Here is a 72,089-nt window from a genome sequence, read left to right on the forward strand (position 1 = left end):
CCCCCCAGGTACGAAATTTAAAGGAATATTTCACTTTTATTGTTTCACTTTAAGCATTATTAAAATCACTGCTCCCGAAAAAACTGCCATTTAAAAAAAAAAAAAATTTGCATTGATACATGTCCCCTGGGGCCCCAAACACTTTTTATGACAATAACTGCATATTTACCTTTGTATATCAAAAAACAGAAGTGGGGCTTGGACTTTTTAGGCACAGTCAACACATAATAAAAATAATAATAAATATAATTTAATTTAATATATAGCACATAAAAAACATACATAATCTAAAAACATCCACATTGATAGTACGGTATATATAATATTACACAATACCGCTCCTGTGCAAATGGAAGGGCAATGCACATCGCAAACAAATAAAAGATTTCCCAGTACACTTACCAGCCAGCCTGCAAAACAAAAACAAATTGTCTAACAGTTTGCGTTAAAAACAGGGGGTTTTGTTTGTGCACATTTTCAAATAAGTGTGGACCTCTGTATGTGCTGCAGTAAAGTTTTTGGGGTCTTGTACAAGATCTCAGAAAATTTGTTGGGCTTTTTAGATGGCTATTATAATGCTAATTAACAGTGAGGCATTTGGGGTGTCACATCTTTAATGTGCTAAAAATATAATGGCAAAATTAAATTGTATGTCTAGCCAAATCTTCTTCTTCTGGTTCTTCTGGTCAGAAGAGGAGAAGCTTCACACAGCGGGAGCCTCCCTCCATGCCATCATGGATGCGGAGCGGCCCGAGGAGAAGAAGGGAAGAAGACGCCGGAGGAAGATGCCGGACGAGAACACCGGAGGAAAAACCAGAAGAACCAGAAGAAGATGGAGGAAGAAACCAAAGGAAGATTGAAGGTAGAAGAAAGAAGATAGAAGAAAGAAGAAAGAAGAAGCATTTAAATAAAGGGATTGTCAAAAACTGTCTCTTGTCATTTTTAACATTTTTTACAGTTTTTTTGTGAAATGGTAGGGGTACTTTTGTACCCCGTTACCATTTCACAAAGGAGGGAGGGCCGGGATCTGGGGGTCCCCTTGTTAAAGGGGGCTTCCAGATTCCGATAAGCCCCCCACCCGCAGACCCCCACAACCACCGGGCAAGGATTGTGGGGATGAGGCCCTTGTCCCCATCAACATGGGGACAAGGTGTTTTGGGTGGCTACCCCAAAGCACCCTCCCAATGTTGAGGGCATGTGGCCTGGTACAGTTCAGGAGGGGGGGTGGTCTCTCGTCCCCCCTCTTTTCCTGCGGCCTGCCAGGTTGCGTGCTCAGATAAGGGTCTGGTATGGATTTTTGGGGGGACCCCATGCCATTTTTTTTTTTATTTTGGTGCAGGGTTCCCCTTAAAATCCATACCAGACCTGAAGGGTCCTCTGTCTTCCTCTGCTTCTTCCTCCGGTCCTCTGCTTCTTGCTCCGGTCTTCTCCTCTGGCATCTTCCTCTGGCTTCTTCCCCGCTTCGTCCTCCGGATGATCCGCCTCAATGGGAGTCTCCCGCTGTGTGACGCTTCTGTTCTTGTGACAGCTCACAGCTCACAGCTCACAAGCTCACAAGCTTCTGTTCTTGTGACAGCTCTTGTGAAAGTTTTTGGGGTCTTGTACAGGATCTCAGAAAATTTGTTGGGCTTTTTAGATGGCTATTATAATGCTAATTAACAGTGAGGCATTTGGGGTGTCACATCTTTAATGTGCTAAAAATATAATGGCAAAATTAAATTGTATGTCTATCCAAATCTTATTTTTTTTTTTTTTTTTTACTTTTGGATGGAGTGGGGAAAGATTAGAACCCTTGCCTTGCTTTTTTTGCTATCTGGGGCTCCTTTAGGGCTTGTTTACACTAGCAGTTGAGGGGCTAAAAAAACCCAGTGGTTGAGCCACATTCTTATCGCCCCTCAACCGTTCTCCCCATTAGCTAGGAAGACAGGAGCCGAGGATGTACATATCTCAAGGCTGCAATGCTTTGCAGCCATGGCAGGAGTCAGAACTTATACTCCCTGTCTCATTCCATGGGCACTACTGCCTGGCAAATGCAACCCATTCAAGTGAACAGGGCTGCACAGCACTCCAGCATTTAGGGGGTAAAAACAGGCCTGTCAATTGTTCTTTGAAGAGCGATCCGAGCACCACAACCTGCCTGCACCTCCCTCTTTATGCATGACCCGTATCCGGGGCATGCAATGTATCAACGTACCAAAAGACCCAGTTAGGCACAATTTAGAACACACATTTTTAAGACTATGACATCACGCAATAGCAGCATGTGTGCAATGACCAGCACAAAATTAGTTTAAACAGAACCTTGTGCATCAACGCAAGGAACTTAAAAGGCAACAAAGCATTGAACAGATACCTGGAAATGTAAACTAATAAAACATTCAGTGAAAAGAGTCAACAGCATAACATTCAAGTCCAGGTACAAGTTTATTCCAGAGAGAGATTATTTCGTTTTGGAGGCTATAGCTCCGCCCCTTTTGTTAAAGCTAGAATAAAACACAAAAAATACATAACAAAAGATAAACAAATTCTCTTACGTAATACATGATTATAAAAATTAAGAAACAAGGTTGAATACCAGTAGTGCCATTCATTGCAATAAAAAGATATCACATTGGAAATACACTACATTGTCAAAAGTATTGAGACACCTGCCTTTACACGCACATGAAGTTTAATGGCATCCCAGTCTTATGCCCCGTACACACGGTCGGATTTTCCAATGGAAAATGTGTGATAGGACCTTGTTGTCAGAAATTCCGACCGTGTGTAGCCTCCATCACACATTTTCCATCGGATTTTCCGACACACAAAGTTTGAGAGCAGGCTATAAAATTTTCCGACAACAAAATCCGTTGTCGGAATTTCCGATCGTGTGTACACAAATCCGACGGACAAAGTGCCACGCATGCTCAGAATAAATAAAGAGATGAAAGCTATTGGCTACTGCCCCGTTTATAGTCCCGATGTACGTGTTTTACATCACCGCGTTCAGAATGATCGGATTTTCCGAAAACTTTGTGTGACCGTGTGTATGCAAGACAAGTTTGAGCCAACATCTGTCGGAAAAAATCCTAGGATTTTATTGTCGGAATGTCCGATCAATGTCCGACCGTGTGTACGGGGCATTAGTCCGTAGGGTTCAATATTGAGTTGGCCCACCCTTTGCAGCTATAACCGCTTCAACTCTTCTGGGAAAGCTGTTCACAAGGTTTAGGAGTGTGTCTATGGGAATGTTTGATCATTCTTCCAGAAGCAAATTTGTGAGGTCAGGCACTCATGTTGGACGAGAAGGCCTGGCTCGCATTCTCCACTCAAATGCATCCCAAAGTTGTTCTTTCTGGTTGATGTCAGGACTCTGTGCAGGCCAGTCAAGCTCCTCCACCCCAAACTTGCTTATCCATGTCTTTATGGACCTTGCTTTGTGCACTGGTGCGCAGTCATGTTGGAACAGGAAGGGGCCATCCCCAAACTGTTCCCATAAAGTTGGGAGCATGAAATTGTCCAACATTTCTTGGTATGCTGACGCCTTATGAGTTCTCTTTACTGGAACTAAAGGGCCAAGCCAAGCCCAACCCCTGAAAAACAACCCCACACTATAACCCCCTCCCTCCACAAAATGATTTGGACCAGTGCATAAAGTCATGGATGAGCGAGTTTGGGGTGGAGGAACTTGACTGGCCTGCACAGAGTCCTGACCTCAACCGGAAAGAATACCTTTGGGATGATTTAGAGCGGATACTGCGAGCCAGGCCTTTTTGTCCACGTCAGTGCCTGACCTCACAAATGCTCTTCTGGAAGAATGGTCAAACCTTCCCATAGACACACTTCTAAACATTGTGGACAGCCTTCCCAGAAGAGTTGAAGCTGTTATAGCTGCACACCCACTGGAAAAAAAAGTGCACACACCATACTTGAGAACACAAAAAAGTGCACAGGGTGTACACATGGACCTCCTTTGAAGATCCTGATCCCCCAGGGTGCAAGGCTCCAGTCAGGGACTGAAGCACTCACTGGCCCACTTAGCCAAAACCAGGTGAGCTCCGTTCTCCAGGAGGTCTGCTGAAACAGACCAACCCCAAGTACTAGTTGGGGCTCCCCCAAAAGGGAGACCCCATGGGAATGGGCAAAACAAGCTAGAAGGCCATGTCCACCCTCTGCCAAGACTTTCAGGGCAGGCCCAATGACCTACACCCTACTAATTGTGCTGTGAAAAGTATACCGTGCAACGTGACAAACACATGAAAAAGGGAGAAATGAAAGGGGATAAGTGCAAAAGTGCCATGGTATTGCAGGCTCTTCAGCCTGGAATCAAAAATTCCTCTGGTCCTAGCCAAAAGGCTCAGCCCTAGAGGCAGGTGTGAAAAAAGTATGATGGTGCAGTGACCTAGGTGCCAATAAACTCAAAAAGTGTACCACATACACAGTGAAAATTATGGCACATACACCACAGGCTTCATTCGGAGCACGGCCCTTGGCCAGACTAGTGCAGCCCCATCTCTACCAGGAAGGCATCAGAACTTAGAGCGCTTAGGGGGAGTCTTGCCTACATCTGGGGACAAGCCTTGTGCAAAAGGCCCTCCCACCGCCCCCCCTCCTAATTACATCAGTGAAGTACTAACTGATCCCCCAAACTGGCAAAGATGGTAAAAGGTTCTTTCCCTAACAATTGATAAGAACAGATACTACACTTGATCTTAGCCAAACGCAATATTGAACCCCACGGACCAAGACTGGGAGGCCATTAAAGTTCATGTGCGCGTAAAGGCAGGTGTCCCAATACTTTTGACAATATAGTGTATTATTGATAGTAAAAATGGAAATCATAGTGATAATAATCATACCCAGGATAATGTTCATAACAATCAAATTGATCACAAAATTAACAAAAAAGTTGGTAATGAAGGTAAAGCACAACATTAATAATAGTTATAATAATATTGGCCAATAAAAACCCAATAGGGGTCATAATCCTTCCCAGCTCCATCCAAAGCTAAAACTGAAATTTTGGATGGAGTTTTGGCACCATATGAGTACATTCATCATGATAAGATGGTGATTGTGGACGGCACACAGCGCTGAAACCCTTTACCATGAGGTGACCTCAGAAGAAAAAAATTACAACCAGTATAGCAAGAAGTTTGTTAATGATGAAGTGAGTCCCGGGCCAAGAATTCGGAAATTCTGCCGCATCTGAGGAGATAAAATAAGATCAATATGCCACCTGTTTATTTAGTTGGAAAATACAATTATCTATAAATATAAGATAAATAGATAGATAGATAGATAGATAGATAGATAGATAGATAGATAGATAGATAGATAGATAGATAGATAGATAGATAGATAGATAGATAGATAGATAGATAGATAGATAGACATACCTGTATACAGTACTGTATATATATCTCAAACTAGTAGTAAAATAATAATACATTCATTTCCAATTCCACTCATGTTTATATTCATGTTCAATAACATGATGGTGCTTTTATGGTCATACACTATTATAAAAATACCTTTATATAGCTCTGACATATACTGCAGTGCTGTACAGATAATACTAAGCCAGTCAACATCAGTCTCTGTACCAGAGAGGTTGTGTGTGCTGCAGCTCTCCCTTCTCCAGACACCAGGGGGTCAGGTGAATTCCCTGGCCCCAGTGAGGATGGGAGTTTCTGGGATTGACCCGGGCGATGGTTCCCCTGGGGGATCCAACCTGCGATCCCAAACCACATCTTCACCTGAAGACCTTGGGCTATGGCCCAAAAAAAGGGGAACCTACATCCGGTTTCAGACAGCAGATTGCTGATCATTTAAATAGGATTAAGAAGGAGGAGGAAAAGCTGGTGCGCCTGAAAGCAAATGTAGCACCCTCTACCATAGGTAGGTGCTAGCATAGGATTTTTTGCTAGGGAAACTGTCAGTACAGGTAAATTTAGGCATGACTATGCTGCAGGCTAGGCCTGTCTGTTTTGATCTGAGGGGCAGGAAGTGGTTAGTGTAGCAGTAGGTGTGACCACCTGTATTCGGTTCTGAGGCGCCTCCCCTGCTTCCAGTGAGAATGTTCTGGAAGACGGGCAGGGTCTAGAACTGGAGTGGCAGGCAGCTCATGTAAGGAGCCCTGACCAATCCCCAGTTGGAATTGGCAGGGGGCAGGCCTCCCATATAAGCTGAGGTAACAGGCCACTCGGGGGGGGGTTGTCGGTCGGGAGAAGTAGAGAATGGAGTACTAGACAGCAGCAGGAGGGCACGCCCATCTGGGGGGGGGTGCGCCAATCACGGGAGGAGGCCCGGGAGAGCTGTGAGGGAGATTCACCCTTACACGGTCATGGGTGGAGTCCTCATCATTACGCGGTCATTGATGAGGAGTTCCTGGAGCAGAAGGGCTGGAGAAGCTGTCGGAACGTATAGTCCGGTTAAGTTCTCCATCATGGACTCGGGGCAGAGAAAGGTCGGTGACTATACCACAGTGGAGGGCTGGATGTGGAGACATGCCAGGAAGTCTAGGAAGGAACTTCATTCTTACACGGTCATGGATGAAGTCCTCATCATTACACGGTCATTGATGAGGAGTCCTGGATCAGAGGAGAGACTGTGGGGAATAGTGTCAAATCGATGTGGCCCGAGGGCGCAGGATTTGAAAGCTGGGCTAGCTGGGAACAGTGGTCCACCGTTCCGCAGAGGAGGAGCAATAATCTGCATGGTGATGCAGGGAAGAGACTGTAGATGTTATACATGTACATCATTTCTTCAAGGCTCAATGTTCTAACTTATAAATATGATGGCAAAGTAATTTGATCTATGGGAATCCCATATACCCCTTTCCCCAACCAAGTTATATCCCCCAATAAACAAAAACAAAACAAAGCAAATGACTGTTCATTGCCTCAGAGGTGATATATGAAGGTCTGGCAGCAGGGTGATATGGTGGATGTTAGTAACTAGTGGCAACACAACGCTACACAGAGTACAGGAAAAAGAAAGCCGTGCATGATAAAGCATTTAGCAAGAAGAGACAGAGCCTGAAACCGGAGGTAAAAGTTTTGGAGGACGCCATGAAGCGCCAGCAGAATCTGGTGAAAGCACTGAAAGAGAAGCGGAGCTTTCAAAAAGAAGTTCCAGAATGAGGAAAGGTTCCAGAAAATGAGGGATGACACCACATGTGGAAAGGCATCGGAGGTGGCAGTACGAGTGGAGAGTGAGGAGAGGGTCCTGGATGTTGCCCCTGATATCCCATCCACCTCAGGATCTGCTTCACCAGATGAAATGGCGGCCTCTGCCTCCCACCCTCCAAAGCAAGCTGGAGGAACAACACAGGAGGTAGATCTAGATGGTGGAGAGCTGCTAAATTTTATTCAGGAAATTAAGTCTCCCTTGAGTGAAAGAACCCTTCAGCGGATGAGGACAATGGTGAGGATTCTGCACCAGGACCTGTAAAGGTAAAGCTCGCTGCAAACCCATGTTTGCTAAAAACTGACAGTTTTGGATTCCAGCATGCAGTGCAGCATGGAGAGGAGTGTTTTGGAGGGAAAACTAGCTGTGTCTGCACAGGACTCTGCAGAGAAGATGGCTGCTGTGCCTACAGGACTGGACTCTGCTAATAACATGCCTGGGACTCTGATCTCTGACAGTAAGTCATCTATGACTGTGAACTCTGCTGGGGGGGAGGGGAAGGAATCTGCCATTGTTTCTGCACAATCCCCACTAAGGATGAGCTCCGGTGTGTTCGCACAGCTCACGTGCCGAGCCCGCCAGGAAGTCGGCACTGCGTTGTGCTAATCACAGGCAGTGAGATATTTCCCGATCTCTGCAGCCACGCATTGGAACAATGTCTCACTGCCTGTGATTAGCGCAGCAAAGTGCCGACTTCCTGACGGGCTCTCCACGTGGGCTGTGCAAACACGCCGGAGCTCATCCTTAATCCCCACTGATGGCTGCTGGTGCAGCAAATAATACTGAGAAGGAAAAAGTCTGCACTGTGAAAGGTGTTACTGAAATCTCAGGGAATAGTGACAAGGAGCTGAAGACTTTTGCCTATGAGGAGTTTGTTGGGGGGAGGAGGAGGAGGAGAAAACAGCAGCATCTGGTGTGAGTGGGTCTGCTGGGAGCAGTAGTGCCATGGATGTGAATGATATTGCTGCTTGTAATGCTGGAAAGGGGAATGCATGTGTGTTGGGGATGGAGTGACACCTGCTGTCTCTAATGGTGATTTGCAGAGCGGGGGTTCTGAGGTTCCTGCAACCAATAATCAGGGTACAGCTGTCAGGTCTGAAGTGTCTAATCCTGCTAATAAAACCTATGCTGGGGCTCTGGCTGGGATGAGGGGGTCACATTGGGGGGCAGCACAGGGAGGTCTGCGATCTGCACCCCTTTCCTTCAAGCGACAGAATGTAGTGCTGCTCAAGTGGGAGGGTGGGGGTGAGGAGATATGGGGAACTTCTGACCCCGTTGAAGAAGATTCTGGATGAGAGGGGCATATGGACAGGTGGGTGGTCAGTGCAGATAAGGTTGCATGTGAGTTTGAATGTGGTCCAGCATCTTCTCCTTCTCAGCCTTCATTGGAAAGAATAGGATTGTTGTGTTTTACTCTGGGCAGCACAAACTCTGTAATAAGTGCAGTTCTCGGGGTCATTTCACTTCCTCATGTCTAGAGATAAAGTGCTCTTTGTTTCAGGACCTGGGGCATCTGGCTAGGGATTGCAATAAGATCAAATGCAATATTTGTGATAAGTTTGGGCATGCGTATAGCCAGTGCCCTGAGGCTTTACATAATCAATCCGCTTTGGTGGAAGAGTTTTTTCGTCTGGACATGGAGGAGGCAGATGAGAGGGGGGCTGTGCCAGGGGTCCCCAATGTCTCTGTTTATGTTGTCTCAGTGCAATCAGTGTCTGATGGTCCATCCAATGTTGTGTCATCCCCTTGTGTTATGCCCCCCCCCCGAGTCGGTGTCCGTGAATGATGTGTCTGATCCCCCCCCGTGTCAGTCTCCCCAGAGGTAGTGGGGGCTGTGGAGGGAGATGGACTAGTGTGTATGGTTGCACCGACACCCACTCCCCGGCATCTGAGGACTGGAGGGCCTGAGGCACCGGGGAGTGGAGTGAATGATGGTGGGGGTGCTGGGATAAAGGGTGGGGGGGCTGTTGTGGTGAGTGGAGGGAGTGGGGTGGATGGTGTTGTGGGTGATGGTAGACTGGAAGGGGAGGAGGCTTTGCAGTCAGGATTGTCTCAAGATGATATGGAGTGGCTGAAGGCAAAAAGAAAGTCTGGGAAGAGGAAGAACAAGAAGGATGTGGCGGTACCTGAGCCTGGGAGGGTGGAGGTGTCCAACACGTTTGATGTGCTTTCTGAGGTGCAGGGTGAGGGTTCTTTGGGTGATGAATCTGTGATTTCAATGGCGGAAGAATCACATAGGACATTGAGGTGTGTAGGTTCTCCGAGTAGGGAGGGGGGTAAGCAGGCTAAGAAACGTATACCTCAATCAACCTGATGGTGGTTCCATCTCCTTTTGAAGGTGGCGACCATTAATGTCGCCAGCAGAAAATCAGTAAGTGCTCGTAACATGGCCTTAGTTTTGCTCAGCAGGTTTGATGCTGATATTTTCTTTTTGCAAGAGACCCGGTTGTCTCGTTTGGCCGATATTCATCTGGCGAAGAAGGAGTGGAGGCGTGGTCCCTCTTTCTCTTCTCTTGCGGCCAAGCCTTACACCAGAGTTGCGGTACTTTTTTCTGCCATGGTAACCTGTCGGCGGATTATTGAGGTAGAAATGGGGAGATGCATGGTCCCAGACAAAATGGGACAGAAAATGCCACTTCATGAAGATCAAGCCTTTTCTTTTTACAGCCCAGAAAGTTGTCTTAGGTGGTGATTTCAACACCGTCACTAGGACTAAGGACAGGAAAGGTACCAGAGCCAGGCTGGACTGTGATGGCATTTTTTTATCAAAATAGCTAGAGAGGCGGGTCTGGTTGATGTGCACATTCATTGCTGCCCAGACGACACGGGATTCACTTTTCAGCGAGGTAGTAGTCAAAGTAGAATAGATAGGTTTTTTAAAGGGGAATTCTGCCTTCTCGGCACCAGTGTGTCATGCGGTGGAGTTTTCCCATCACTGTATTCTGTCTGTGACTCTGAATAGCCCCAATACACCACCTAGGGGGAGGGGTACCTGGAAGCTAAAATCGGCACTCCTGGACGATGTGAAGGTGAGTCAATCCTTTGAGGATTTTTTTCAGGCACAGGTATCGATCATGGACTTTTGCAGCAGTAAGTCAGAGTGGTGGGAGCTTGCAAAACGAAGGATCGATGAGTTTTTCAAGGCCATTGGAAGAAATAAACAACTTGATACGTTATTGACTTGACGTTAGTATGTCACCTACCAGCATCTGCGAGGAAGCTTTATAGGCTTGTGTTGCATAATGGAGATCCGAGAATGATCTCTGAGGTTAAACTCTTGCTCAGGGAGTGTCAATATGACAGGCATGCCTCTTTGGTTATGGAAAGGGATTACGGGGAAATATCATTCGCCCGACCCTTACAAGAATTGCAAACAAGGTAGAGCAGTTAAGTCAGTTGTAGGCCTGGTTGACAGTACGGGTTCCTTGACGAAGTCCAAGTCGGGGATCCTGGAAACTGCCAGGTCATAGCAAGTTGCCTGGGCCAGATGGATTGACAGCCAAGTTTTATAAGCACTTTAAGGTTACTCTGGCCCCATATTTGGTGGAGGTTTTTAATGGCTGTCTGAGAGAGGGTTCGTTCTCTCCCTCCATGCAACAATCTGCGCTGATTCTTCTGTCAATGGGTAAAGATTATTTGAGAATTGGCAGCCCATTAGCCTTCTCAATGTTTTTAGGAAAAATATTGGCAAAAATAATTTCATTTTTTTACTGTAGAACTGTGAAAGTAGTATTTACAGTAGCGATTATTTGATGTTTTTTATAAAGGGCTCATTTTAGGTTTTTTTTAACCCCATTATGTTACTGGCCGATTAATGGATTATGAAAATAGTAATCAATTAATTTCATAATCAATTAGTTGTTTCAGCCCTAGTACCTATGGCAGCTTCTTGGCAAGTATGGCCTGGAGGAGGGCTTTTTGAATTGGCTGAAGACCTTGTACAGAGGAGCTGAAAGCTTCATGCTTGTGAATGGTTGGATCGGACGGCCTTTTGAGGTTGGCTTGGGTGTACGTCAGGGGTGTCCTTTGCCTCCTCTGCTATACGCGTTTACAATTGATCCCTTCATCTGGAGGTTAGAGAGCGGACCGTTGTGCGGAGTGCCTTTGGGCATTCCTGGTGAGCCTCCTCTGAGGGTCGTAGCCTATGCTGATGATGTGTCTGTTTTCATCTCTGGGAGGGAGGAGATGGAAGAGGTAGTCTCGGTGATGAGGCAGTATGCTGAGGCATTTGGCTCAAAAATCAATCTGGATAAGAGTGAGGTTATCTGAATGGGAGAGGAGGGCAAAGGCTTTGAGCTACTGGATGCCTTCCCAGAGCGCCGGCAGGAAATTAAAGTTTTAGGCATCAAATTTGGTCCCGGCGATTACAGTCTTCCAATTTGGGAGAGCGGGCTACAAGGTGCCTATGCCAAGGCTGCCAGCTAGTAGAATTAGAGACACTCTTACAGGGAAAGGATTGACCTGAATAAAACTTACCTGATCCCAGTATTTCTGTATGTCAGCTTTGTCACTGGGAACTAGCTCCACTTCCTACTACAAGTCTGTTTCACCTTCTCCATTGGGACAGACCGCATGGGAGTCAGCTAAGCCTGCACCACATGTTTCCAAGGAAAATCCTGGTCCTTCCAAAGCAGAATTGCTGTTTTACTGCGTGCACATCATATTCTTATATGGCCACCAATAGGGATGAGCTTTATGTTCAGGTCGAACATGAGTTCGACTCGAACATTGGCTGTTCGCCCGTTCGCCGAGTAGCGAACAATTTGGGGTGTTTGCGCAAATTCGAAAGCCGCAGAACACCCTTTAAAAGTCTATTGGAGAAATCAAAAGTGCTAATTTTAAAGGTTAATATGCAAGTTATTGTCATAAAAAGTGTTTGGGGACCTGGGTCCTGCCTCAGGGGACATGGATCAATGCAAAAAAAGTTTTAAAAACTGATGTTTTTTCGGGAGCAGTGATTTTTATAATGCTTAAAGTGAAACAATAAAAGTGAAATATTCCTTTAAATTTCGTACCTGGGGGGTGTCTATAGTATGCCTGTAAAATAGCGCATGTTTCCCATCTTTAGAACAGTCCCTGCACAAAATGACATTTCTAAAGGAAAAAAAGTAATTTAAAAGTACTTGCGGCTATATTGAATTGTCTATGGGAGAAATCAAAAGTGCTAATTTTAAAGGCTTATATGTATGGTTTTGTCATAAAACGTGTTTGGGGACCCGGGTCCTTCCCCAGGAGACATGGATCAATGCAAAAAAAGTTTTAAAAAAGGCAGTTTTTTCGGGAGCAGTGATTTTAATAATTCTTAAAGTGAAACATTAAAAGTGAAATATTCTTTAAAATTTCGTACCTGGGGGTTGTCTATAGTATGCCTGTAAAGTGGTGCATGTTTCCCGTGTTTAGAACAGTCCGAGAGCAAAATAACATTTCTAAAGGAAAAGAAGTCATTTAAAAGTACTCGCGGCTATATGAATTGTCAGTCCCGGCAATACACATAAAAGTAATTGAAAAGAACAGCTTTGAGTCTGGTATGAATATTAAGGGGAACCCCGAACCAAAATGTAAAAAAAAACTGTGTGGGGTTCCCCCCAAATTCCATACCAGGCCCTGCAGGTCTGGTATGGATTTTAAGGGGAACCCCACGCCAAAATTTAAAAGAAAAATGACGTGGGGGTCCCAGTTATAAAAGAACTGCCACAAGAACAGAAGCGTCACACAGCAGGAGACTCCCATTGAGGCGGATCGTCCGGAGGACGAAGCGGGGAAAAAGAAGCCGGAGGAAGATGCCGGAGGAGAAGGCTGGAGGAAGATGCCGGAGGAGAAGTCTGAAGAATGAAGCAGAGGAAGATAGAGGAAGAAGCGGGGGAAGAACAAAATGGAGGAAGAAGAAAACCGAAGGAAGACCAGAAGAAGATGGAAGAGGAAGCAGGGAAAGAAGAAGATATTAATAGAGGAATTGTCAAAAACCAGCTATTGTCTTTTTTAACATTTATGACACTTATTTTGTGAAATGGTAGGGGTACATTTGTACCCCATTACCAATTCACATAGCGGGGGGCTGGGATCTGGGGGTCCCCTTGTTAAAGGGGGCTTCCAGATTCCGATAAGACCCCCGCCCGCAGACCCCCACAACCACCGGGCAAGGATTGTGGGGATGAGGCCCTTGTCCCCATCAACATGGGGGGAAAGTGTTTTGGGGGGCTACCCCAAAGCACCCTCCCCATGTTGAGGGCATGTGGCCTGGTACAGTTCAGGAGGGGGGGCGCTCTCTCATCCCCCCCTCTTTTCCCGCGGCCTGCCAGGTTGCATGCTCGGATAAGGGTCTGGTATGGATTTTTGGGGGACCCCAAGCCATTTTAAAAAAAAAAATTGGAGCGGGTTTCCCCTTAAAATCCATACCTTTCATGTCTGGGTTTGGGGGGACCCCCGCGCCATTTTAAAAAGAAATTTGGCACGGGGTTCCCCTTAAAATCCATACCAGACCTGAAGTGATTGGTAATGGACTGTGAGGGAATCCCATGCTGTTTTTTTCAATGACTTTTATGTGTATTGCCGGTACCGACAATTTATATAGCCACGAGTACTTTTAAATTACTATTTTTCCTATAGAAATGTCATTTTGCTCTCTGACTGTTCTAAACACGGGAAACATGCGCTACCTTACGGGCATACTATAGACACCCCCCAGGTACGAAATTTAAAGGAATATATAACTTTTATTGTTTCACTTTAAGCATTATTAAAATCTCTGCTTCCGAAAAAACGGCTGTTTTTTAAAACTTTTTTTTGCACTGATACATGTCCCCTGGCAGGACCCGAGTCCCCAAACACTTTTTATGACAATAACTTGCATATAAGTCTTTAAAATTAGCACTTTTGATTATTCATGTTCGTGTCCCATAGACTTTAATGGTGTTCGCGTGTTCAAACAAATTTTTTGCCTGTTTGCATGTTTTGCTGCAAATCGAACCAAGAGGTGTTCAGCTCATCCCTAGCCACCAACTGTTCATTGTAATAAAGATCCAAAGTTACAGACAGTCTGGTTATTTTAGAATTCAAGGTTTAAACTTTATGTTGAGCTACATACACGCCAGGGACAAACGTGTAGAGAGAACAGAACAGTGAAACAGCGGCTATCCAGCAAGTGGGATTTAGGACAGTGACTACACAGAGGCCTGTTACCCTGTCAGCACAGTCACCTGCATATGGCAATACAGCAGTCTCTTCACAGTCAAGCATTCCTGCAAGCAACATGTCACATAGCCAGACATCTTCACTCAAGACAAGGTCCCAAAATTTTGGCTCCTCTAGATCTTCCTCCACAAGCAATGCACTCGTCATCGCACGTGCAAAAGCTGAAGTCACCAAGGCCCGAGCAGCCTTTGCTGAGCTAGAAATGCAGATTAAAAAGGAGAAAGATAAGCTAAAGACAGAGAGAGTGCAGCAAGAGGTACAGTTAGAGGCCGAGGAAGCCCTCCTAGAAGTAGCCCTAGAGAAACTCACTGTAGAGAAGGAAGCAGCAGCCACCATAGCCGAAGCAGAGGCCTTAGAATTAGCTGTATAGCCGAGAAGTGAATGCAGCAGACGCAGCAATATTCTCGACCCAGAAGCTGAAACTCAAGATTCTCTACAACAAATTTCAGATTACATCAATCAACATTTTAAGCAAAGCAGTGACATAGATGATGTCAAAGAGACAAGCCAAAGACACTACACGGTACCACAGCAAGTCAGCGACAAGTCTCAAGCCTGCAAACAGGAGAAATCCATGCCAAGTGAAGCCTCCTACAACAGACTCCCTATATGTGAGGTAACAGAGCCTGCTGATCATCTTCCAGAACCAAAGTTCAAGCCAGGTGCGACAGAGGCCGGCTTGACACCCTCAAAAGGTATGGCTACACACAGCTAACTCACCATGGCAACACGCAGCAGACTAACCAAGCCACCATAGACTTTGCAAGGTTCTTTGCACGATGTGAGTTAGTCACCAAAGGACTTGAAAATTTCAATGACCGCCCTGAAAGCTACAGAGCCTGGCGGTCTTCCTTTCAAAATGCCATCAGAGACTTAGATTTGTCCTGCAGTGAGGAGATAGCCCTCCCGACCAAGTGGCTTGGAAATTAGTCTGCCAAGCACGCCAGGCAAATCAGGACAATAAATATAAACCTCCCAGACACTGGTCTTAAAATGATCTGGGGTAGACTTGATTAGTGTTATGGTTCAGCAGAAGCAGTAGAAAGCGCGCTATTAAAAAGACTTGATAGCTTCCCCAAAATACCTAACAAAGCCTACTAGAAACTTAGGGAGCTAAGTGACTTGCTAATGGAACTTCAAGTAGCCAAATCCGAGGGGGACTTGCAAGGACTTGCATTGTTTGACACAGCAAGAGGTGTCAACCCAATTGTACAAAAGTTAGCCTATAAGTTGCAAGAGCAGTGGATTACACATGGATCCCGATTTAAAAGACAGCATGATGTACCATTCCCTTCATTTTCTGCTTTTGTGGACTTTGTGTGCCAGCAAGCTAAAACAAGAAATGATCCACGTTTTTGATTTTACATTGTCATGTGCTGCTGCTTCAGGACTTAACCCTCACAAACCTCCAGTAGCAGTACAAAAAACTAACGTGACTCCTCCAGATTCTTTTCACAGGTCTGCCAGCTACTCTAACTCGGAGACAAAGGTCAAAGATCCTGGTAAGCAGTGTCCCTTGCATCAGAAGCCACATCCTCTCCTAAAATGCAGAGCCTTCAGAGAGAAAACCCTGCAGGACCACAAGGCCATCCTCAAGGAGAACCACATCTGCTACAGGTGCTGCTCTTCAACATCTCCCTTTGCCAAGGACTGTAAGGTCAGTTTAAAATGCACAGAATGTGACAGCTCAGATCACAACACAGGCTTACATCCTGGGCCAGCTTCATGGACTTACTTTACTACACACTCTTAGCACTAGTGAGCATGGCGGGGAGGAAGAGCACACCATTACAACTACACCAGAGATCACTTCACAATGTACAGAGGTCTGCAAAGAAATCATAGGTGGCAGGTCCTGCACCAAAATCTGTCTAGTCAGAGTCTACTCAGCAGGACAAAAAGTCATTAGTCAACCTTCTTTGACATCTTTGGGATTAAAGGCCCCAGCATCTCCTACGCCTTAAAAACTTGTGCAGGAATAGTGGAGACGGCAGGGAGGAGAGCATCCGGCAAACAAGTTGAGTCCATTGATGAACAATCATGCTTGTCTTTGCGAACTCTTATCGAATGCAACCAGATCCCTGATCATAGATCTGAAATTCCTACACCAGATGCAGCTGCTCATCACCCACACTTGAAACGCATAGCGCATCTAATACCAGAACTTGATCCTCAGGTTCAGATTATCCTACTCCTTGGGAGAGATATCTCTGATTCCACAAATCAAGAGCTCAAATTAATGGTCCCAACAACTCTCCTTATGCTCAGAGGTTAGACTTTGGATGGGTCATCATAGGAGATGTCTGTCTAGGAAGCGTGCACAAACCTAACTCCGTTAGCAACATGCTCACAAATACCCTAGAGAATGGGCATCCCTCTCTTTTCCAGCCATGCCACAACCATTTCCTTGTTAAGGAATCGGCCTACACCACCCACGTGTCTTGTCCCTTCACAAGCTCCACTAGTGACAACTTTGCCTGTGTCAGTGACCGAGACCATTTAGGGTGCACAGTCTTTCAAAGAACTAAAGATGACAATTGTGTGTCAATGTCTATTGAGCACAAACTCTTCTTAGAAATAATGGAGCAAGGACTAGTCAAAGATAGCACAAACAGCTAGGTCACACCTCTTCCCTTCAGATCACAGAGCGCTTCCCCAACAACCGAGAACAAGTGCTACAATTTTTTGCTTCCCTTAGACATAATTTACAAAGAAAGCCAGAGATGAGAGAACATTTCTTTTCTTTCATTGGGAAGATCTTTGAGAACAGTCACGCCGAGATAGTGCCCACCCTTAAAGACTCTGAAGAGTGTTGGTATCTCCCTATATTCGGAGTGTACCAGCCTAAAAAGCCAGGTCAAATCCGAGTAGTGTTTGACTAGTGCCAAATTCAAGGGTGTCTCCTTGAACGATGTCCTCTTGACAGGCCCAGACCTCCACAACAAACTCCTGTGAGTGCTCTTACGCTTCCGCAAAGATTCTATTGCCTTCATAGCTGACATCCAACAGATGTTCTATTGTTTCTTGGTCTGAGAGGAAGACAGAAACTAACTAAGGTTCCTTTGGTTCAGAGACAATGACCCTTCCAAAGACATCTCACAGTATCACATGAGGGTACACATCTTTGGCAATAGCCCTTCACCTGTAGTCGCTATCTATGGACTCAGACATTCTGCCCAAGTAGGTGAACTTGAGTATGGCTCAGATGCAAAACAATTCGTAGAGAAAGACTTTTATGTAGATAACTGTTTGCAGACTGTTTGCAGACAATCTCAGGCTTCACAAGATTGCTTCCAACAGCAAAGAGGTAATGGAAGCTTTCCCTGCTCAAGACCATTCTAATGATCTAATTGACTTAGCTCTAGGTACAGACTCTTTACCTGTACAGCACAGTCTAGATCTACTTTGGGACTTGAAATCTGATTCCTTTACCTTCCAAACAAACGGAGAAGAAGGGCCCTTCACTCGCAGAGGTGTCTTGTCCACAATCAATAGCCTATATGATCAATTAGGATTTGCGGCATCTGTTACAATTCAAGGTAAAGCCCTACTGAGAGACTTGATTCGTGAAACATCCGACTGGGATGCCCCACTACCCCTTGTTAAGAGGAACTCTTGGGTAGAGTGGAGGAACTCTCTATCAGTCTTATCTGATCTCCATGTTTCACGCCCATATGCTCCCATACCCACTACAAAGACACAGAGCCAAAACCTTTGCAAACCGATGCTATGTAGGATTTGTCGTGGGCAAGGCAAAGCTAGCTCCACACCATGAGCACACTGTACCTAGGCTAGAACGTAGTGCTGCACTACTAGCCGTTAAACAAGCAGAACTAATAAAAAAGTAAAAAAATAAGGTAGTGCTAGACTACATCTACAATGAGACCAGACATTTCTATGTTTACATCAACAGAGTGTTGAGGATTAGGAGATCCACTTGTTCAACACAATGTCGCTACGTACCTATGGACCATAATCCTGCAGACCATGCGACAAGAGCCGTTGCTGCATGTACGTACATGGGTACGTACATGGGTGGCCCTGCCCTCTCTGACGCCACGGGGGAGCTATTGGGAAGTCCCCGTGCATCAGAGGGGGGGTGGGGTCATCCGGGTATGTCACTGTGTAGCCCCGCCCTCAGTTGTAAAAGAACTGTCATCGGCGCTGAAGCGTCATATGGCAGGTGCCTCCCATGGAGGCGGATCTTTTTTATTTTATTTTTTGGTCCGTCGGCAGAGCCATAGATGAAGATAAATGGACTTCGTGGGACCCGTTACCATTTCAAATGGGGGGGTGGGATCTGGGGGTCCCCTTGTTAAAGGGGGCTTCCAGATTCCGATAAGCCCCCGCCCGCAGTCCCCCACAACCACCGGGCAAGGATTGTGGGGATGAAGCCCTTGTCCCCATCAACATGTACACAAGGTGCTTTGGGGGACTACCGCAAAGCACCCTCCCCATGTTGAGGGCATGTGGCCTGGTACGTTTCGGGGGGCGCTCTCTCGTCCCCCCCTCTTTTCCTGCGGCCTGCCAGGTTGCGTGCTCGGATAAGGGTCTGGTATAGATTTTTGGGGGGACCCCACGCCATTTTTTTAAAAAAATTTGGAGCGGATTTCCCCTTAAAATCCATACCTTTCATGTCTGGTATGGATTTTGAGGGGGACCCCATAAGGCATTTTTTAAAAACAAATTGGCACAGGGTTCCCCTTAATATCCATACCAGACCTGAAGGGCCTGGTATGGAATTTGAGGGGACCCCCACGCAATTTTTTTTTTATTTTGGTTTGGGGTTCCCCTTAATATTCATACCAGACCCACAGGGCCTGGTAATGGACTGGGGGGATCCCATGCTGTTTTTTTCAATGACTTTCATCTGTATTGCCGGGACCCGACAATTCATTATAGCCACAAGTAGGTTTAAATTACTTTTTTTCCTTTAGAAATGTCATTTTGTGCAGGGACTGTTCTAAACACGGGAAAAAATGTGCCACTTCACAGGCATACTATAGACATCCCCCAGGTATGAAATTTAAAGGAATATTTAACTTTTATTGTTTCACTTTAAGCATTATTAAAATCATTGCTCCTGAAAAAACGTCAGTTTTTAAAACTTTTTTTTGCAGTAATACATGTCCCCTGGGGCAGGACCCAGGCCCCCAAACACTTTTTATGACAATAACTTGCATATTAACCCTTAAAATTAGCACTTTTGATTTTTCAAGTTCGTGTCCCATAGACTTTAACGGTGTTTGCGTGTTCAAACTAATTTTTTGCCTGTTCGCATGTTCTGCTGCGAACCGAACCAGGGGGTGTTCGGCTCATCCCTAGTGGAGATTAGGATTGTATTTTGCATAATTTAGTAGTTTTTACTGTTAATAAAATTATGTTTCTTTGTATATAGTTCTATTTATGTTATTTTTGGGGGAAAAAACTGTTATGTTATCTGCTGCTATAAGCCTTATTTGTTTTAGTTTATTTAGGTAAATATTCTTTTTCATTTATGTAGCACTACCCCTGTAGGAGTCGCTAGTGTCCCGGGTCCCCACTGCTGCACAGCCACTCTATACACTTCCATGCAGAAAACAGTCCTTGGCTTGTTTTTGTTGTTTGTTATGGGTTCATAACGTGGATGGGGTAAGGAATTATGGGATACCTGACTTGAAAAATGACCAGAACTATTAACAATAGGACAATTCCTCCCTATTTACAAAAAGTCCTCTTCTTCCTTCCACCTGCACAAACTGGGTTTTCACAGCATCTGCTGATCACTCCTGTGGGAACTAGCAGGATGGTACTAGTTCAGCAAAGGGCCATTGCAGGCAGGAACTCTGTGCCTTGACAAAGTAGTGCATTGTGAGCGAATGGCATGACATCCCTCCTTCTTCTTCCCTGTGGCCACTGACCCCAGCTCCACTTGCTTGCAGAAAATGCTAGCCCACCTAGCTGCCATTAGCCATGCCTGGCTAATCTTTCTCCCAGTTCTCCTAACTGACTTTCTGCTTCTGTTCAGCCCGACTGGCAAACACACATGGAGACCTCCCAGGGCAAGGTTGAATGAACACTTGGCACTACATGGTCTTCAAGAGAGACCTTCAACAGATGGAAGTCTCTCCCTTTGCCTGTCCCTGCACTGTGCTGATCTACTGACTGTCACTCCTTGCTCCTTCCCACTGCCTCTCAGGAATAAATTTTTCCACTGCCTCCTACATTTATATAGATCTGACATATACTGCAGTGCTGTACAGAGAGCACTGAGCCAGTCACATCAGTCTCTGCACCAGAGGAGCTTCTCCACCAGGTGGTGCTGTTCTGCAGGGTGCTGTTGGCTCACTCTGCTGTGATCTCAGCTGAGAGAAGCAGCAAGCCTGGGGCCTCTCATGCAGGCTTTTCCCCGGCGAGCATAGATCATATTGGGGAAGATGTAGGTTGAGGCTCTCCAGAGGCACTGAGGCCTACTCCATGTGCTCACGCTGCAATGGATCCTGGGCCTGCTTCTATGCGAGAGGAGTCCTTACCAGTCTTCCGGGATAAAGTGGTGTACAGACTTTGCCGCATTGCTAGGGAGGAACAGAAACTTTCTGTCATGAAAGATCGCAGAAAAAATAAATCCCTGCATAGTAAGTCTGGAAACAGTAACAGGGAAGTATCCAAGCTGAAGTCTCTGGAGGAGGCATTAAAAAAGCAGGAGAAGTTGGTTGCCTCTCTGAAGGAGAGCAGCAGTGTGTTCAGCGAAAAGTGTGAGAATGATGAGAGATTTTAACAGATGAAGGAAAGTGCCTGTGCCAGTACCAGCCAGAGGGTGGGTGCCATAGCAACGGCAACAGTATGGATGGGGGGTAAGGAAGTGGCTTCACATGGTGGCCCCAGTACTACTCCTGTCTCAGGATCTGTTACACCTGAGTCAGTATCTGCCCCCTCCCTCCCCAGCGGCCTGGGTCATCCCAGGAGGAGGCTGAGGAAAATGGTGGATTGCTACAGACCATTACAGAAATGAAATCTCCCTTGAGTGGCACCGACTCATCAGATGAAAATCATGGGAATGCAGGAAGAGATGGCATGTATCCAGACAGAGAAGTTTCTGCTGGCTGTGAGGAGTCCCACATGGACGCTAACAGTGCAGAGCAGGAATGTCACATGAACATTGAAATTGCAGAGCAGGAGAGCCGTATGAACGATGAAACAACTGATGTTTTTTCTAAACAGACTTTACTCAATGATGGGACTGCTGGTAACTGTGGTACTTCTGGGACTATGGTGAGCGGAACTGTTGTGCTGGAGGGGAGGAGGGAGGATCAAGTGGTGGGTAATTTACCAAACCAGATTTCAGAGGTTCCTATGCAGCCAGTTAATATTCCTATGCAACCAGTTAATGTGTCATCTGTCCCAGTTATGGATAGGAGTTATGTTAGGGCTGTGTCTGGACAAAGTCATGCTACTGGTGGTGGAAGGGAGCCAGTTGTGTGACTTTCACCTAACACACCTTCCATTAAACGCAGGAATGTGGTACAGCTCAGGTGGGAAGGAGGAGATATTTCACCTATCAGGAGGGTGGTTGTGGATAGGATCCTAGACATGGGTTTTAAGGCGGAGGATATTTATGCTTTTATCAGTCTGGCTGGTTCCTATGAATATGATTTATCGTTTGTACATCCAGAATAGCTGGATCTGTTTTGGGAGCGGTTTGAGCATGTATATGGGGGCCAGCTGGACTGGAAGGGGCTTGTCCCCAAAGTTTTTTCAAGACAGCCCTTGATAAAAAATGTGACTATCCTGACAAGGAATGAGTCTATACCCCCCAGGATTTATGGGTCTGGTTGAGGAGGTTTGGTGAAACGCTGTGTCCCCTAAAAAAGATTGTGGATGATAGAGGAATCTGGACGGGTGGGTGGTCGGTATCAATGAGGTTGAGTGTGTGTGAGAATGTGGTCCAGCATTTGCCCTCCTCTGCCTTTATTGGTAGAGATAGAATTACTGTCTTCTACCCTGGTCAACCTAAGCTTTGCCCTAAATGTGAAGTCAAGGGACATTTCTCCTCTAAGTGCCAGAACAGAAGTGCTCTTTGTGCCAGGAACTGGGGCATCTGGCAAGGGACTGTAACATCATTAAATGTACCCTATGTGATAAGGTTGGTCACCCTTATAGTTGGTGCCCTGAAACTTTGCACAATAAGCCGGAGTTAGTGGAGGAATTCTTCTGTCTGGGTAGAGAAGAGTCTAGGTTGGCAGAGGTTGTACCAGGGGATCCTAGTGTCTCTATCCCATCAGAATCTGTGTCTGTGAGGCCCTCTGTGGTGTCAGTGTCCCCCCAGTCTGTGGTCTCTCAGTCAGTGTCAGAAAGTGTGGTTGTCAAGTCTGTGTCTACACCTATTGTTTCTCCTAGTGTAGTGAAGGCAGCGAAGGGTGCTGGACCAGAATGTATTGTGGTGCCAACCCCTCCTCCTCGGCATGGCAGAAGTGCGGCTGGAGGTCGGCAGACACCGAGGGGTGGAGTGAGGTATGGAATAGATGATGGTGGAGGGGGAGGTGGAAAGGGAATGAGGGTGGCTGGTGCAGAATGCAAGGTGAATGATGTGGAAGTTGGGGTGAATGATGTGGGGGGAGGGGTTAATGGGGAGGTTTTGGAATCACATCCTGATGGCGATTAAATCTCAAAAGGTTTCTGAGCCTGGATTGTGTTTAAGTTGAGGTTCGGGGTTTGTAGTCTCTTTTTTGTTGTCATTAAAATGTGTTTCTTAATATCTTGTTATCTTGTCAGGAAACGGTTTACTTTACTTGCATGCTTGTAAGCACGCTTGTTTTTGTTTAGTTGTTGTTTATTTTTCTGTAAATATGTTTTTATTAATGAGCTGTATGTTTGTATTATTTTTTAATAAAAAGAATTTACACTCTAATGTCCCCCTACAGTCACATACTATTATTATACATTTATTTAGCTCTGACATATACTGCAGTGCCTAGGCATCTGGTCACATGATCCCTTCTGATGGGGAGGATTGGTCTGAACAACGACCCGACTCTCAGCACATACAGTATCCCTATATAAGGTACAATAAATATAAGTTTTTAGTTCTCTTACCAGAAGTGCACACGGGGCTGCTTCTCTTCTCGCCTGAAATACAAACATGAAATTGCAAACCATTTAAATAATACGATGAAAAATGCGGCCTCCTTTCACATAACCGAACCCACACACTGTGCTTTGCAAACCCTCCAAAATGTAAAACTGGGTCAACTTTGAGCACTACCCCCAATCTACTGAAACCCCACCCTCAGACAAAAAAAAGAACCCTTGTATGTTTGCAGGCTCCTCCCCATTTTTAACAAGTGGAAATCCTGCTGACCCAAACCCCACCCTGATATATGAAAAAATATGCCCATGTTGTTAAAAATGGTAACTACATCCCCCAAATTTACAGGATAATACAACCATGCCATAACTTGTTGAAATTGTAGAAATTTCTAGCTGAAGTATAGCGTTGGGTGAAAGGTTCGGCCCGAGCAGGAGTTTGGGCCGAACAATTGGCTGTTCGCCCAACACCCAAATTTACAGGGTTTTTGCCCCGCCAAACACCCTGCAATGCACTGAGCGTTGCACAGTGCATTCTGTGCTCTGATTGGGCAAAGCTCTGCCTAATCAGGGTGCAGTGTAAGCTGGTTGTTAAGGAGCGGGGCTGGGAAGCCAGCCGCGGCGTCCTTAACAACTGATGAGTGATCAGCTGTCAATGGGCTTCCCCGCTGACAGCTAAATGGGAAAAAAAAGTGGCATTTGAAAAAAAAAAATGTGGGGTCGGGTCCCTCCCAAAATCCACACCAGGCCCTTATCTGGGCATGCAGCCTGGCAGGTCAAAAAAAGGGGGGCGAATGAACGCCCCCCCCCTCCTGAACCATACCAGGCCCCGTGCCCTCAACATGGGGGGTGTGCTTTGTTCCAGTGACCATTGTCACCTAGACAGAAAGTGATAGAAAATCCTTGTCCTTTTGCCCGAGGCAAAAAGGGCCACAGTAATAGACATGTGCAGTTTGTTTCTTTCCGAATCGAAATTCAAACACATTTTTTTGTTATTTGGAAATTCCCCAAAGCACCTTGCCCCCATGTCGATGGGGACAAGGGTCTCTTCCCAACAACCCTGAGCTGTGGTTGTGGGGGTCTGCAGGCGAGGGACTTATCAGAATCTGGAAGTCCCCTTTAACAAGAAGGCCCCCAGATCCCGACCCCCCCCCCCCATGTGAATGAGCATCGGGTACATAGTACCCCTGCCCATTCACCATAGTGTACAAAACAAATAAAAACAAAAAAAAAAGACAAGTTTTTGACAAATCCTTTATTTAAAAATAAAAATAGTGTCCCTCTATGTAAATCCGTTGTCAATCATGCCACCTGCTGACCCGAAAAAAACTAAAAAACAAAACGCTCCGCCTCTAGGATGGGTGCCCACCGAATGCCTCCTCCGCGTTTTGACAGCTCTTATATAGGTAAGGGCGGAGCCACCTGGCAGCATCACCTGGTGGCCCTGCCCCCCTTAGTAACATCATGAACTGGTGCATGCTGGGCCGGTGATGTCAGAAGGGAGTGTGGTCACCAGGTGTTGTTGGCATATGGCCCCACTATTACCTACATAAGAACTGTCAAATCGCAGAGGAGGCATTCGACGGGCAGCTGTCCTAGAAGGTGGAGTGTTTTTTTGTTTTTCGGGTCAGCGGGCCAAATGATTGACGATGGATTTACATCGAGGGACACAATTTTTTTTTTTTTATAAAGGATTTGTCAAGAAGTGCCTCTTGTTTCCATTTTATTGTACACTTTTTTGTTGAATGGGTAAGGGTACTATGTACCTGATACTCATTCATATGGGGGGGAGCCAGGATCTGGGGTCCCCTTGTTATAGGGGGCTTCCAGATTTCGATAAGCCCCCTGCCCGCAGACCCCCACAACCACCGGGCAAGGGTTGTGGGGATGAGGCCCTTGTCCCCATCAACATGGGGACAAGATGCTTTGGGGTGGGGGAGAGTGAGCCCCCCTGCCCCACAGCACCCACTTCCCCATGTTGAGGGCATGTGGCCTGGTATGGTTCAGGAGCCCCCCTGCCCCAAAGCCCCCCCTTCTCCTGACTTGCTAGGCTGCATGCTCGGATAAAGGGTCTGGTATGGCTTTTAGGGTGACCCCACGCTGTTTTTTTTTTCATACCAGTTTTTTTTCACCTGGTATGGAGTGGGGGGGGATACCACGCTGTTTTTTCTTTTTTCAATATCCGGGTGCCGGCAATTGCAACCGTGAGTCATTTTACATGTGATTTGACTCTTTTTTTTTTTTTTTTAGAAATGTCATTTTTGCTGCAGCATGTTCTATACAGTGTCTTGAAAAAGTATTCATACCCCTTGAAATTTTCCACATTTTGTCATGTTACAACCAAAAACATAAATGTATTTTATTGGGATTTTATATGATGGACCAACACAAAGTGGCACATAATTGTGAAGTGGAAGGAAAATGATAAATGGTTTTCAACATTTTTTACAAATAAATATGTGAAAAGTGTGGGGTACATTTGTATGGTGCCCCCCCGAGTCAATACTTTGTAGAACCTCCTTTCTCTGCAATTACAGCTGCAAGTCTTTTTGGGGATGTCTCTACCAGCTTTGCACATCTAGAGAGGAACATTTTTGCCCATTCTTCTTTGGAAAAATATCTCAAGCTCTGTCAGATTGGATGGAGAGCGTCTGTGAACAGCAATTTTCAAGTCTTGCCACAGATTCTCAATTGGATTTAGGTCTGGACTGTGACTGGGCCATTATAACACATGAATATACTTTGATCTAAACCATTCCATTGTAGCTCTGGCTGTATGTTTAGGGTCGTTGTCCTGCTGGAAGTTGAACCTTAGCCCCAGTCTCAAGTCTTTTGCACACTCTTATGCACCGTACACGCGGCTTGATTTTCCGACAGAAAAAGTCCCATGGGAGCTTTTGGACAGACATTCCATCTGTGTGTATTCCCCATCGGACTTATTCTGTCTGCATTTCCGATGGACTCAGATATAGAACATGTCGACGGAGTTTAGCCCGTTGGCAAGTCCGCTCGTGTGTACGGGGCATAACAGGTTTTCTTCTAAGATTGTCCTGTATTTGGCTCCATCCATCTTCCCATCAACTCTGACCAGCTTCCCGGTCCCTGCTGAAGAAAATCCTCCCCACCACATGATGCTGCCACCACCATGTTTCACAGTGAGGATGGTGTGTTCAGGGTGATGTGCAGTGTTAGTTTTCCGCCACACATAGCGTTTTGCTTTTAGGCCAAAAAGTTCAATTTTGGTCTCCTCTGACCAGAGCACCTTCTTCCACATGTTTGCTGTGTCCCCCACATGGTTTCTCGCAAACTGCAAACTGGACTTCTTATGGCTTTCTTTCAACAATGTCTTTCTTCTTGTCACTCTTCTATAAAGGTCAGATTTGTGGAATGCACGACTAATAGTTATCCTGTGGACAGATTCTCCCACCTGTGCTGTGAATCTCTGCAGCTCCTCCAGAGTTACCATGGGCCTCTTGGCTGATTCTCTGATGAATGCTCTCCTTGCCCGGCCTGTCAGTTTAGGTGGACGGCCATGTCTTGGTAGGTTTGCAGTTGTGCCATACTCCATTTCCATTTTCGGATGATAGATTGAACATGAGATGTTCAAAGCTTTGGATATTTTTTTTTATAACCTAACCCTGCTTTAAACTTCTCAACAAATTTATCCCTGACCTGTCTGTTGTGTTCCTTGGCCTTCATGATGCTGTTTGTTCACTAAGGTTCTCTAACAAACCTCTGAGGGCTTCACAGAACAGCTGTATTTATACTGAGATTAAATTACACACAGGTGGACTCTATTTACTAATAGGGTGACTTCTGAAGGCAATTGGTTCCATTTTATTTTAGTTAGGGGTATCAGAGTAAAGGGGCTTGAATACAAATGCCCCCCCCACACTTTTCACATATTTATTTGTAAAAAAAATGTTAAAAACGATTTATCATTTTCCTTCCACTTCACAATTATGTGCCACTGTGCCACTGTGTTGGTCTATCACAAAAATTCCCAATAAAATACATTTATGTTTTTGGTTGTAACATGACAAAATGTGGAAAATATCAAGGGGTATAAATACTTTTTCAAGGCACTGCATGTGCTACAAATGCACCCCTTTACAGGCAGACTAAGGGGAACCCCCCCAGGCACTTTATTTAAAGGAATTTAAAAAAAAATTGGTGTGCTTTTAAGCATCATTAATATCAATGCTCCTGAAAAAAAAAATATTGTTTTTAAAAAACTTTTTTTACATTGATACCTGTCCCCCAGGGCAGTACCCAGACCCCCATACCCCTTTTATGGCCAATTACTTGCATATAAGCCTTCAAAAATAAGAACTTTTTGCTGTTTGGCTCCCATAGACTTCAATGGGGTTCGCCGTTCATTTTAGAACTTTTCTCCTGTTCGGGAGTTCAGCCCATGTCTACTGAAGTACATCTGAAACCAAAACTTTTTTTTTTATGAAAAGGAAACATGGTATGCTCCACTGACTGGGTTTTTTTTTATAATTCTGTGCCATTGGTGAGAATTCCTATCAATTGCTTTCCTGGAGAGTCATAAAAGGTGAGACAAAAATCTCTCTAAAGTGATGGGAAATCCAAATTGGAAGATTTCCACTCCTTTTCCTGTTCTGGTGATCAGGGCCGGGCCAAGGGATTGACTTAAGAGTTGGCTTCCTTGGGCATTTCAACAGGAGAGGGGCACAAAAAAAATGAGGACCTGCAACCTATGGTGTTGAGGGAGTTTTTGGAGGAGTGTATTTTGTGCAGAATGAATACATTTGTTTTGATTCCTTATTTAAATAATTTTGTTTAGTTAAATTTGTTTAAGCCCAGGTTCACATTTCGGCAGCGATTTCAGAGACATCTGTGCGGGTTTCTGCACAGATGTCAATATAAATCGCAGCCCCAAATTGCAAAAAGTAGTACAGAAACTACTTTTTAAAATCGGTCGCACCGATTAGGATGGTGCCATTGCCGGCAAATGCCGCCGATTTGACATGCGATTTGATGTCAAATCGTACCAATGTGAACCAGGGCGTATTCATTTTTGGAATTTGTTTAATTGAGTTTGTTTTCAAATTCAATTCAAATTCCATTTGAATTGGCATTCAAATTGAAATTTAAATTTGGTTATATTCTTTCTATTTTATTCTATTCTATGTTTTTCTAATCTATTATTATCTATTCTATTCAAATTCATATTATTCTATTCGAAATTGGAGTTTTGGAAGACAGTAATATTCTATTTTATTCTATTCTAGTCTATTGTTTTTTTCTATTCAATTTTTTCTATTCTATTCTCTTTCATTCTAATCAATTCTATTTGAATTCAAATTTATTTTATTCAAAATTTGAATTTCAGAAGATGGTTGTATTCTATTCTCTTATTTCCCATTGTATTCTATTCTTTTCTAATCTATTCTATTCAAATTTGAATTTATTCTATTCAAAATTTGAATTTTGGAAGATGGTTATATTCTTTCTATTTCATTAATTTCTATTCTATTGTTTTCTCTATTCTATTTTGTTCTGTTTTCCTCTATTCTTTTCTATACTGTTCTATTCTATTTTCTTTTGTATTCTGTTCTATTTTTTTGTTTTCTATTCTATTCTGTTCCGTTTTACTCCATTCTTTTTTGTTCTATTCTTTTCTTTTCTATGTCATTCTATTCTTTTCTATTCTTTTTTTTTTTATTCTTTATTTTATAAAAAAATTGTCATACACAAAGAAATAAAAACATCTTCCCTACTCAATAGAGATATACATTAACACATTTTATTTCCAAACCTTTATCTATCCTTATTCCCCCCCCCCCCCATTCCACCCCACTCCTAGACCCTTTTTTTTCCTCTTCTCTAAGTAATCTTAATCTAACTATATTTCTTTGTTAATTTAAACTTTTTCCACTTTTCCCATCTCTTAATGGATCCCTCTCTTGTATTCTCATGGCTAAATCTTAGATGTTCCATGTTATATATCTCTTCTATTTTATCAAATCACTCTCTAATTTTTGGGCTCTATGCTTCCTTCCATTTCCTCGGTATTAAACTTTTTGCAGCGTTCATCATTCTTTTCTGTTCTAATCTTTTATTTTTTATTCTATTCTAGTTTATTATTTTTAATTTTTTTTTATTCTATTCTTTTTTTTGTCTATTCTCTTTTGTTTATCTCTATTTTCTAGTCTATTCTACTACTTTAATTTAAATTCTATATTATTTTTTATTGTGTTCTATTTTAATCCATTCTTTTTTCTTTCCTATTCTATTCTATTCTTCTATTCCATTCCTTTATTTTAAATTCTATTTAATTATATTCTTGTTTTCAAATTCAATTTCAAATTCAAATAAGTTTCTCGAATTCGATTCAAATCAATTTCAAATTTTGATTTGAATCGATTTCAAATTGAAAATTTGTTTCGTTATTTCAGATTTGTTTAAATTCGTTACTATTGTAATTCAGAAATTCAAATACATCCAAATAACGAAAAAATCATCAGAATTTCGATTCGGAACTAAACAGACTGCAGATCTAGTACTTTGGTCCTTTTTGCCTTGGGCGCTAAAGGACATTGTCCCAGCACTGCTGGTGACAACTCTAAAGCTGCGTACACACGGGCGGACTTTTCGATGGACTTTCAACGGACTTTTGACGGACTTCCGACGGACTTTTTAACGAACAGAATTGCCTACACACGATCACACCAAAGTCCGATGGATTGGTACGTGATGACGTACACCGGACTAAAATAAGGAAGTTGATAGCCAGTAGCCAATAGCTGCCCTAGCATTGGTTTTCGTCTGTCGGAGTAGCATACAGACAAGCGGATTTCTGGGTCTGGCGGAGTTACGACGTAAAGATTTGAAGCATGTTCCAAATCTAAAGTCCCTCAGACTTTCGACAGAAAAAGTCCGCTGCAGGTCCGATGAAGCACACACACGATCGGATTGTCCGCCGGACTCGGTCCGTCGGACCAGTCCGATAGAAAAGTCCGCTTGTGTGTACGCTGCATAAAATGTTGGATTTCCCATCACTTTCTGTCTAGGTGACAATGGTCACTGGAACAAATAGGCTGAATCTTTCTCAGTGGGGACACACCAATAACAATATTGGAAGGAGTAGGGCAAAGGCACTAGATTCAAACACAATTTCATTTTGCGGTGTGGAGTAAAACCTGTGATGTAGACTGCCTCAAAAAGGGCACGTTGGAAATAAGGTTGGGGAATGTAGGAGAAGAATACACTAATGGGGAAAAAACTGTTAAAGCCTTGTTTAATCCAAGATTAATTCCACTGCTAAATCCAATAAGATTCTACTATTCCTTCCCACCATTTAAGCCCCAGTGAAAGGGTAATTAATAGACATGTGCATTCGTTTTCGTCCATATGCATTTTCGTCCGAATTTCGGGTATTTTCGTTATCGTTTTAACAAATGATAATGAACGTGCAGAATCCAGATCCGACATAAACAAATGCTTTATTTTCGTTTTCGTTGAGACAACAGTTCGATATAGATAGGAGATTCGACATGATGCTGACAATAGCGATCCATCGAACCTGTGGTTGAATGTACCTAACCTTAGCTCTATTAGTCCAAGATTATTCTACGTAGAGAGAAAAGATTCGACATAGAGAGAAAAGATTCAACATTATAGAGACAATAGCAAAAAAAGTCGAATGTGCCTAACCTAACTCTATTAGTCCAAGATTATTCGACATAGAGAGAAAAGATTCGACATAGAGAGAAAAGATTCAACATTATAGAGACAATAGCAAAAAAGGTCCAATGTGCCTAACCTAACTCTATTAGTCCAAGATTATTCGACATAGAGAGAAAAGATTTGACATGAAGATTCGACGAAGCAGTCGCCGCGAGTTGACATTTATGTCAAATGCTCCGCCCATAGGCGATAGAAGAATTCTAATGTTGGTTGACTAGTAATAATAATTAATAAATATAATTATTACTAGTGTCATACAACATTAGAATTCTACTATAGCTTGTAGGCGGAGCATTCGACCGGAAATGTACGATTGCGGCGTCGTACAGTTTAGCTGCTCCGTCTAATCTTCTTAGAACATTCAACCGACACCATAAGGCTTCAATGACAGATTAGACCTTAATTATTTCAGATTTTCGGACGAATGCATTTTTTAACGAAACTAAATAAATAAAAACGAATTTCGGGAGTAACTAAATAAATGTATTTTTCGGACGAAAACGAAATTCCGAAACAAAATATTTCAGTGTGCACATGTCTAGTAATTAACAGCCCCTAAAATGCATTGGTGTACAACCTTACATTTTCATTAGACATGTGCAATTGGTTTCGTTCCAAATCCCTTTTTCAAATAAATTAGACAAATTTGTTTGGAAATATTCGAATTAACGAAAATCCGTTTAACAAATTTTTCCAAAAACAAAAATTAGAAAATTAAAAAGTTCGGAGATTTGAAAATCCGAAAATTCTAAAGAATGAAAATCCAAAAAATTAACTAACTAATAATAACATAGGTATTGGAATTTCCTTTCATATTTGTCTGTTTCAATGCGAAGGGGCTGCCCTTTTCCTGTGACCAGGTACTCACTGATCCCAAGGGCCAGTTTCTCATCCTACATGCTACTATACATGGGGTTCCTATGTTGCTGGTCTCAGTCTACATCCCTCCTCCGATCAAGGCTGCAGTGTTTACTGAGCTGAGAACGAAGCTCTCCTTCCTGCCACTGTGCCCTACACTCCTTGTAGGAGATTTCAACTCAGTACTACAACCGGCTCTGGATAGGTTGAAACTTCCATTGTCTGAATCTAAGTTGTTCCTCAAGTGGTGTGAAACTTATAGATATGTAGATCTCTGGCGTTGGCAATACCCTACTGTTAAAACCTTCTCATGCCAATCTAAATCTTATTGTACCCTCTTCAGGTTGGACTATGCACTGACCACCAGGGACCTCCTTCCATTTGTCCGGTCTATTGCCTATATCTCTCTGACGGTGTCTGACCACTCGATAGTACAGGTAACTTTGACTCTGGGTCACAGGCCCACATTTCAGGCCTGGAGGCTTAGTCCCCTCTGGATCTCCACGCCTGAAATCCACGACTCCATCCCGACTGATATGCCTAATTATTGGACCTCTAACTCCGGCACCACGGCTACAGGGCCACTATGGGATGCCTTTAAGGCAGTAGTGTGGGGTTCTTACATATCACGTATCAAACACTACCGATTGACTGGGAGGGCTATACAAACTACACTAGAACAGTCCTTAGAGGCTGATCCCAACATATAGCAAACCCGTCCTCTGAATCTCACGGGGTGTTGGCAGAGGCCCATAACACATTGCAACTACATATGGTTGACGTAACAAAAAACAGCAACTGCATCTTTCTGCTCACATATATGAGAAGGCTATTGGCCTTTCTTGCCCACACTGACAGCTCAATTTTCCCTTGTGACATCACTGCCCGGGGCATGATGGGTCCGTGATGTCACAAGGGGGCTTGGCCTCCGGATGACGCAATCCGATTGCCACGCCCCCATCATTATTTAAGAAATGCAGGACATCGGTGCCTACAGATCAGCGAGACGCAGCATCGGAGGAGGGACGCCGGCGGGAGTGGCGGCAGAGGGAGAAGAAGAGCAGGAGAAGAAAACAGAAGAAGAGCGGAAGAAGAAGCAGGGGGAGAAGGAGAAGACCGGAGGATGAAGATGCGGGAGAAGATGGAGGAAGACCAGAGGAAGAAGCAGAGAAGAAGAAGAAGATTTTTAATAAAAGACTTGTCAAAAACTGTCTACTGTATTTTAGTGAATGGGTAGGGGTACAATGTACTCCATACTCATTCACATGGGGGGTGGGATCTGGGGGCCCCCTTGTTAAAGAGGGGTTCCAGATTCCGATAAGCCCCCCGCCCACAAACCCCGACAAGTGTTGTTGGTAAGAGGCCCTTGTCCCCATCAACATGGGGGCTGGGTGCTTTGAGGTGGGGGGTGCAGAGCCCCCCTGCCCCAAAGCACCCATCCCCCCATGTTGAGGGCATGCGGCCTGGTATGGTTCAGGAGGGGGGGTGCTCGCTCGTCCCCTCCCTTTCCTGACCTGCCGGGCTGCATGCTCGGATAAGGGTCTGGTATGGATTTTTGGGTACCCCCCCTCTGAATCCATACTAGACCCAAGGGCCTGGTATGGACCTGGGGGGACCCCATGCAGTTTTTGTTTTCCACAATTTTTTTTTTAGCCGGCATTTTTTTTTTTGTACATTGAGCGGGAAGCCAGCTGACAGCTTCCCGGCCCCCTTCTTAGCAACCAGCTATATATGAGGACGGAAAGTATTCAGACCCCATTAAATTTTTCACTCTTTGTTATATTGCAGCCATTTGCTAAAATCATTTAAGTTCATTTTTTCCTCACACAGCACCCCATATTGACAGAAAATCACAGAATTGTTGACATTTTTGAAGATTTATTAAAAAAGAAAAACTGGGGGGGCGTGGCTTGGCAGCGGATGTAGTCAGTCGCACATCTTGTGAGCTCCGCTGAAAATCCGCACAAAAATCCTGCAAATCTTTGCTGACAGACCGAACCTTGCACCAGACTACCCCCCGGTACACCAGCTACGATCGCCCGCTCACAGAGACATACCAGCATGGCTGCTAAACACCCCAGATGCGGCTCTACAGTCCGCTCCGCTCCGGACCACGAGGCCCAAGATGGCGGCGCGGCATTCAAGTCGGCTGCAGCGAAACACAGCGAGGCCGTGCAGAAGCTTTTCCCTCAGTCTGAAGCATGGGACTTACCAGAAACGAACGGCAATGGAGCGGTAATCTCTCTATCACGGCACTTGCATCAGAGGTTAAGGGGATGAAGACAGAGATGTCTTTCCTGCGTCAGGATATGCAAAAATTAAGGGATCGGACCTCTGCCATTGAGGGACGTATTAGCATCATAGAAGATGACTGGGCCCCCATGCAAAGGGACACACATGCTCAACAAATAATGGTAGCTAAACATGCTGCGAAACTCGATGATTTAGAAAACAGGCTATGCAGAAATAACGTCAGAGCTATTGGCATCCCTGAAAAAATGGAGGGCAGGAATCCGGTTGATTTTATTGAAAAATGGCTGCTGGATAAATTTGGGAAAGACTCGTTCTCCCCTATGTTTGCAGTGGAGCGGGCGCATAGGGTTCCATCTAGGCCCTTGCCCCCAGGCAATCCTCCTAGAGCATTTCTTTTCAAAATGCTTCATTACAGAGATAGAGACATAATTCTATCAAAAGCCCGCACTCTGGGAGATGCCCTGGTGATTGAAAATTCCAAAATATCACTGTTTCCAGACTTCTCGGCTGATGTACAAAAGCAGAGGGCCCAGTTCAATGATATTAAAAAGAGACTCCGCTCTCTGGAATTACAATATTCTATGCTTTATCCGGCTCGTCTTCGTGTAGTAGCCAGGGACGAGGTGCATTTTTTTGAGAGGCCCGCGATGGCGGTGCAATGGCTGGACAGAGAGGAAAAATCCTTACGAGAAGATCTGGGCAGAAGACGCAGAAATACCTGAAGACCAATACCCTTCCCTATACTCTGAGAGGAAAAATTTCTTTTAATTAAGCAATGATGGTGCAATAATTATCCGTTCATAATAGTTCTAGTCACAAGATGGCAATATTTGCTTCAAGGCGGAGGATACCGCACGGACAGTTTATTGATGGTAGCTAAGTCTACGCAAGTAAATCAAGGCCTGTTGCCTTTTGGCTCTTCAAAGCCGGCTACTGAATTTACCCCCCCAGTTGCGGGTCCTTCGTGGACGCTACAGTTTCTGTTTTATTCTGTTGTTTTCTTTTTGATTTTTGTCCCCAGGGACACGGTTACTTCATTGGTCCTGGTACTGCCGCAACGATTTTTACCTGGCCTGAAGAAGCTACACCAAAGACTGCCTAATTTCTATGGTCTTGTTCGACATAATAATGGCGGCTCTCTGGAGCATTCTCTATGTGTCCTATATAACTTACCTTCATTTATTTACGTTTTAATGCTTTATGGCTAAACAGATAATGCTTGCTAGTTGGAATGTTAGGGGCCTGGGAGACAGAGTGAAACGCCTAGCTGTATTGCATATGCTTCAACGCATGGGATCCTCGGTAGTGTGTCTTCAGGAGACACATATGTTACCTGCTCAGGAATCCCCATTCTCTACAAAATTATTTACCGTTCAGTTTCACTCTGTCTTCTCTTCATATGCTAGGGGTGTCAGTATTCTGATAAAATATAAGTTTTACTCATACATTATCGATTGTTGACCCTCACGGTCGCTATGTTTTTCTGGTATGTTCATTAGATGGGTTACAATGTATTATTGGAAATATATATATATATACCACCTCCCTTTTCGATAGAAGTCGTTAAGACGTTGGCCTCCTTCCTCTCACAACACCCGGGGATACCAGCAATTATTGTTGGGGATTTTAACAACTATTTAGATGCAGAGCTGGACAAAATGACCGCAAAGATCCCTTTGGGTGGGGTGAGGGGAGGACAAACGTCCTTTGCCCGCCTCATTGCGGAACTAGGATTGAGGGATGTATGGAGGATGAGTCATGCACAGACAAAATGTTATTCATGTTTCTCTGCTACACATAAAGGTCTCTCCAGGATTGATCTCGGTCTGGGTAATGATTTGATGCTCCCATTAGTAACTTCTACAAAATATGAAGTACGAACTGTCTCTGACCATTCTCCCCTATGCATAGAGATTTCCACATCGGGTGTTCTAAAGAGGAACTATTGGAAACTCAACCCTTTTTGGTTGTCATTGTTTCCCGCGCCTGATCCCATTTTTGATAACTTAGAATCTTTCATTAGGTTTAACAAACCTTCATCTAATCCGGGAATTTTTTGGAACACATTAAAAGCATTTCTGAGAGGCCAATTTATCAGATCTATTAACACCATTAAGACCGAGACCAAGAACTGGGAACAAACTGTGTTGAAAGAGGTTAAGAGGACTGAATCTGCCTTTATCGAATCCCCCTCGGAGAACACCGAGAGGTATTTTCTTGAGGCTCAGCATATGGCCAACCATTTGATATTAACCACTGCGGAAAAGAAAAGGTTTTTTCTTCAACAAAAATATTTTGAGGAGGGAGAAACCACAGGGCATATGCTTGCTATGATGATACGCTCCCAAAAGGGATCATCCCACATAGAATCAATCATGAGCTCATCGGGCACTCTGGTTTCTTCCCATACTGAGATATTATCCACATTCAGGGATTTCTATGCTGATGTGTACTCCACAAAAGTCAATCCTACCCCGTTAGAAATTAATTCTTTTCTAGATCACTGCCAACTACCGCAGCTCCCGCCTCAGGACGTAGCACAGTTGAACACTCCCCTTGGGGTTGAGGAGCTCCTGGAGGCGTTGGCGCTCTCCTCTCCTGGTAAGTCTCCGGGATCGGATGGCTTGCCGGCGGAGGTTTATAAGCGCTACTCTGAAACTCTAATAGTACACCTAAAGGAAGTATTTGAAGATGCCAAAAAAATAGGAAGTTTACCCCAATCCATGAATGAAGCAATTATTGTTCTTCTCCTTAAACCTGGTAAAGAGGCCCATCTACCTGACTCGTATAGGCCCATATCTTTATTGACAACAGATGTTAAATTGTTGGCAAGGGTGCTGGCCACAAGACTTGCTAAAGTCATACACAAAGTGGTACATAGGGACCAATCCGGGTTTATCCCGTCGAGATCCACAGCCCTTAATATAAGAAGACTTTTTCTTAATCTCCAGATCCCTGTCGACAATCCTGGCAAAAGAGCAATACTATCATTGGATGCTGCCAAGGCTTTCGACAGCATCGAATGGCCGTACCTATGGGAAACCTTGAAGCGTTTTGGTTTAGGAGATAATTTTATTCAATGGGTTAAGCTGCTGTATTCGGCCCCCACAGCTAGGATCCGCGTAAATGGTGATCTCTCAGATTCATTTCCTCTTTTTAGAGGTACAAGGCAGGGGTGCCCACTCTCACCCCTGCTATTCACACTGGCCCTTGAACCACTGGCAGAGGTGGTAAGATCCTCACAGTCTATTGTGGGCTTTGTCAGAGGCCCAATTTCTGATAAGATCTCTCTTTATGCGGACGACACTTTACTTTACTTAGGGGATGTGGAGGCTTCACTTACGAATGTGATGGAGATAATACAACATTTTGGTTCATTGTCGGGATTCTCCATTAATTGGAGTAAATCCGTCATTCTTCCGGTAGATGAGCCAATGGTTGATCTGCCGGTTAGTGCAAGACCGCTTAAAGTGGTCTCCTCATTTAAATATCTAGGAATACATGTGTCAGTCAACCCAAAAAAATACTTAGAAGATAATCTACTACCTCTTTTCAAAAGACTTCAAATGACATGCAATACTTGGTGTAAGCTCCCCTTATCGGTAATTGGTAGAATAAATTTAATCAAAATGGTCTGGGGACCTCAGCTTCTATATATTATGCACAATTCTCCACAATGGATACCCCGTCAGTGGTTTAATCGTATTGAGACGTTGTTTAGATTCCTAATTTGGAGGAAAAAAGTTGCTAGAATAAGTCTTTCCACCTTGCAGTATGGTAAAGATCGGGGTGGAGCTGCGGTTCCCAACCCTAAACTATATTTTTATGCCTCTCAATTGCAACATTTGAGTGGTCTTGGATTGCTAAACGATCTTGACTCGGTTGAAAGCATGCTGCGAACTGGAACATTAAATACATCGGTGCTGGCAATTTTGGAGGCGGGATTGTTACACCTGCCACAAACGGCCCCCACCATAGTTCTTCTCAAAAAATTATGGTCTACTGTCAAATTTAAATTACAAGTTCTGGGCTTCCTAGCAGAGACCCCTCTATGGAACAATCCGAATCTAGCAGAAGTCTATAAACTGGAGGGTTTCCAGTTGTGGAGGAATGCCGGAATTCATAATATTTCTCAATTATTTCACCAAAATATTTTAAAACCCTTTATGGAGTTGCAATCGGAATTTGGGCTTCCCAGACATCAATTTTACCGATATCTCCAGTTACGCCATGCCCTTCAGATTCAAAGCCGGTCAGCTGCTCTTGTACTTGTTACCCATCCCCTAATAAATGACATTTTCTATGGTCAGGAAAAAAAGGGTCTTATATCTCACATTTACTCACATTTGCTCTCTGCTATACAAGACACTGCAAATTTACCATGCAGACGTAGATGGATAGAGGACTTGGGAGAGGTGAGCGAAGATATCTGGGACACATGCCTTCAGACAGGGCCATTAACTTCTGTATCACAAACACATAGACTTTCGCATTTATTCTTGCTACACAGAGCTTATCGTACGCCAATACAATTACATAGATGGGGCAGAAGGGATTCTCCCTTGTGCCCTAAACGGTGTGGAGAGGAGGGGTCATTGATTCATTTGATGTGGCGCTGCCCCAAACTACACCATTATTGGGGCGATGTTACCGATACAATTTCATCAGTATTTCAAATTAGGGTCCCCTTGGATCCCCTGATATGTATTTTGGGAGCAATTGATGAAGAAATATACCCCCCTCCTAATAATATAGCAATAATCAGATTATTATATCTGGCCCGTAAGTTGGTGGCCAGATTCTGGCTATCTGTAAATGTTCCAACCAAAAAACAATGGATAGAACAGGTAAATTATATCCTTATCAGAGAACATCTAACATATCAGCATAGAAATGCATCTCGAAAATTCAATTCTATATGGCAACCTTGGTTGGACTCCCCGGGATTGGCACCCCCACAATTAATTATGCACAGAATATTTCAAGCTTAAGTGTATACTGCTTGTTTAACAGAGGCGGTAATTGGTGTATTTATGCTGTGTACCCGGGAGACTGAACCTAATTGTGCAGACCAGGAGCAAGGTTTATGGTTAGATGACCAGTTTGTCATCTGGTAGCTGTGTTGGGTGGGAGAATTTCTGTTCTCTTACGCAATACGGTTTGTTGTTATATAAATGTAAAACCTATTTGATGCCACTGCTGTAACAATCTTTATTTACATTGCATACACATGGTCAAGAAAGCACTGAATGATCTGAGTTCACAACATATATGATGTCATATTTAATGCTTGACTGTCTACTATGTAACTTGTCTTTTGTGGCTCAATAAAGAATTTTCTGATTTAAAAAAAAAAAAGAAAAACTGAAATATCACATGGTCCAAGCTATGAGTAAGCACTTTGTATAAGTGTGAAACACATCAGCTGTTGAGCTGTACCACTCCAGTGGTGTCTCATGTACCCTATGTTCCTGTTTTACAAATAAAAAAGAAGAATTTAATCTGTTTATCCCGGTGTGCAGCTGTCCAGATCTTCTTATTTATCAACAACTTGATTGCAACCAGTCGTCCTGTCCCTGCAGCTGAAAAACACCCCCACAGCATGATGCTGCCACCGCCATGCTTCACTGTTGGGACTGTATTGGACAGGTGATGAGCAGTGCCTGGTTTTCTCCACACATACCGCTTAGAATTAAGGCCAAAAAGTTCTATTTTTGTCTCATCAGACCAGAGAATCTTATTTCTTACCATCTTGCAGTCCTTCAGGTGTTTTTTAGCAAACTCCATGCGGGCTTTCATGTGTCTTGCACTGAGGAGAGGCTTCAGGCCACTCTGCCATAGAGCCCCGACTGGTGGAGGGCTGCAGTGATGGTTGACTTTCTACAACTTTCTTCCATCTCCCGACTGCATCTCTGGAGCTCAGCCACAGTGATCTTTGGGTTCTTCTTTACCTCTCACACCAAGGCTCTTCTTCCCCGATAGCTCAGTTTGGCCGGATGGCCAGCTCTAGGAAGGGTTCTGGGTAATAAATCTGCAAAAATGTCAACGATTCTGTGTTTTTCTCAATATGGGGTGCTGTGTGTACATTAATGAGGAAAAAAAATGAACTTAAATGATTTTAGAAAATGGCTGCAATATAACAAAGAGTGAAAAATTTAAGGGGGTCTGAATACTTTCCGCCCCCACTGTACAGTGTAAAAAAAAAACGCAATACGCGGCAAAATCGATGTAAAAAAGCAGGACTTTGGCGCGGGGTTCCCCTTAAAATCCATACCAGACCTGAAGTGTCTGGTATGGAATTTAGGGGGACCCCCACGTAATTTTTTTTTTTTTTGTCCGGGGTTCCCCTTAATATCTATACCAGACCTGAAGGGCCTGGTATGGAATTTAGGGGGACCCCCGCGTCATTTTTTTTTTAATTTTGGTTCGGGTGGGGAATTCCCATGCTGTTTTTATCAATGAACTTTTATGTGTATTGTCGGACCGGCAGTGCAATAGCCGCGAGTAGTTTTAAATAACTTTTTTTCTTTGAAATGTCATTTTGCTGTCAGACTGTTCTAAACACGGAAACATGCGCCCCTTTACAGGCATACTATAGACACCCCCAGCTACAAAATTTAAAGGGATATTACACTTTTATTGTTTGACTTTAAGCATTATTAAAATCACTGCTCCCGAAAAAACGTCCGTTTTTAAAACTTTTTTTTGCATTGATACATGTCCCCTGGGGCAGGACCCGGGTCCCCAAACACTTTTTATGACAATACCATGCATATAAGCCTTTAAAATTAGCACTTTTGATTTCTCCCATAGACTTTTAAAGGGTGTTCCGCGGCATTCGAATTTGCCGCGAACACCCCAAATTGTTTGCTGTTCGGCGAACTTGCGAACAGCCGATGTTCGAGTCAAACATGAGTTCGACTCGAACTCGAAGCTCATCCCTTCTCTGTATTATCTCCTACTCAGTTCTGTATTATGCAAGAAAAGTTATACTATTGCACTGGAGGGATGTCAATTCTCCAATGACCCAAATCCTTTACCGCATTATTAATTGGAAACTCCCCTATTATGGCAACCGTGGCTGGATGTCTCTAATTCATTCTGGGGTACCGTCTTGTTGTCTCAGACAGCCTAATTAACCACTTGCTTACTGAGCACTTAAACCCCCCTCCTGCCCAGACCAATTTTCAGCTTTCAGTGCTGTCGCACTTTGAATGACAATTGCGCGGTCATACAACACTGTACCCAAATGAAATTTTTATCATTTTTTTCCCATAAATAGAGCTTTCTTTTGGTGGTATTTGATCACAGCTGGGATTTTTATTTTTTTGCTAAACAAACAAAAAAAGATGGAAAATTTTGAAAAAAAAAATCATGTTTCATAGTTTGTTATAAAATTTTACAAACAGGTAATTTTTCTCCTTCATTGATATGCGCTAAAGAGGTGGCACTGGTGGGCACTGATAGGCTGCACTGATGGGCACGGATAGGCACAGTTAAGGTGGCACTGATAGGCACAGTTAAGGCAGCATTGATGGGGGCAGATAAGGCGGTACTGATGGGCACAGATAAGGCAGCACTGATGGCCACTGATGGGCGCTGATGGGTGGAACTGATGGGTGGCAAGGATGGGTGGCACGGATGGGTGGCACAGATAGGTGGCACTGATGGGCACTGATAGGTACCACTGATGGGGGTAACTGATGGGCAGCACTGATGGGAGGCACTGATGGACAGTGATGGGCGGCACTGATGGGCACTTATGGGCACTGGTAGGTGACACTGATGGGCACTGATAGGTGGCACTGATGTGCAGCACTGTTGTTGTGGCACTGATGTGGGCGCTGATGGGTGGCATTGATGGGTGGCACTGTGGGCACTGATGGGTGGCACTGTGGGCACTGATGGATGGCACTGTGGGCACTGATGGGTGACGCTGGTGGGCACTGGTAGGCAGCACTGCTCCCTTTTGCTAGGTGTCACTGGCAGGGGGCAGATGAGCGTCGTGATCGGGACTGATGTCCCTCTCACGGCCGCCGGTGATCGGCTTTTTCTTTCCTCCTCACGCTGTTAGCGTGAGGAGAAAAAATAGCCGATTGCCGGCTCTGTTTACATCACATGATCAGCTGTCATTGGCTGACAGCTGATCATGTGGTAAGGGGTCGGGACTGACCCCTTACTCTGATCTGTGATCAGGCGAGTCTAATAGACTCGTTGATCACCCAGCGCGCTGTGAGCGCCCTGCAGGGGGCGCGCAGGCCGCTCGTCCACGGGACGACGTGAATAGATGTCGTCCCGGCAATGTAGGTCCGCGCTGTTGCCGTCATTTGGCAATAGCGCAAATCTGAAGCGGTTAAGATTGATCTACAATGAGTGATATCTTAACACCCCAAGAGGAAATTAAATAGTTGAAATGAATATGGCTTAATATACTATTGCTACGTGTCTTTCTGAAAATTAAGAGTGAGGTGGGCCGAGACGAGTGGACGTTCAGGGTGTGTATGTATGTATGTACGAGTGTGAGTGTGTGGCTGCTGTTGTTTTGTTTTCTAGGCACCTAACCTGTTGCATCCTATTTCCTAGTTCTCCTCTCCCGATACTATAATAATTTTTTTGGGGTAATTGGGAGTGATTGTGATTTTATATCATTGCTTTCAATTGGTTGCCAAGACCCACATGGATATATTTGATTTTTTTGTAATACATTTTTTGTAATACATAGCTGGTACCTTGTTACTCCCTTTTATTTCACTGTATTGTTTACTCTTGTGTTTACATGCAAAACTCATAAATAAACACCTTTAAAAAAAAAAAAAATGCGGCATTCATTATTTTCGGATAATTCGGATAAATTTTGTATCCATTACCTTCATAAACAGCCAAATTTGAAAGGAAATTCCAATACCTATAATAATTAGTCGGGTATTATTAGTTAGTTATTTCAAATTTTCAGATTTTCAAATTTCCGAGTTTTCGAATATGTGAATTTGCAAATTTCCAAACAAAAAATTCCATCTAAACGAATGTAACATAACAAATTCAAATTTTTCCGAAGTTAGGAAACTATTCCAAATAACGATTTTCGATCATAACGGATGAACCCGAAAAACGAAAAAAAAAAACCCCAAAAAACGAATGAAACGAAAATCAACACATTTTTTTGGCAGTGCACACGTCTAATTTTCATGATGTAAATACTTTTTACCTTCAAAAAAAAAATTTGCTCTGTAGACATGTGCGGTTTTTTTTTTTTTTGTTATTTGGAAATTCAGATGAATTAAAATTTCCAAATTACAATAATAATGAATTTAATCCAAAATGACAAATCAAAATTCCGGACGAAATTAAAATCGTTTTCAAATCGAATTTGAATTTCCAAAGAGAAATAAATAGAATATAAAATAAATGAAAAGAATTGAAAAGAATAGAAAAGATTAGAATAGAAAATAAAATAATATAATTTTATAGAGTAAAACAGAACAGAATACAAATTACAAAAAAAATAGCAAAAAATTGAATAGAAAAAAAATAGAATACAAAAAAAAGGGATAGAATATAAAATAAAAGAATAAACTAAAACAGAACAAAACAGAATATTAAATAAAAGATTAGACTAAAACAGAACAAAATAGAATAGAAAATAAAAGATTAGACTAAAACAGAACAAAATAGAATAGAAACTAGAAAAGAACAGAATAAAACAGAGCAGAAAATAAAGGAATATAATAAAATATAAAGAATATAACCATCTTTTGAAATTCGAATTTCAAAAAAGAATATAAACATTTCCCAAAATTCAAATAAAATACATTTGAATTCAAAAAGAATAGAATAGAATAGAAAAAAAAATAATAGAATTGACTAGAGTAGAAAAGAAAAGAATACAATAGAAAAAAACAATAGAATAGAAAGAATATAAGCTTCTCCTATAATTTGAAGTTTTGAATAGAATAAATGTGAAGAGAATAGAATAGATAATAGAATAGAAAAGAAAAGAATAAAATAAACAATTTGAATTTCAAATAGAATACATTTGAATAGAATAGAAAATAGAAAAATATTGAATAGAATAGAAAAAAAAAAACAATAGAATGGAATAGAAAGAATATAACCATCTTCCAAAATTCAAATTTCGAATAGAATAAATTTGATTTGGAATGGAATCCGATTTGAATTTGAATGCAATTTGAATGAAATTTTGAACAATTTGAATTGATTTGAATTCCAATAAACAAAACAAATTCTGAAAATGAATTAAACGAATTTAACTAAACAAATTTATGTAAACAACGAATCAAAACGAAACTTTTTTTTTTTTTTTTCATTCTGCACGTCTTTTGGTCTGGCTCTACCACTTCTGCACCCCCAACAAACCTGGCGATAGTTCTAACGCTTCCCCACTCCATGCAAACAGGAAAAAACATTTTACCTTCATCCTCGCCCTCAAGGCAAACAAATGTTGTCCTAGCTTTGTCCACCACACCCATTTTATAAAGCTCCGCCCCTGAGCAGCCACAGATTTTTAACCATTTAGAAGAATGGAAGGCACATGAACAGACAGGCGTACGGTAAAATGTGCTCCTCACCTCCTAAGTAAGCGCAGTTGAAATAGCTACAGAGTTTTCCGGTACTTTCCAGAACATATTTGGTTCCGATCTGGTTTATCATGTTAAATGTTTCTGCAACGGGAATGAGATATTCTTGTTCCTCAAAATCTGATAAGTCAGCTATGTCCACACCGTAGCAAGTTGATATGTTGAAAAAGGGGTTTACCCCAAACTCTTCGGCAGTCGTTCTGTTTATGGACGAAGATGTAAACCGACCGAAACGCATTTCTTTAGCTACAACTACAGCACCGATCCTTGTCCCCCTGTAGACCCAAGTCTTCTTGGCACAGCCTGTTCTCAGCACCTGTAAGGCTCGGGTCAGGTAAAAGTGAAGAGCTTTAAAATTGAAATATTGCATGTACGAATCTCTAGACTCTCCCTTGCTTGAGACATTGAAATTCAGCTGACTGTATATAGGGTATGGATTATCCATTGTGTACAATACAACTGCTATGCCATAGTTGTCATCAAACTTGCTTGGAAGGGATACATTTTTCTTTTTCTCTTCCCAGGACTTACTTGCGGTTTTCCACATTTCAGCAAACTGCTGGTTGTATATCAGCTCTTCTTCTAGTATTTCTGACACCTTACGCTCCATCTCATCTTCACAGCCAATGTACTGGTCATCAAATGTATTTGGCATCATGTCAAAAACTACCGTTTGATGACCCACCTGTGAATAAACATATTTGAAAAATTACTTTGTGGGGAGTTGTGGGGATGTAGGCCTGGGGGCTAGTGAGAGATCAACGACCTTTAGTAGTGGACAAGATTATCTTTTATATAATTTGAATGTATGGTGTAGGGCAGTGATGGCAAACCTTGGCAGCCCAGATGTTTTGGAACTACATTTCCCATAATGCTCATGCACTCTGCAGTGTATTTGAGTATTATGGGAAACGTAGTTCCAAAACATCTGGGGTGCCAAGGTTCCCAAACACTGGTGTAGGAATTTAGTATTTTCCAAATTCCCTTTTTTTTTCTGACTGACCTGTAGGTAGCTGTGGCCTACCTGTTCTTATTTGGTACATATCCCTAAGCACAGCTTAATTTCTTCTGCCAGATGATATTAACTACTTAAGGACTGCCGCCGCAGTTGTACATTGGCTGTTTGAAGAGGAATACCATTGTTATGGCAGCAGCTAGCTGCCATAACCCCGGTATCCTCTTCGTCAGCGGGCGGTCTGCTTTCAGATAAAAGTGGTCTCAGCGGCGGATTCGCCACAAGATCACCTTTATCGGGGCGGGAGAGGTGCCCCCCCTCCTGCTGTGCTCCGGTCGTCTCCGCCGCTTACCAGAGCCGTCGGTAGCGACGGAGACGATCGTGTCCTCTTCTCTCACAGGCTGGATGCTAAGTGAGCGACAGATGGCCACCACCCTCCAGTCTTAAAGGAGAAATTCTTTTTGCATTTTAGTGTAAATGTGATCTGAGGTCTCTTTAACCCCCAGATCTCACATTTAAAAGGTCCTGTCATGCTTTTTTTTTCTATTACAAAGGATGTTTACATTTCTTGTAATAGAAATATAAAAGTGACTCATTTTTTTTTAAAGGACAGTGTAAAAATAAAAAATAAAAAGTAAAATAAATAAGAAATTTTTTTTTTTAAAGCGCCTCGTCCCGCCAAGCTTGCGCGCAGAAGCGAGCGCATACGTAAGCAGTGTTCGAACCACACATGTTAGGTATCGCTGTGATCATTTGTGCGAGAGCAATAATTCTAGCCCTAGACCTCCTCTGTAACTCAAAACTGGTAACCTGTAGAAATTTTTAAATGTCGCCTATGGAGATTTTTAAGGGTAAAAGTTTGTCACCATTCCACGAGCGGGCGTGTCTTCTCCCTCCGGTTCTTCTCCTTCCGCTGATGTCTTCTTCCTCTGGTTCTTCTGCCAGTTCTTCTCCTTTCGCTGATTTCTTCTCCCAATGCTAGCTTTCACTGTTGTGTTAGCTCCGATGTCTGTCATTTCTCATATAGCCATGAGGTGTGGCCGTCCGGTGACACCATCTGGAGACCCCACTCCCTTGTGACGTCACCGCCTGGGGCATGATGGAGTGGTGATGTCACAAGGGGGTGGGGTCTTCGGATGACATCACCAGGTGGCCACTTCCCATTGCTATATTAGACATGGCAGACACCGGAGCTAACACAACAGCGGGATCTAGCTTCTTGAAAAACATCAGCGGAGGAAGAAGAACCAGCAGAAGAACCAGAGGAAGAAGACATCAGCGGAGGGAGAAGAACCGGAGGGAGAAGACATCACTGGAGGGAGAAGACCGGAGGAAGAAGACATTACTGGAGAGAGAAGGCATGTTGAAGCTACGATGGGGAACATTCTTCATTTTTAATAAAGGACTTTGTCAAAAACCTGTGTACTGTTTTTATTTATTTTTGACACTTTTTTGGGTGAATGAGTAGGGGTACACGGTTTCCCCTACTCATTCACACAGGGGGTGCTGGGATCTGGGAGCTCCCTGTTAAAGAGAGCTTCCAGATTCCGATAAGCCCTCTGCCCAAAGACCCACAAAACCACTGCCCATGGTTGTTGGGAAGAGGCCTTTGTCCCCATCAACATTGGGACAAAGTGCTGTGGGGGTGGAGGGCGCAGAGCCCCTCCTGCCCCAAAGCACCCAACCCCCATGTTGAGGGCATGTGGCCTGGAATGGTTCAGGGGGGGCGCTCACTCGCCCCCCCTTTCCTGACCTGCTGGGCTGCGTGCTCAGATAAGGGTCTGGTATGGATTATGAGGAGGGACTCCACGCCTTTTTTTTATTTTGGTGTGGGGTTCCCTCCTCAAGATCCATACAAGACTCAAAGGGCCTGGTTTGGAATTGGAGGGGAACCGCATGCCATTTTTTTTTTTTAATTTTGGCATCGGGTTCCCATTCAAGAATCTCAGAGCACAAGTCACATGCCACAAGTCGGATCAGTTAAGATGATGATCTGACTTGGATGCGACTTACATTCAAATCAATGGGCTGATATCATGCCCAAGTCGGACAAAAGTAGTGCAGGAACCTTTTTCAAAGCTCATAGGGAATCATTGATTTATACACGTCATGCGGCATGTGCTTCCTTAGTTGGAGCGTATGTCGCACCAGTTTGAACCGGACCTTAACCAGAACTCAGAAACTCTGACAACCCAAGTACAATTACAATAACATTGGTGGGTGGTACCACCTTATCAGCAGTCCTGACGCTTAATTTTAGTAAATCACAGTAAAATTTGTATAGCAATCATGTATATCATATTTTATTTATTTTTATATACAGTTGTGCTCATAAGTTTACTTACCCTGGCAGAATTTATGATTTCTTGGCCATTTTTCATAGACTATGAATGATAACACAAAAACATTTTTTTCACTAATGGTTAGTTTTGCCGAAGCCATTTATTATCAATCGACTGTGTTTACTCTTTTTAAATCATGAGAAATTTTTGAGTATAGCCTCAAATAACAGAGCCTAAAGCTAGGCATAAAAAAGTACCATCATCCAGAAATTATATAGGGAAAGAGGGGGAGGGTAGGAGCGTAGGGACAGTTGCGGTGGCTGTCCAAACATCCACTCTGACCCAACAAAGTTTTTGGTGGACTATCTCGGTACTGATACACACTAATGAATTTAGGGTAAAAATGAAATAATTTATTACATAGAAAAACATACATAGATCTCAATAAAAATTCAAAAACAGTATACAAATACTCAAAGGTTTCCCCAAGGAGTATCTGGTGATGGAGTTTTTTCATAGATTAACCAGTCCTCTACTAGTTTCATGGCACACAGACGGCTTCGTCAGAGGAGAATTAATCTATAAAACAAATAAAGTAATAAGGCACAAAACAGAAACTACCCAAATGACCCTGATGAAAAGTTTACATACCCTGGTGATTTTGGCCTGATAACATGCACACAAGTTGACACAAAGGGGTTTGAATGGCTATTAAAGGTAACCATCCTCACCTGTGATCTGTTTGCTTGTAATTAGTGTGTGAGTATAAAAGGTCAATGAGTTTCTGGACTCCTGACAGACCCTTGCATCTTTTATCCAGTACTGCACTGACGTTTCTGGATTCTGAGTCATGGGGAAAGCAAAAGAATTGTCAAAGGATCTGTGGGAAAAGGTAGTTGAACTGTATAAAACAGGAAAGGAATATAAAAAGATATCCAAGGAATTGAGAATGCCAAACAGCAGTGTTCAAACTCTAATCAAGAAGTGGAAAATGAGGGGTTCTGTTGAAATCAAACCATGATCAGGTAGACCAACTAAAATTTCAGCCACAACTGCAAGGAAAATTGTTCAGGATGCAAAGAAAAACCCACAAATAACTTCAGGTGAAATACAGGACTCTCTGAAAACATGTGGTGTGGCTGTTTTAAGATGCACAATAAGGAGGCGCTTGAAGAAAGATGGGCTGCATAGTTGAGTCGCCAGAAGAAAGCCATTACTAAGCAAATGCCACAAAGTATCCCACTTACAATATGCCAAACAGCACAGAGACAAGCCTCAAACCTTCTGGCACAAAGTCATTTGGAGTCATGAGACCAAAATTGAGCTTTTTGGCCACAACCATAAACGCTTCATTTGGAGAGGAGTCAACAAGGCCTATGATGAAAGGTCCACCATTCCTACTGTGAAACACAGAGGTGGATCGCTGATGTTTTGGGGATGTGTGAGCTACAATGGCACAGGAAATTTGGTCCAAATTGATGGCAAGATGAATGCAGTATGTTATCAAAAAAGCATTTGCATTCATCAGCCAGGAAGCTGCGCATGGGACGTACTTGGACATTCCAACATGACAATGATCCAAAACACAAGGCCAAGTTGACCTGTCATTGGCTACAGAAGAATAAAGTGAAGGTTCTGGAGTGGCCATCTCAGTCTCCTGACCTCAATACCATTGAGCCACTCTGGGGAGATCTCAAAACATGCCGTTCATGCAAGACAGCCCAAGAATTTCCAGGAACTGGAGGCGTTTTGCCAAGAAAAATGGGCAGCTTTATCATCTGAGAAGATAAAGAGCCTCATCCACAAATACCACAAAAGACTTCAAGCTGTCATTGATGTTAAAGGGGGCAATACACGGTAATAAGAACTGGGGTATGTAAACTTTTGATCAGGGTTATTTGGGTAGTGTCTGTTGTGATTATGATTTAAAAGAGTAAACACAGTTGATTTATAATAAATGGCTTCAGCCAAACACTAACCATGAGTGAAAGAAAAGTTTTTGTGTTATCATTCAAATTCTCTGAAAAATGGCAAAGAAATCATAAATTCTGCCGGGGTATGTAAACTTATGAGCACAACTGTATTAAAAATAAAATATTAATTTATGTTATTTATTATTTACCTAAAAAAATTATTATTATTCCTTTTTTTTCTGGTATTTTATTACCACTTACAGCACTCTACATACCCGAATCCCAGATATCAGCCAGAGAGAGAAGAGTATACCCGCGAGGGATCCCATTCTGCAATAAGTAAAACTGCAAACAAAGAATGATATGATTATTGTACAATGCACATTTCTTCTCTATGCAGACAAATGCTGTTCATTATTCTATAAACTAGGGATGCACGGATACCGTTTTTTTAACCGGCGAGTAAGAGTACCAGTACTTTCGGTCAGGTACTTGCCAATAATTGGGTGTGAACCCAGGCTGAAGTAGTAATGACAAGCCTGGGTTCACACAGGAGCGGAGGGGGGGGGGAGGGGGACTGGGGCAGGAATCAGACTGCATTCCTATTCAAATTGCATGCAATTCTTTGCAGTGCGATTTGAGCTCTTTCATTTTGTATGGGCTCAAATTGCACCGCAAAGGTATCGGTTTCAGATATCGGAGCATTTTCCAGAGTATTCGTGCAAATGCTTGGTATTGGCACCAATACCGATATCGGTGCAACCCTACTATAAACCCAATATCCCAATCACACTCTTATGCCCTGTACACACTGTTGGATTTTCCAATGGAAAATGTGCGATCGGACCTTGTTGTCAGAAATTCCGACCGTGTGTGGGCAGACAAAGTTTGAGAGCAGGACCTAAAATTTTCCGACAACAAAGTCCGATGTCGGAAATTCAGATCGTGTGTACACAATTCCGTCGCACAAAGTGCCACGCATGCTCAGAATCAGCAGAAGAGCCGCACTGGCTATTGAACTTTATTTTTCGCGGCTTGTCATATGTCTTGTACGTCACCGCGTTCTTGACGTTCGGAATTTCCGAACAACTGTGACCGTGTGTATGCAAGACAAGTTTGAGCCAACATCCGTCTGAAAAAATCAGATGGATTTTGTGGTCGGAATGTCCGATCGTGTGTACGGGGCATAAGGCTGCTTTTCCAGAGTTTTTTTTTTTCCCGTGTTTTCTTATCGTGTGTTTTTGCACGTTTTTGCGCGACTTGCGACTGGCTTTTTTTTTTTGCATAGTAGCCTATTATGTGTCACTTACCTGACACAGGAGCCTACGATGTCACCACTGTCCCCTCTTCCATGAAGTGTCCACCTTCCTTCCGGGTATCGCGGCTCCGGCGCTGTGATTGGCCGGAGCCGCGATGACATCACTCCCGCGCATGCACCGTAAACATCGGTGCATGTAGGTTTAGGAGATATTTCTTGCACCTACAGGTAAGCCTTAATCTAGGCTTACCTGTAGATAAAAGTGGTCTGTAAGGGTTTACAACCACTTTAATATCATCTAGCAAGTTTAGGGAAGTTGGCGCTTTCAAAATTCAATGTCTTTGTATTACCCTTGTGCTTCCTATTTCTGTGATTTATAATGAAATGAAATGACCTGTGGTCGCTGTCTCCTAGGTTGCCCCGTATTTCTACTTCTGCGATCGGTTCTGTATTGTTAGTAATCAGTAGGTCTAGTAACACATTGTTTCTAGTTGGTGTGTCTACCATCTGACCCATGAAATTGTCCTGCAAGACATTTAGGAAATGGCAAGCTTTAAACGAATGCGCAGTTCTTTCTGCCCAGTTTATATCTGGATAATTAAAATCCACCATTATAATAACATTTCCCATCCTTGCCGCCATTCCAAGCTGTGATAGGAGGTCCGCCTCCCCCTCCTCTCTCTGGTTAGGGGGTCTATAGCATACTCCCAGTATTACTTTCCCCTTTTTTTTTTCCCTTTCGGAGCTCTACCCATAAGGATTCAACCTCCTCCCTTGCTCCATCAGTGATGTCGTCCCTGAAATTCACTTGCACATCATTCTTGATATACAGGCATACCCCTCCCCCATTTTTACCCTCCCTATCTCTAAAATATAGGGAATAGGCTAGAATGGTTGCCAGATAATCACGAAAGCTGTCAAACCAAGTCTCTGGAATTCCCACAAAATCGAAATCCTCCTCATACTGTACATCAGCAGCTCTGGTTCTCCCATCTTGTTAGCCAGACTTCTAGCATTGGTATGGCAACCCAATCGCAGTGCGCTTCCCCCATGGTTGTCGCACGATAAATCCCGCTGCAATCGTGGCAAAATCACAACACGCAAAGCTTGTTTCTCAAAAAAAGGGGCAGGAGATTCTTTCGGGTGACAGCGTTGTGCGTTACAATTTTGCCACGATTGCAGCACGATTTATCGCAGGACAACTCCAGCAAAGTGGCACTGGGATTGGGGTTTCATTAACAAGTAATTGTGGAATTGTGAGCAGAATCGCAGCAATTCAAATCGCCTATGTGTCAATGGAGCCTTAGGGTGTGCACCCCAAAGCTCAACACCCATATGCATGTGTGTGTATATATATATATATATATATATATATATATATATACAGTCAGGTCCATAAATATTGCGAGATCAACACAATTCTAATCTTTTTGGCTCTATACACCACCACAATGGATTTGAAATGAAACGAACAAGATGTGCTTTAACTGCAGACTTTCAGCTTTAATTTGAGGGTATTTACATCCAAATCAGGTGAACGGTGTAGGAAGTACAACAGTTTGTATATGTGCCTCCCACTTTTTAAGGGACCAAAAGTAAGGGGACAATTGGCTGCTCAGCTGTTCCATGGCCAGGTGCGTGTTATTCCCTCATTATCCCATTTACAAGGAGCAGATAAAAGGTCCAGAGTTCAGTTCAAGTGTGCTATTTGCATTTGGAATCTGTTGCTGTCAACTCTCAATATGAGATCCAAAGAGCTGTCACTATCAGTGAAGCAAGCCATCATTAGGCTGAAAAAACAAAACAAACCCATTAGAGATATAGCAAAAACATTAGGTGTGGCCAAATCAACTGTTTGGAACATCCTTAAAAAGAAAGAACGCACCGGTGAGCTCAGCAACACCAAAGACCCAGAAGACCACGGAAAACAACTGTGGTGGATGACCGAAGAATTCTTTCCCTGGTGAAGAAAACACCCTTCACAACAGTTGGCCAGATCAAGAACACTCTCCAGGAGGTAGGTGTATGTGTGTCAAAGTCAACAATCAAGAGAAGACTTCACCAGAGTAAATACAGAGGGTTCACCACAAGATGTAAACCATTGGTGAGCTTCAAAAACAGGAAGGCCAGATTAGAGTTTGCCAAACACCATCTAAAAAAGCCTTCACAGTTCTGGAACAACATCCTATGGACAGATGAGACCAATATCAACTTGTACCAGAGTGATGGGAAGAGAAGAGTATGGAGAAGGAAAGGAACTGCTCATGATCCAAAGCATACCACCTCATCAGTGAAGCATGGTGGTGGTAGTGTCATGGCGTGGGCATGTATGGCTGCCAATGGAACTGGTTCTCTTGTATTTATTGATGATGTGACTGCTGACAAAAGCAGCAGGATGAATTCTGAAGTGTTTCGGGCAATATTATCTGCTCATATTCAGCAAAATGCTTCAGAACTCATTGGACGGCGAAAGCAACCAAAGAGTTTTTTAACCACTTGACCACTGGGCACTTAAACCCCCTTCCTAACCAGACCAATTTTCAGCTTTTGGTGCTCTCACATTTTGAATGACAATTACTCAGTCATGCAACACTGTACCCATATGAAATTTTTGTCCTTTTTTTCACACAAATAGAGCTTTATTTTGGTGGTATTTAATCACCACTGGGTTCTTTATTTTTTGCGCTATAAAAGAAAAAAGACCGAAAATTCTGTAAAAAAATAAATTTTTCTTCATTTCTGTTATAAAATTTTGCAAATTAGTAATTTTTCTTCATATATTTTGGCCAAAATTTATACCGCTACATATCTTTGGTAAAAATAACCCAAATCGGTGGATATTATTTGGTCTTTGTGAAAGTTATAGCGTCCACAAGCTATGGTGCGAATATCTGAAAATTGATCACACCTGAAGTACTGACGGCCTATCTAATTTCTTGAGACCCTAACATGCCAGAAAAGTACAAATACCCCCCAAATGACCACTTTTTGGAAAGAAGACATTCCAAGGTATTTAGAAAGATGCATGGTGAGTTTTTTGAAGTTGTCATTTTTTCCCACAATTCTTTGCAAATCAAGTTTTTTTTTTTTTACTTTTTTTTTTTTCACAAAATTGTCATATTAGCAGGTTATTTCTTACACTCCACATATGCATACCACAAATTACACCCCAAAACACATTCTGCTATTACTCCCGAGTACGACGATACCACATGTGTGAGACTTTTACACAGCGTGGCCACATACAGAGGCCCAACATGCAGGGGAGCACCTTCAGGCATTCTGGAGTGCCCAGGCCAATTCTGACATTTCTCTCCTACATGTAAAAATCATCATTTATTAGCTAGAAAATTACATAGAACCCCAAAACATTATATATGTTTTTTTTAGCAAAGACCCTAGAGAATACACTTTTTATCTCACACGGTATTTGCGCAGCAATTTTTTTAACGCTTTTTTTTGGGAAAAAAAACTGTTTTGTGCTTTACAAAAACCAAAACAGTAAATTTAGCCCAATGTTTTTGCATAATGTGAAAGATGAAGTTACGCCGAGTAAATAGATACCCAACATGTCACCTTTCAAAATTGCACGCGCTTGTGGAATGGCGCCAAACTTTGCTACTCAAAAATCCCCATAGGCGACGCTTTAAAATTTTTTACTGGTTACATGTCTTGAGTTACAGAGGAGGTCTAGGGCCAAAATTTTTGCGCTCGCTCTACCGATCGCAGTGATACCTCACATGTGTGGTTTGAACACCGTTTTCATATGTGGGCGGGACTTATATATGCGTTCGCTTCTGCATGCAAGCACACAGGGACAGGGGTGCTTTAAAATTTTTTTTTTTTTTTTTATTGTTCATTTTACTTTATTTATTTTTGTTTGATGCTTTTTTACAAAAAAAAAAATTTTGACCACTTTTATTCCTATTACAAGGAATGTAAACATCCCTTGTAATAGGAATATGGCATGACAGGTCCTCTTTACAATGAGATATGGGGTCAATAAGACCCCACATCTCACCTCTAGGCTGGGAAGCCTGAAATAAAAAAAAAAAAAAAAAAACGATCCTGGCTTCGATCGTAGCAGTGAGTCGGTAGAAGCAGCGGAGTGCGGCGGGAGGGGGGACATCCCCTCTCGCCTCCCGTAAGAAAGATCAAGCAGTGGAACAGCCGCTATGATCATTCTTATGGTGTAGGGAATCGCCGGCTGAAAAAGCTGATATCTGAATGATGCCTGTAGCTGCAGGCTTTATTCAGATATCCCCGCACAAGTCAAGGACGTTGTATGACAGTCGGCGGGCGGGAAGTGGTTAAAACGTATTTTTTTTTTTTTAACACAAAGTTGTCCATTTATACAATATTTCTAACACATAGCATGTACACAAAGCAAAAATGACCCCCCAAAATAGATTCTCCTGCTCCTCCTGAGTACGGCGATACCACATGTGTGAGACTTCCACAGCCTGGCCACATACAGAGGCCGAGTACAGCAGAGCGTGGCTCAGCATGGCAGGGTATGGCTGGGTATGGCGGGGTATTGCAGAGTATGGCGGGGTATTGCAAAGTATGGGGGGTATTGCAGAGTATGGGGGGTATTGCAGAGTACGACGGGGTATTGCAGAGTACTGCAGGGTATTGCAGAGTATTGCGGGGTATTGCGGAGTATTGCGGGGTATTGCAGAGTATTGCGGAGTATTGCGGGGTATTGCAGAGTATTGCGGGGTATTGCAGAGTATTGCGGGGTATTGCAGAGTACTGCAGGGTATTGCGGAGTATTGCGGGGTATTGCAGAGTATTGCGGAGTATTGCGGGGTATTGCAGAGTATTGTGGGGGTATTGCAGAGTATTGCGGGGTATTGCAGAGTATTGCGGGGTATTGCAGAGTATTGCGGGGTATTGCGGAGTATTGCGGGGTATTGCAGAGTATTGCGGAGTACTGCGGGGTATTGCAGAGTATTGCGGGGTATTGCAGAGTATTGCGGGGTATTGCAGAGTACTGCGGGGTATTGCAGGGTATTGCAGAGTATTGCAGAGTATTGCGGGGTATTGCAGAGTACTGCGGGGTATTGCAGAGTATTGCGGGGTATTGCAGAGTATTGCGGGGTATTGCAGAGTACTGTGGGGTATTGCAGAGTATTGCGGGGTATTGCAGAGTACTGTGGGGTATTGCAGAGTATTGTGGGGTATTGCAGAGTAATGTGGGGGTATTGCAGAGTAATGTGGGGGTATTGCAGAGCAATGTGGGGGTATTGCAGAGCAATGTGGGGGTATTGTAGAGTAATGTGGGGGTATTGCAGAGTAAGGTGAGGCATAGCAGAGTATTGCAGAGTAGTGGGGATGGCTGAGCATGGATGGATGGATGGTTGGATGTCTCTGTGCAGCGCTGTGGGCACTACACAACCAGCCCACAGCGCTGCAGACATCCATCCATCTCCCTCTCCTCCACAGTGTACCGATCGGTACACAGGAGGGGAGGAGAGGAACTGGCGTCATCAGACGCCGCCGGTCTGTTTACATGTGATCGCGCCGTCATTTGACGGCGCGATCACATGGTAAATGGCCGCGATCAGCGGCCATTTACCGGGATCCGTGATGCGCCGGGTCCTGAGGACCCGGCGGTCACGGATGTGTTCGGGTGCGCGCCCCAGGGGGCGCGCGAGAGGGGAATTCTGAGAGGACGTCATATGACGTCCTCCCAGAGTTAAGCAACCGCCCTGCAGCCGTCATTCGGCTATGGGCCGGTTGTTAAGTGGTTAAGGGAAAGAAGTGGAATGTTGTGCAATGGCCAAGTCAATCACCTGACCTGACTCCGATTGAGCATGCATTTCACTTGGTGAAGACAAAACTGAAGGGAAAATGCCCCAAGAACAAGCAGGAACTGAAGACAGTTGCAGTAGAGGCCTGGCAGAGCATCACCAGGGATGAAACCCAGCGTCTGGTGATATCTATGTGTTCCAGACTTCAGGTTGTAATTGACTGCAAAGGATTTGTAACCAAGTATTAAAAAGTGAAAGTTTGATGGATGATTGTTAATCTGTCCCATTACTTTTGGTCCCTTAAAAAGTGGGAGGCACACATACAAATTGTATATATATATATATATATTACCAAAAGTATTGGGACACCTACCTTTACACACAACTTCAAAACTTCAATGGCATCCCAGTCTTATAGGGCGTATACACGGTCGGACTTTGTTCGGACATTCCGACAACAAAATCCTAGGATTTTTTCCGACGGATGTTGGCTCAAACTTGTCTTGCATACACACAGTCACACAAAGTTGTCGGAAAATCCGATCGTTCTGAACGCGGTGACGTAAAACACGTACGTCGGGACTATAAACAGGGCAGTGCCCAATAGCTTTCATCTCTTTATTTATTCTGAGCATGCGTGGCACTTTGTCCGTCGGATTTGTGTACACACGATCGGAATTTCCGACAACGGATTTTGTTGTCGGAAAATTTTATCTCCTGCTCTCCAACTTTGTGTGTCGGAAAATCCGATGGAAAATGTCCGATGGAGCCTACACATGGTCGGAATTTCCGACAACATGCTCCGATCGGACATTTTCCATCGGAAAATCCGACCGTGTGTACGGGGCATTAGTCCGTTGGGTTCAATATTGAGTCGGCCCACCCTTTGCAGCTATAACAGCTTCAACTCTTCTGGGAAGGCCATCCACAAGGTTTAGGAGTGTGTCTATGGGAATGTTTGACCATTCTTCCAGAAGAGCATTTGTGAGGTCAGGCACTGATGTTGGATAAAAAGGCCTGGCTCACAGTCTTCGCTCTAATTCATCCCAAAAGTCGGGTTGAGGTCAGGACTCTGTGCAGGCCGGTCAAGTTCCCCCACCCCAAACTCGCTCATCTATGTCTTTATGGACCTTGCTTTGTGCACTGGTCCAAATCATTTGGTGGAGGAGGGGATTATGGTGTGGGGTTGTTTCTCAGGGGTTGGGCTTGGCCCCTTAGTTTCAGTGAAGGGAACTCTTAAGGCGTCAGCATACCAAGACATTTTGGACAATTTCATGATCCCAACTTTGTGGGAACAGTTTGGGGATGCCCAGTTTCTATTCCAACATGACTGCACACCAGTGCACAAAGCAATGTTTGGGGTTGAAGAACTTGACTGGCCTGCACAGAGTCCTGGGGTTCATCCTAATTTAGCCTACATGTGTCTGCACATTACTATGTAATATAATTTCCTATTTTCTATTGATGTACTTTTTTGTCGCTTCTTGATTAAAGTCTATATGTGATTTAATAAATATATTTTGAATTAAAATGTATTGTTCTTGGTCACTTCCAATGTCCCACCCACCCGTGGGGGTTTTTTGTTCTTTCTACTAGTTTGGGATGTGGTGACCTTGAACATATGACTCCATAGATTTTGGAATTCTCTTTCTAGAGTCCTGACTTCAACCCGATAGAACACCTTTGGGATGAATTAGAGCGGAGACTGCGAGCCAGGCCTTCTCATCCAACATCAGTGCCTGACCTCACAAATGCTCTTCTGGAAGAATGGTCAAACATTCCCATAGACACACTCCTAAACCTTGCGGACAGCCTTTCCAGAAGAGTTGAAGCTGTTATAGCTGCAAAGGGCGGGCCAACTCAATATTGAACCCTACGGACTAAGACTGGGATGCCATTAAAGTTCATGTGTGTGTGTAAAGGCAGGTGTCCCAATACTTTTGGTAATATAATGTAGTACGTCTGTATGAGTCTGTAAATACGTCTGTATGCGTAAACATCCACAAAATTTTTCTTCCAATCTTTTTTTTTTTAGCCAAGGGTTAAGTTAACAGATGAAGGCATAAACATGTAGATATGTACAGTACATGGCTACAGATGTGTGCATGCATAAATTACTGACCACGGGCGCAGAGCTTTGCACACTGTATGTATTGACTCATTAAAACAATGCACTGCATTCACATCCTCAACCACTTGTCTACAGAGGCAAGTTTTAGAACTTTTTTCCACATATGCTCTCCTGCTTAGTGTGGTCATTTTTTAACCACTTCAATACCGGGCACTTTCACCCCCTTCCTGTCCAGATCAATTTTCAGCTTTCAGCGCTGTCACATTATAAATGACAATTGCGCGGTCATGCAGCGCTGTACCCAAATTAAATTGTTATAATTTTTTTCACACAAATGGAGCCTTCTTTTGGCTGTATTTAATCACCACTGGGGTTTTTTTAATTTTTTTTTGCTAAACAAATGAAAAAAAGCCGGAAACTTTGAAAAGTTTCTGTTACAAAATTTTGTAAATAAGTAATTTTTCTCCTTCACTAATGTGCGCTGATGAGGCTGCACTTATGGGCACCCATGGGCTGCACTGATGGGTAGTAATGAGGTGGCACTGATGAGGTAGCAATGATAGGCGTCACTGATATGCAGCACTGATGGGCAATGATATGTGGCATTGATGGGCACCGATATGATAGGTAGCCTTGATGGGCACAGATAGGCGGCAATGATGGGCACTGATAGGTTGCACTGATAAGCGGCACTGATGGGCACTGATAAGCAGCACTGATGGGCAGCCTTTATGGGCATGGATAGGTAGCAATGATGGGCACTAATTAGATAACTTTGATAGGTGGCACCACTGGTGGGCACAGGTGGGCATCACTGATGGGACTGCACTGATAATCAATGCACTGATTATCAGTGCAGATCCCCCTTGTCAGGAAAGCCACTTATTGGCTCTCCTCTTCTCCCACACTGTCAGTGGGTGGGTATGTTTGATATAGTCCAATCTGAACAAGATGGGTTATGAATACATGGGCATGCCATCTGTTTTATGTGTGTAAAATTTTACAAAATGTTACAGTAAAAGCAAAATTGAACTTTTCATTTTTTTTATATATTACATCCTCCATGTTCCAAATATAATTTGCAGGTAATTTTCTTGCCTGAAAAATATGGAAGAGCCCTGGGGCCATCATTAAAAAAAAATACGGTATTATGATTTTGAGAAAAAATGTTTGTTTTTGTTTTTTACAGAATTCCGAGTTTAATTTTTTTTTTTAATGCCGCGTATACATGGTCGGACTTTTTGGCTACAAAAGTCCGACAGCCCGTCCGACAGACTTTCGACGGACTTTTGGCGGACTTGCGGCGGACTTGCGGCAGACTTTCTAACGAACGGACTTGCCTACATACGATCACACAAAAGTCTGACGGATTCGTACGTGATGACATACACCGGACTAAAATAAGGAAGTTGATAGCCAGTAGCCAATAGCTGCCCTAGCGTGGGTTTTTGTCCGTCGGACTAGCACACAGACGAGCGGATTTCTGGGTCCGCCTGAGTTACGACGTAAAGATTTGAAGCATGTTCCAAATCTAAAGTCCGTCAGATTTGTGGCTGGAAAAGTCCGTCGAAAGTCCGGGGAAGCCCACACACGATCGGATTGTCCGCCGGCTTTGGTCCGTCGGCGTCCGTCGGACTTTTGTAGACGAAAAGTCCGACCGTGTGTATGCGGCATTAGTCAGAATTCTGAGTTTGAAAGTCAGAATTCTGAGATTAAAAGTCAGAAATCTGAGTTTAACAGTCAGAATTCTGATACTGAAAGTCAGAATTCTGAGTTTGAAAGTCAGAATTCTGAGTTTAAAAGTCAGAATTCTGAGATTAAGAGTCAGAATTCTGAGATTAAAAGTCAGAATTCTGAGTTTAAAAGTCAGAATTCTGAGTTTAAAAGTCAGAATTCTGAGATTTAAAAGTCAGAATTCTGAGTTTAAAAGTCAGAATTCTGAGATTTAAAAGGCAGAATTCTGAGATTTAAAAGTCAGAATTCTGAGATTTAAAGTCAGAATTCTGAGATTTAAAGTCAGAATTCTGAGTTTATAAATATAATTAGGAAGATTTTAGGACCAATGAGCAATAATGCAGTAACACCCACAGACCATCATTCTGCAGACATACATGTCTTCTGCTCTGTAAATGGATATGTAAACCTATCGTAGTACAGCATGCAGAATAGGGATGCAGGCAGTGCTGGGTTCTCTGGTTCCTCTACTGTATTTATAGTTCCTCAGTTTGTTGTCTTATCCTTCTTCTCTGTCATCTGCTCCAACATAAAGAGCCATGCTGAAAACATGTGTATTGTGTGTGAGTGTGGGGGACAGCTTCCATAGATAGCAGAACACAATGGCCAGCACAGCTCTGCACCTCAACTTGTAGGAATCATTGCACTATTTCCCCTACATGAGGGAATTGTGAATGGCTAGAAGGCAGCAGGACAATGTGTGTCTATGGTCATAACGGATCGATCACAGCAATTACTTGTCTGGACTAATAGAGTTGTTTCACAAATAATCTCATATTAAACATAAAAGCAAACCTAAACAATTAATAAGAGTTAGTATAGTGGTTAGAGCAGTAGGCTTGTATTGGTGAAGTTGTGGGTTCTAATACAGGTGAGAATGTATTTTTTTATATATATATTTTAAAATATGAGATAGTGAGGGCTTAAATTGTATTTTATCAATATATCCAAATTGATTTCAAGGTATAGTAACAAAGACACACTGATATACTGAGCACACAAAGTTGTAGTATATGCTGGCTACTATAAATTAGAGAGTAGAGATTTAAAAGAAAAAACTGTGTATATATTATTAGGGTGATCAGATGGGATCATTGGGGTGTCATCTTCAGTTTCCCCCGGGGGCAGTTCACAATTTCAGGAGACTGGGCATAACGGATCGATCATAACAATCACTTATCTGGACTAATACAGTTGTTTCACAGGGACTTAACCTCATATTAAATATAAAAAACAATTATTGTTATGTGTCTATTAATGATAGCATAGTGGTTACAGGTTTATAATGTTGGTAGGTTGTGGGTTCTAATCCAGCTCACAGCATGTTTTTTAGTTATATATTTTCAATATATTGATTTTATATTAAACATATTTTAAAATATGAGATACTGAGGGCTTCAATTGTATTTTATTGATATATCCAAATTGATTTCAAGGTAAATTAACAAAGACATATTGATAAAATTGTTGTATATGCTGACTACTATAAATAAGAGAGTAGGGATTTTTTTCACAAATCTGTGTATATATTGGGATGATTTTGGTGACATGGGGCCAGTTCTCAATTTCAGGAGATTGTCCCTGGAAGCTGCGTGATAACCATCATGTCTCATAACTCCGCCCTGAGCTCTGCACTATAATCTCTGTGTACTACAATGTACACACCTATATCTCCCCTTCACTGATTGGCTGCACTACAATGTACACGCCCATATCCCCCCTTCACTGATTGGCTGCAGTTTATCCCCACTAACACTGATGGAGCGCCATGTTCCTCTTAGCTACACCGTTGACACGAGGAAATTTTTTCCATCCAATGACACCACCTATGCAGGGTCATTTTCACACAGCTGCTGCTCACCTCCCATTGGCTGCCCTGGCTTACTAACTGTCTCTGAGCTGGACTAGCAGAGGGCGGGGCGCTCAGTGATTGGGGGAGCTGGAGGGTTACGAGAGGAGGGCGGAGTAACAGTCTGGGAAACATAGGAAGTCTCGTGCTTCACCCGCTTTCGTACAATCGATCCCCATAGCAATGCCACTGCCATCCCTGGCCCGGAGGAGGGGGCGGGGCTTGGCCTGCTGCAGTTGACAGCCGGGAGATCGCGCCGCACTCGCGGGTGTCCGTCAACCCGCCGTCAACTGTGGGAGACTTGGGATGTCTGCATTGTGCTCACTGTCCTGTCACTACATTGTGTTTAATCACTGCCCTGTCACTACATTGTGTTTAATCACTGCCCTGTCACTACATTGTGTTTAATCACTGCCCTGTCACTACATTTGATAAGGTTAAGAACTTCAATCGAGCTCAAGGTTATCTGCTGCTGTTTTTATTTAGAAAGTGTGGATATTCATGCATTCTAGAAGTAAACACTCTCTGACACAAGTTCAGCTCGGTTAATTCTTACACTTCTGGTTTATTCGAGGGCGGTGCTAATGCTTTATACAGAGAAGATAATAGATTATACATCATTGCTACGTCAGTCTAATAGATACATCTCATTGGTTAAAATAGAAGAGAGATGGAAAGACTTGATGCCGAGACGTGGTTGTTGCTGGTTCTGTCTTCACTTCCACATTCTTCTAATGTGGGAGAAGCAGGGGATAGGCGCCATTTTCAGAATTAAGAAACAGAGCTAATCTGTATACTATATAATAAGTAAGGAGTTGCATAGAAACATGTATACACATAAGAAAATAGACATTTTCTGATTATTATTATCTACATTACATTCCTTCACAGCCCCCCCCCTAAAATGGCTATTTTCTCTTTTCTGTCCCTCATACTAAAGGTCCTACTCGCCTGGCCCATTCTCCACAGCAACTCTTTTAGGCTGTATATAGAGTTAGGCAGCAACTAGTTCACTACCCTCCTCGATACAGCTGGAGAGGTGCAGTCAGGCGCTATCTATCCCTATAACCCTAAAGGATTGTGAGATTTTGGACAGGGAGTGACCGTAGAGGGGTGAAGGGTTTGTCATCTTCCATCATAGTTGTGCTGTTGTCTACAGCCTTGCTTATTAACTTCTTTACTAAAGGTAGAATACAGTATACAATCAGGGCTAAAAGAACCAGGATTATTAATACCGTTACCCCTATCTGGGCGAGCACCTTCTGCCACCCACTCATCCAGCTAAAATATTGATCCCATGGGTCTGTAATACCTGAGTTCTTCTTCAACTCCAGTGACAGATCTTCTAATTTCTTTATAGCTAGAGTAACCTTACCATTTGGGCCAGTATTATCAGGAATGTAGGTGCAACAGGTTCCCGTTTTTCCTATCATTTTACAGACACCTCCTTTCTCAGCTAACACCATGTCTAAGGCCATCCGGTTCTGGAATGTCATGTAGGAAGTGGGGGCTAACTGTTCAGCAATTCCCTGGAGGGCATCTTTAGTGTAATTCACGAATCTTTGTTGGTTATAGTATATGTAGTTGATCCAATCTACATTCTTGTTGATAGTTATTATGGGGAGGAAATAAGACTCAATACCAGCTTTTACCTGGTCCCTGGCTTTGAATTCATCAGGGACCCCCCTTGGAATCCCTATGGCATCTATGTACACATGAGGGTCAAAGCTTCCGGCGGGAGCTGCTCGCTTCCTTCTCTGACTGTGTGCTAGGTCAGTGTATGTATCAGGGGTATCTTCGGTTAGGATATGGAGGGGCATAATGACCTTTGCAAGGGCACATTCACCTCTCCAGGTTCCCTCCAATCTGGTCCTGATTTTTAGGTCCCCGCAAATCCAATACACATTACCAAGTGACTGGATTTGGTTCTGTGTTAAGTTCCCCGGGACCTTACTGTAGGTGGAGCAGTATCCTTCGGAGAAATTACCCAGGAACCTTCCCTTACCCTGGTAATTAGAGTAACAGGTGTAGTTCCCAGGATATATGGTGATGCCCTCTCCAGGCTTTGGGATTTTGGTAACTATAGGATACTCCTTTTTCCACATTTCACACGCAGATGTATTAGTGAACAGGCTGAGGAAACATTCCTCACTGTCTTGTGGGATATGGAGAGGGACTGTCCCTAAGTGTGGCCTGGCACTTCCACAAACATAGCAGTTACTTCTGTTATGTTGGTTTGCACTGAATCTCATCCACTCAAGCCACAGATTAGTGTCAGAGAACCCGGTTTCAGCTGCCATCGTCTCTTCAAAGGTTGGGTTTGCAATTGCTACCATGTCTTTTATAGCAGTGATGGAAGGTTTAAGGGGATTTGTTATTGGCTTCGAGACATTATACACGTCTTTTAGGTAAAATTTTGCTATTGGAACACCATTCGATGGGTACCTGCCTAACCAGTAAAGTCCAGCATCACCAGGGGTGGGATTCTCAATGTTTAAAACAAGTCTTTCTCCGTCATCACTACACCCTGACTTCAAGATGGACATACGCTTAATGAGGGGCTTCCCCATGTGATCTTTCCTTTTTAAGGCACTTTGTGGTTGATACCCCCAGCCTGCTCCGGTACTCCATCCCACTGATCCCCAATAGTCACAGTTTTGTCCCCAATAATCATCCGTTATACATATGTATATCTGATCCGGGCGAATCGCCATGCAAGCCCGTTTTGCCCAACCTGGTCCATACCTGTCGCAATATCTGGGTATTATACTACAGAAATCAAAGATAAACGCAACCACTTGTGTGTTAGATGAATTGTACCAAAATGTGGTGATGCCATCTGTCTTAGTGATGGCTGCCTGTTGAGTACCTGTTTTGGTGATACCTATCTTCTGAGCTTCTATCAAACTTATTAGAAAAAGGATATACAACACGATCATTGTGGTGCAGGCAGAGTCTTGTCTTCAGAAGATGGGGCTTTCTTGCAGTGGGAGGCGTGTATCCAGGTGCTTTTCCCTTCTAGCTTGACTGATGTAGCTGTGGTCAGCAGCACTTGGAATGGTCCCTCATATCTTGGATCAAGGGAATTTTTCCTCGTGAATTTCTTCACTAACACCCAGTCTCCTGGCTGAAGACTGTTGGTTCCAGAGTCTGCCTCTGGATCTGGAATGGAGGAAAACACTTGAGAATGGATATTGGTTAATTCCCTAGACAAACGTGTGACATAGCTAGTTGACACATCAGATTGCAACTGTAATGCCCCGTACACACGGTCGGACTTTGTTTGGACATTCCGACAACAAAATCCTAGGATTTTTTCCGACGGATGTTGGCTCAAACTTGTCTTGCATACACACGGTCACACAAAGCTGTCGGAAAATCCGATCATTCTGAACGCGGTGACGTAAAACACGTACTTCGGGACTATAAACAGGGCAGTGGCCAATAGCTTTCATCTCTTTATTTATTCTGAGCATGCGCGGCACTTTGTCCATCGGATTTGTGTACACATGATCGGAATTTCCGACAACTGATTTTGTTGTCGGAAAATTTTATAGCCTGCTCTCAAACTTTGTGTGTCGGAAAATCCGATGGAAAATGTGTGAAGGAACCCACACACGGTCGGAATTTCCGACAACAAGGTCCTATCACACATTTTCCATCGGAAAATCCGACCGTGTGTTCGGGGCATGACTGTTGTGGAAAGTAACAACCAAGTCTGGGGGCTGAACCAAACAAAATTTCATAAGGGGATAGGGCATGTTTCCCCCGGGGGGTGTGTTTGACACTGAACAGGGAAATGGGCAAACTGTCTGGCCAACTCATGTTAGTCTCTTGGGCCATCTTTAACATCCTGTTTTTTAGTGTCCCATGCATCCTTTCTACCTTCCCGCTACTTTGAGGGTGGTATGGGGTGTGTAGAGCCAACTGAACCCCCAGTGCTGCCCAAATCTCTCTTTTTTTTGAAATTCCAAAGCATTTTAATAACATACATTTCATTACCCAAAGACTTTCTTCTCTACAACTAGATATAAATTGCAAACTTTTTAAACCCCCCCATACTTTCCTCTCCCCTCCCCTGCTCTGGAACCGACTATTGATGTCGCTTAAATCTATCTCGGTACCGACTCATAAACCAATCAGGCTCCTACCATCTCTGCGAACTTCAAAGTAAATTTAACCACTTAAGGACCAGCCTCGTTTTGGATTTTAGGTGTTCACATGTTTAAAACAGGTTTTTCTGCTAGAAAATTACTTAGAACCCCCAAACATTATATATGGTTTTTCTTCTAACACCCTAGAGAATACAATGGCGGTCATTTCAATACTTTTTTTTGCACCGTATTTGCGCAGCGGTCTTATAAGCGCACTTTTTTGGGAAAAAATTCACTTTTTTGAATAAAAAAATAAAACAACAGTAAAGTTATCCCAATTTTTTTTTATATTGTGAAATATAATGTTACGCCAAGTAAATTGATACCCAACATGTCATGCTTGAAAATTGCGCCGCTCGTGGAATGGCGTCAAACTTTTACCCTCAAAAATCTCCATAGGCGACGTTTAAAAAATTCTACAGGTTGCATATTTTGCGCTACAGAGATGGTCTAGGGCTAGAATTATTGCTCTCGCTCTACCAGTCGCTGTGATACCTCACATGTGTGGTTTGACCACCGTTTTCATATGCGGGCGCTACTCGCGTATGCGTTCGCTTCTGCGCGCAAGCTCGTCGGGACAGGGGGGTTTTAAAATTTTTTTTTTTTTTTTATTATTTATTTTACAATATTTTATTTATTTTTACACTGTTTAAAAAAAAAAAAATTGTGTCACTTTTATTCCTATTACAACATCCCTTGTAATAGAAAAAAGCATGGCAGGACCTCTTAAATATGAGATCTGGGGTCAAAAAGACCTCAGATCTCATATTTACACTAAAATGCAATAAAAAAAAAAAAAAAAAAAAGTCATTTAGAAAAATGACATTTGAAAAAATATGCCTTTAAGAGGCGTGGACGGAAGTGACGTTTTGACGTCGCTTCCGCCCAGCAGTGTCATGGAGACAAGTGAGCGCCATCTTGGCCTCACTCGTCTCCAGACACACCAGAGAGCAGGACGTGATCGCCTCCGCCGCTACCGACGGCTCCTGTAAGCAGCGGCGGGCGTGCCAGTCCTTCCATTTCCTCTCAAATCCCGCCCAACCCTCTTCTCCTCTGAATCTTAAGTACTCCAAATTAAAGATATCATCTACTCTATTGCTCCAGTTCCTCAACGTAGGGCTAACTTGATCTTGCCAATGTCTGGGGATTAAAATTTGGCTGCGTTCAGGAGTGAGGGGACCAGGGTTTTCAAATATTGATTAACTGGTGTTTTCGTCCGGTGGAATAAACACTCCAACGGATCTTCTTGGACTTTCTCTTTTGTTATCTCTTTTATTTTCTGAATTATCTCTCTCCAAAATTGTCGAATTTTAGGACACGTCCACCAAATATGAGACATAGTTCCCCTTCTCCGCATCCCCTCCAGCAGCACTGCAAGGTCTCCGTTTGAAACTTGTGGGCTTTATCTGGAGTTATATACCATCGTGCTAAACATTTAAAACTAACTTCTATCATATTGCTATCCTGTGACGATATAAACACCAAACTCATAATTTTTCTCATCTCTGACTCATTCACTTGTGACCCTAATACCTCCTCCCACTTACTGATGTATGGCGGCTTTCCCAGTTCCCTCTATTAAGATTTTATATATTACCGATATCCCCTTCCTTTTTTCTACCTCCATACATAGTTTCTCCATCGGTAGCAGATTATCTGCTGATCTCACTGGTTGAGGGAGTGAATCAAATAAGTGTTTTAGATGGGAAAAATGCCATTCATCTATCACCATTATATTATTTTTTTGTTTTAACTCTTGAAATATGCATAACCTTCCCCTTACCATCACATCTTTTAATTGTGTATTCGGTTCTTTAATCCAATTTCCAAATTACTTTTCCCCAGTGGAAAATACTTTGTGTCCTTTAGTGCAATACATGGGGAATTATAACTCCATTTTTGTTTTTTGTGTATCATATCCCACGTCTCTAAAGTTTTAAGTGTAATCTTATGTGATTTCTTTCCTAATTTCCTCATATGTGTAGGTACCCAAATCATTTTCCCCAACTCTGTCTTACTAATTGTATTTTCCAGTTCCACCCATCTTTTATTTTTATTGTTTTTTGCCCAGTCGATAACCCGCGTGAGGAGAGCTGCTTTATAGTAGTTCTTTAAATCAGGGACTCCTAGGCCCCCCTGCTTTCTGTCTCTAGTTAGTACTTGTAAGCTTATTCTCATTTTTTTCCCTTTCCAAATAAACCTAAGGAGTATTGTTTTCCAAGTTTTAAAATACACTTGTGGGAGAGGTATCGGCAGCATCTGAAATTGGTACATGATCTTTGGCAATAGACTCATTTTAAATATATTAATTCTCCCCAGCCAAGACACATGTCTAGATGCTATCTTATTTAAGTCCTTTTTAATTTCATTCAGTAAAGGCAGGAAGTTTGATTGGTAAAGCATGTCCGTGGACTTTGTAATGTTAACCCATAAATATTTTAACTCTTTCTCTCTCCAAATAAATGGAAACTTCTCCTGATATGCAAGAGCCTCCTGAAAAGGGACACTTATATTCAGGATCTCCGACTTAGCTAGGTTTATTTTAAAATTTGAACAATCACCATATTATTTCAGTTCTTTCATCAAGTTTGGTAGAGTTATCCTGGGACTTGAAACGAAAAACAATATATCATCAGCATAAACTGCCATCTTATGTTCTGCTTCTCCCACCCTGATCCCCCTAATGTTGACATCCCATCGTATTTTCGCCAATAATGGTTCAAGTGACAGGACAAACAGTAGGGGGGACAGGGGGCACCCTTGTCTAGTGCCATTATGCATTTCAAAGGGTTCTGAAACTGATCCGTTCACCTTCACGCTTGCTGTGGGACGGTTGTAAAGCGCCCCTATCCACTGCATATATCTAGCCCATCCCCGCTAGGGCGTCCTGCATGAACCCAGTCTACCCTGTCGAAAGCTTTCTCAGCATCAATCGACAGGAGTAGACCGGGGGCCCCGGACTCCTTTATTTCATGCACGACCAACAATGTTCTGATTCCATTGTCTCTACATTCTCTACCGGGTACAAAGCCTGCCTGATCGGCATGTACCAGTTTGCTCATTAAAGGTTTCAACCCTCCTGTCATTACCCTAGCGAACAGCTTAATATCATCGCTCAGCAAGGAAATTGGCCTGTAACTTGAACATAAAGAAGTATCTTTCCCCTCTTTTGGTATAATGGTTATGGCCACCTCTAAAACCGCCTTCCCTATTGCCCACTTCGTTCCAATCCCGTTTATGTATGAACATAATTTAGGGATCAGGATATCTCCAAATTTTCTATAATATAACGTTGTCAGCCCAACCGGGCCAGGGCTCTTACCCAGAGGAGTCTCTCTTAGTATTTTCCTTATCTCTTCCCCTGTTACAGGTTCTTCCAACCCAATCCTATGCTCCTCTGAGATTTTATTTAAATCTGTCTCTTCTAAGAAAACCCTGGTTTTATACTTTTTGTTATTTTTTTGCTCAGGTGATTCACTTTTATTAATTGCGTACAGTTTTGCATAATATTCTTGAAAGGTTTTAGCTATCCCTGATGTATTGTAAATCATAGTTCCTGTACTATCTTGTATTTTTTTCTATACCATTTACAGCTATTTTCTTTTTTAACATCCTTGCCAGGGGTTTTCCTATTTTATTGCCCCACAGATACCTTTCCTTACCTGATCTTATTATAGACTGATCATGTATCTTGCTTGACTAGTTCTTTCAATTCTTCCCTTTTCCGAATAAGAGTCGGCAAAATCTCTGCTTTTCCTGTTTTTTTTGTGTTGCTGTTCTATCCTCATGATATCTTTTATCAGAGCATTCTTTCTCCTTATTCCCACTTTTTTCCTTTCTGTGCCCATCTGGATCAGAATACCTCTTACATAAGCCTTGTGGGCTTCCCATAACGGGGCTTCTGATATTTCTTCCGTATCATTAGTTTTAAAGTACCACTCCAATTCCTGCCTGATCTTCTCTTCTAAAGATCCGGGGGGGTTTCTATTTGACTTCTACTTGTGCCTAATTCCCATCATTACCGGCGCATGATCCGAGAATGTGGCAATTTTAATGTCAACCTTGTCAACTATATCGAGCAATCTATGATCTACCAAGAAAAAGTTTATTCTCGAGTACGTTCCGTGCACAGAGGAGTGGAATGTATAATCTCGACAGTTTGTATTTTGCATTCGCCAAACTTCTATCAGCTGGTTCTGTTTTAAGATCTTTTTTAAAGCCTTCTACAAAACATTCCCAGAAGAAGCAGGGGATGTGCTAAAACGAGATCTGAAGTCTTGTCCAGCAGAGCTTGGGCAGCAAAGACAGCTCTTAAACAGGAAGGGCCATCCCTTGCCACGGGGTCCAAGTGTCAAGAATAGTACCCAATGGGTCTAGTCTGTCCTCCATGTGCTTGGGCTAGGACCCCTGTGGTGTGGCCTTTCTTTTCCGACACAAACAGTTTGAAGGGTTTCCCATAATCTGGAAGACCCAAAGCAGGAGCGGTGAATATTGCTTGCTTCAGTAGAATAAAATTGTCCAGAACCTCGCTTGACAGGGTAAATGGCACAGACTTGAGTGCATCATAGAGCGGTTTCATAAGGATTGATGCATCCGGGATCCACGCCCTACCGTAAGTGAGTCCAAGAAAGGCATGCAGTTGTTTAGCTGCTTTTGGTTGGGGAATATCCTGGATTGCAGCGACTTGGTCCGATGTGATATGTCTTGCACCCTTGGAAATGCAGTGGTCCAAAAAGATGACTGTCTTGGAACACCACTGCATTTTGTCTTTGGAGGCTTTACAGCCTTGTTCCACAAGGTAGCATAGTAGACTTTCTGAATTTTCTTCTGCAGCGTGTTGGTCATCTGTGCAGAGGAGAAGATCGTCCACATATATGAGGAGAGTCACTGCAGGGTGTTCTTTTTGCCATGTATCAAGTATGGAGGCTATGGCTTTGGCAAACTTGCTTGAAGAATTTTGCGCCCCTTGTGGCATAACTGCCAGTTGTACTGTTGTCCTTCGTGGGAGAAAGCGAAGAGGTACCTGCAGGAAGGATGCAGGGGTACACTGTAGAATGCATTTGCCAAGTCCACCACAGTGAAGTACTCAGCCGTTGGAGGTACACCTGATAATAAGGTGTGTGGATTTGGCACAGTTGGATTGTCTAACACTGTGACTTCGTTAATTGCTTGCAGATCCTGCACCATCCTGTATCTGTCAGGTTCTCCCTTAGGTGTTTTCTTCTTGACAGGAAAAAGAGGTGTATTACACGGTGAGGTACAGGGGAT

At 43.2% G+C, this 72,089-nt stretch overlaps 1 protein-coding gene across 1 annotated transcript; it reads right to left on the reverse strand.

Annotated features, from left to right (window-relative positions):
* Positions 1-4,766: 4,766 nt before the first annotated feature.
* LOC141129607 (ecto-ADP-ribosyltransferase 5-like) lies at positions 4,767-50,341 on the reverse strand. Its single transcript, XM_073617706.1, has 4 exons — positions 50,275-50,341; positions 44,841-45,534; positions 23,437-23,469; positions 4,767-5,190 (listed from the first exon to the last, which is right to left on the reverse strand). Exons 1-4 carry the CDS (start codon positions 50,326-50,328, stop codon positions 5,102-5,104), a joined length of 870 nt encoding a protein of 289 aa, XP_073473807.1. The 5' UTR covers positions 50,329-50,341; the 3' UTR covers positions 4,767-5,101.
* Between the last annotated feature and the right edge of the window lie 21,748 nt (positions 50,342-72,089).

Source organism: Aquarana catesbeiana, linkage group LG02 (assembly GCF_042186555.1).
Source record: "Aquarana catesbeiana isolate 2022-GZ linkage group LG02, ASM4218655v1, whole genome shotgun sequence".
Classification (NCBI taxonomy): domain Eukaryota; kingdom Metazoa; phylum Chordata; class Amphibia; order Anura; family Ranidae; genus Aquarana; species Aquarana catesbeiana.

What these genes read in the sequence shown, in the direction of transcription:
- LOC141129607 (XM_073617706.1), bottom strand. Translation starts at nt 50,328, where the DNA reads ATGGGATCCCTCGCGGGTATACTCTTCTCTCTCTGGCTGATATCTGGG. An exon ending in CAACTGCGCTTACTTAGGAG is followed by an intron (nt 23,470 to 44,840) that starts GTGAGGAGCACA and finishes TTTGTATTTCAG; the next exon opens with GCGAGAAGAGAAGCAGCCCC. An exon ending in CAGCCCCGTGTGCACTTCTG is followed by an intron (nt 5,191 to 23,436) that starts GTAAGAGAACTA and finishes TTATCTCCTCAG; the next exon opens with ATGCGGCAGAATTTCCGAAT.